This window comes from Antennarius striatus, chromosome 1 (assembly GCF_040054535.1).
Source record: "Antennarius striatus isolate MH-2024 chromosome 1, ASM4005453v1, whole genome shotgun sequence".
NCBI classification, from domain to species: domain Eukaryota; kingdom Metazoa; phylum Chordata; class Actinopteri; order Lophiiformes; family Antennariidae; genus Antennarius; species Antennarius striatus.
The window spans coordinates 23,385,138-23,457,226 of NC_090776.1; the positions used below are offsets into that span (position 1 = coordinate 23,385,138).

Here is a 72,089-nt window from a genome sequence, read left to right on the forward strand (position 1 = left end):
TTGCTGCTGCTGTGACTCATGCCACATGGCTTTTACAAGACTTTTCAAATTAATCATGACACCATTTCCACCGCCGAGAGAACAGAGACAACTGACATGTTGCTCAGTCAGTATGACTGATTTAATTACCCCTCAGTAAAACACTCCATCATTATTCTTTCAGGTATGAGTCGGACAAATTTGGTGTAGTGAACAGTAAAAGAGCCAAAGCATGACTGTGGTGACATAGGTGTTTATTTTCAGGTTGACCCAGAGAAAAAACATGACTGAGTTTGTACTTTTAAACATAGTAAGACATACTTTTTTATATCATATGATTTTCCTTTAAACAATGATCTCCTTTTCTTCAAGATTTTCATTATTCATTTTGTTTTAATTTGCTGTTCAATTGTAAAGTGAAGGCAAGATAATGTGTTAGATTTAATTGATACGGATAATTACAGCAGTGGCAGTGTGCCAATATTTGAGGTTTCTAAATATAATAAGAATGACATTTATGGTATGTGTGTGTCTTTGTGTGTGTGTGTGTGTGTATAATTTCAGATTGATGCATCAAATGAATAATACTGAAAGCAATAACAATATATAGTTCACACTGTTTTTTAATGAAGCTCACATACTGTAGATTAAACAGACAACAGTCTTATCTTCAGACAACACAACAGACTGCCATTACTGTTACATTACTGCAAAACATTACTGTGCAAATGCACCATGTCATGATAGAGCTGACAATTGAAGCTAGTGTCAGCAGGAAAATATGTTAAAATCAATATATTTATAAAATTGTATTAATAAAATTTGTGTGTTTAATGAGTACTCTGCAGGTTTTTAGCTCTTATTATAAACATCCTTGTTTTACTAGTCTCTAGTTCATTATTTTCAACTTGCATAGAACATGCTATACAAATTAATTTTATCATACTGTGATGATCATTAAAATATGGATTTAAGGCAAAATTTCTGTGAGTTCCTTGTATCACAAAAGAAATCATTATTTAAGGGGTGTTAGATATGAGTCACAACAGTTTTCACTTGTTGTGACTCCTGTTTTGGACGTTTTTCAAATAATTGTTTAACAAAAAAGGTTTATCTTTGTTGTCCAGTTTCAAAGCTGATCCCAGACAGCAGTTCTCCTCCACAGGAATGGTTCAGTAACTCTTTCAGGGCTTCATTCACATCATTGTTGAAGGAAGTGGAGAAGCTGCAGTTAGAGTATCCTCCACCGCCTCCATCCATGGGAAATGAAGCCATTACCTCCTGTACCCATTTCAAATCGCTGCTCAGCTCCAGATGCAGTGCATCAAAGTGGCTTTGTCTCTCCTGGTAGCGGCTGCTGACGGTGCAGAGGCTGGAGCTGAAAGTCTGCATGTCGTCCTGCAGGCTCTTCTTGAAAGCCTCCACCTTCCGGAACTCATACCGGATTTGAGAAAGCTCGTGGCGCACACCCTCAGTCTCCTCCTTGTACCAGGCCTCCTTTTCATTGTATATAGAGATCATGGCATCAACATCTTCCTGCAAGGAGTCGTGGACAGCTGCCAGGCTAATGAATGAGCTCTCCATCTGGTCAATGTCCTCCACCACTTGGGCAAAACGTTCAAAGTTTACATAAGTGTTGTTGGGTGGCATGCTTGAGTGGGATTTGATTGTGTATTCCCTGAGACGTTTAGTCTTTAGCTGGCGTTGTTCATGTTTCCTCAGCTCTTGACATTTGCTTTCCTCTCGGTGTTCATTAGACTTTAGGGTATAAAGAAGGAATCATTAATAATCAATAATACATTAACACTATGCAGTTATGCTCACTTATTTGTTAGGCTTTGGTTAAAAGTGCATTACACCCAACTTGCTTGTTTTCAGCTTAAAACAGACTCTCAGGGTTACTGGGGTCTTGAAAGCAGGGTATAGAGTGAAAACACACGACAAAATAAAAACTGAAAATAAAAATTTGATGTTTACTTTTCTTAGTTGTTCACACTACTCTCAAGATTAGTGTACTGTCACAACAATGCATATTTATTGCATCCTGACACATCTCCATTATCTTGAGATTTATAAACAACATTCATGTTGAATTACATTAGAGATAAAGCAAAAATAAATGTTTTAATTTTACCTTGATCCATGGATGATTAAGAGCATCATGAATTGTTAATCTTTTCCTGTATATGAGAGCAAAAATACATACTGTATGTCACTCAAACCTACAGGGAAATGTCTGGTGAACATAATAAAACCAATTCGCATTTCATTTCATAAATACATTTGAAAAACAGGTAACATGACCCTGGTAGTCAAGAGCACTGTAATGTAAGAGCCATTTTCTTTATCAATCTTTATACAGAATAAGGCATGCAGCCACAAATCACTGCAAAGTTTGTGTTTCTGACAGGATGAAATGTAAACTTTAACGATGTGCTCTGCAGCAGAGTTAAAACTGAGCCAGCTTATCTAGCTTATCAACCATGATTAAACAAAAATTTGTTACCATGGTGATAATGAAAGAAAATAGCTTCCTCCACCAATAACATGATTACATATAAGTTGGTTTCCTTGTTTGTTTAATCCGAATCAGAATATGTTATTGATCTTTTGAAGGAAATTGCTTAAATGAAAAAAGTAATGAGCCTTTTTTCCTCCTTTCCCACTACTACCCATAAACTGCCTGACAGATTTTTGATAAAACCTGGTATGGCTTCCAGAGTTTAAGGTTTAACAGTTAAGGTTAATTGTATTTTAACATTGATATCAAAAGTTACTAAAGAGACTTGAAAGTCAGTACTTTAATTTTCAATTATATATGTTCCTGATGCAGTTGTAAAATAAATATTACAAGAAGAAACATCCTTTAATGATCCCCTTGGGGAATTTTTTTTTTCTACTCTGCCTATTCACACTCGTGTATATATGTGTGTGTGTGGGTGTGTATACACACCCACACACACACACACACACACACACACACACACACACACACACACACACACATCTATACATGTACACATATACATAAATACACATATACATATATAAACTTATACCGGTACACACACACACACACACACACACACACACACACACACACACACACACACACACACACACACACACACACACACACACACACACACACACACACACACACACACACACACACACACACACATACACACACAAAGGGCCTGTAGACATGCAATGGTGAGAGGTAGAGCCGCAGGCAGCCATGTTATATTGCACCCAACGAGCATCTTGTGAGGGCTAAAGGGGACATCGGCAGTGCTCAGGAGGTGAACTACCTATCCAATGCCAGTCAACACTTTGAACATTTTGAACCAGCCACCCTGCGGCCCCTAGCCAAAGACCCAGTGGACTGAGCTACTGCCACCCCTACAACAAGCCTTGAATATGTGTACTTTTTACATGTAATTATTATTAATGGCATGCATTTGTAGAATTAGTACAAATAAACACTCAATCCATCTGCTCCTCAGCTGGCTAGTCCGTCAAAAAGTTCACCCACCCCTGATCTAGGTCCAGAATATGTCTACAGCTGATATCATTAATACTGTATAGATTTTATGTTGGAAATGCCATACACAGCTTATAATAGTACAGCATCTGTTTGTATCATTGTGCCTTATCTCTGTATTGATGTGTTGTGCTACAGTAACGTTGAAGTATTAAAGATTCCGAGATGACCTGAATGGTATTTGCATTAGGAAAGTATTATTCTGAATAATACAAGCAAGCACTTACTTCTTGTCCTTCTCTAACAACTGGCTGATGAATATCTTGGCCAGTTCACTGGTGTGACAGAAAAACTCCTCATCAAACTCATAATTTATGGTTGAAATATTCTTCAGCGTGTCCTGTTTGGTCTCCCCCAGGAAAGGTGAAGCGCCACTCAGCCTGGAGCCAAACATAAGAGGAAGACATACAGTATATTATTATTATTATTATTATTGATCATGTTTGTGACATTATATACTCATTTCTACACTATATTAAGACAATATTCTCCCCCAATATACAGTAAGTGTGATTCTAAACTGTCTTAGCAAAATAGGAAGACAGTGATCTCATCTTGAATACAACAAAAACAAATGATGCCTGTAAGACAGCTAAAGATTCTAGAAGCAAATCATCACCTCCACTGTCGCCAGAGTGCAGACCCAGCCCCCGAACGCCTTCACAGTGATCACAGGTGACTTCAACCATGTCACCCTGGACTGATTGCTGCCCACATTCCATCAATATGTGGACTGTCCCACCAGGAACAATAAGTCTTTGGACCTGCTGTATGCTAACACCAAGGATGCATACAGACAGCCCTTCCTCCCCTGGGCAGACCAGATCACAACCTGGTCCTGCTAAACCCAAACTACGTCCCGCTGGTCAGGACGCAGCCTATCCACACCAAGACAATCCGAAAGCGGTCTCAGGAGGCGGCTGAGGCACTGCAGGACTGCTTTGACTCCGCGGACTGGGATGTGCTCCTTAGGCCACATGGGGAGGATATCAACAACCTGACGGACTGCATCAAAGAATACATTAGGTTCTGTGAATACACCACTGTGCAAGCCCGGACTGTACGCTGCTCCCCCAACAACAAGCCATGGGTTACAAGTGACCTGAGGGAACTCCTAAACAAGAAGAAGAGGGCTTTCAGGTCTGGTGACTGAGGGGAATTGAAAGGAGTGCAGCACGAGGTCCGAGACAAACTGAGGGAGTGTAAGGAGACCTACAGGAGTAAGCTGGAAGCCAAACTCCAGTAGAACAACATGAGGGACGTGTGGTTGGGAATGAAAAAGATCACAGGGAGCTCAGGGAGACATAGACGACCATCAGGCGGTCTAGATAGAGCCAACAAGCTGAATATTTTCTTCAACAGGTTCAGTTCACAAACGTCTGACTCCCCCTCACATCCCGACCCCCATGCTCCCCCTCCACTTCCACCACTCCTCTCTCCCTCCCTGTTGGTGGGCAGTCCTGGGCATCACCTCCCCACCACCACCACCTCCTTCATGGAACCAACACTCTCCCCCACCAGCACCCTGCCCCACATGACAGTGACTATGGACCAGGTCAGGAGACAGCTGGAGAGACTTCACCAGAGGAAGGCTGCCGGACCTAATGCTATTAGCCCCAGGATCCTGAAAGCCTGTGCCCCCCAACTGTCTTCAGTCACCACACACCTCTACAACCTGAGCCTGAGCCAGGAGTCCCGGTGTTGTGGAAAACATCATGCTTGGTCCCTGTCCCTAAGAAGTCAGCCCCATCAGAGTTGAATGACTACCGTCCAGTTGCCCTCACGTCCCACCTGATGAAGGCACTGGAGAGGCTAGTCTTGGCCAGCTTGAGGCCTCAGGTGAAGGAGCTGCTAGACCCTCTACAGTTTGCGCATCGGCCCCAATTGGGAGTTGATAACGGCATCATCTACAGTACCTCCTGCAGAGAGCCCATTTGAATCTGGATGGTGGAGGAAGCACTGTGAGAATCACCTTCTTTGATTTCTCCAGTTCTTTTAACACCATTCAGCCAAGGCTGCTGGGTGAGAAGCTGTGGGGGATGGGTGTCGACACCTCCACCATCTCCTGGATCAGTGACTACCTGACAGATAGGCCACAGTTTATCCGTCTGGGCAGTGTTCTGTCTGATGCGGTGGTCAGTGATACAGGAGCCCCTCAGGGGACTGTGCTGTCCCCCTTCCTCTTCACACTGTACACAAACGATTTCCAGTACTACTCCGAGTCGTGCCACCTACAAAAGTTCTTGGATGACTCGGCAGTTGTTGGGTTTATAAGTGAGGGGAGGGAGGGGAAGTACAGGGCTGTGGTGGACGACTTCGTGGAGTGGGCTGGAGCCAATCACCTGAGGCTGAATTTTAGCAAGACCAGAGAGATGGTGATCGATTTCAGGAAGAAGGGGAGCACGCCACAACCGATCCACATCCTAATAGGAGAGGCTGTAGAGGAGGTGGAGGACTATAAGTACCTGGGTGTGAAGATCAGTAACAGACTGGACTGGAATTCCAACGTCGATGCAGTCTACAAGAAGGGGATGAGCAGACTCTATTTCTTGAGGAAGCTGAGATCCTTCAATGTATGCAGCAAGATGTTTGAGATCTTCTACCAGTCTGTTGTGGCCAGCATATTTTTCTTTGCCGTGGTCTGCTGGGGGAGCAGCATCAGAGCCAGCAATACTAACCGACTTAATAAGCTAATAAAGAAGGCTGGCTCTGTGATTGGCTGCAGTCTGGACACTGTGGAGGCTGTGGTGGAGAGGAGGACTCTTAACAAACTTTCATCCATCATGGATAACCCAGCTCACACTCTCCACCACACACTGGACAGACAGTGGAGCTCGTTCTCCAATAGACTACTACAGGTCCGCTGTCGAACAGAAAGGTACAGGAAGTCATTTCTCCCACAAGCCATCGCGCTGTACAACAGATCGAAAATATCAGCTAGAGTCCCACCACCAGTCTGATGTTTAGATATGGCTTCACTAGGTCATGTGTATGGCCACAGAGTGCCACACTTACTTATGACTAAACGCATACCATGCATGGGTACTGTTGTTATTATTGTTATTATTATTATTAGTGTTAATAGTGTTAATATTGTTAAAATTTTGTAATGTTATTATTAATAGTATTACTATCTTTCCCTGTCTTATTTTTTTCCTCAATGTATATTTTCTGTAATAAGGGCGGCACGGTGGCGCAGTGGTTAGCGCTATCGCCTCACAACACGGCGGGTCTGGGTTCGAGTCCTGCTCTGTGCGGAGTTCGCATGCTCTCCCCGTGTCCGCGTGGGTTCTCTCCGGGTTCTCCGGTTTCCTCCCACCTCCAAAAGCATGCGCTTCAGGTTGATTGGCCGGTCCCAAATTGCCCATAGGAGTGAGTGAGTGTGTGTTTGTATGTTTTTCTGTGTGGCTCCGCGGTGCACTGGCGTCGTGTCCAGAGTGTCCCCCGCCTCACGCCCTATGCCAGCTGGGATAGGCTCCAGCTCCCAGTGACCCGCTACGGCAGATACCGCGGCGGTACATGACAATGAATGAATGGATTCTGTTGTGCTACTGTAAAGTCTAAATTTCCCAGTTTGGGATAAATAAAGTACAGTATATCTATCTATCTATCTATCTATCTATCTATCTATCTATCTATCTATCTATCTATCTATCTATCTATCTATCTATCTATCTATCTATCTATCTATCTATCTATCTATCTATCTATCTATCTATCTATCTATCTATCTATCTATCTATCTATCTATCTATCTATCTATCTATCCATCCATCTATCCATCCATCTATCCAATTCACCAACCAGGACACCTCAGTGTTTTTGCTCAACCAAGGCGATAATAAAGACAGCCAGGTATCAAATATTATTCACAACTTGAAAAACCAACAAGCAATGTCTCCAAAAGCAAGCTGAGCAGGACATCGTGGTGGAAATGAAGTATTTTTGTGTTTGGCTTCACTTGCAGGATGTAGGTGATGACCCCGATGCTCCACATGTCTGCCTCTAGTCCCAGCGGTTCATAATTGACAATCTCTGGTGCTGAAAAGACAAACAGATGATTGAAAATCAAAATATATCTTGTCCAGTTTGACACATGTCATACATTTAATAACTTTTCATGCTGTTTCTCTAAACATCTGATGTCATATTCCAGATATTTTTTAACAACTCATGGATATCTGGAGTAAGGGGACCAGTATTTTAGGATGAAGGATGGACAGAATCAAATATGGTTTCACTAATGGTAAGTTAATGTTTATACAGATTAAGATCTGCACCACATTGTGTTTTGACTGGCATAATTTGAAGGAACTGCTCAAAAAAATAAGTCAACAAGAATTTGCCATACAATTTGATTATACAAAAAATATTATTGATATACAAATTAGATGCTTACTACTAAAACTTCAGCAGCAGTCATTATGAGAAACCTCATTCAGTATTACATGCAACAAATATACTCTACTTACCTACAAATTCAGGTGTTCCAAAGATGTTTTTGAACTCAACTCCTGCTTCAATCTTGTGAGCAAGACCAAAATCAATGAGTTTAATTCTTGGCAGCGGAACGTTCTTGTCCAGCAGCATTATGTTTTCAGGCTGCAGATGAGACATAGACTTTTACTAAAAGAAACATCAACAAAGATTTTTAAAAAGTCTCTGGGTATACTTCTGCACTGTAAACTACATAGGTGACATGATTTATTTATTCATTAGGTGCACAAAACCAAATGAATGTGACAAAAATGAACATGACAGAGATGGATTAATGTTTAAATAACCGCAACACACATTTCTCTCACTGGCTTTTAATAAATTCATGATATCCACCACCGTTAAATTGCTCAACACTTATCGCAGCCTGGTAGAAAAGAACTTATCACAACAGATTTTTGTATCTAAATGTGTTTTTACTCATTATAAAATTGAAGGATAAACTTCAGGTGTGATTAAAAACAAACTCCTGAAGACTTAATAAATCTTCAAATTGTCCTTCTTACAAAAGAGTGAAATTAATGCATTTTAAGCTAAATACTGCTTGTTACTGTTTGTGAAACTGCAAGAAAAGCACAACAGGTCACGTGGGCCACAGCCACTTGATCCCTCATGACTGTAAAACAAGGCAATTAAAAATATTATTTACAGCGTTGTTGGTACATGTTCCTAGTTATTTTACACAGTTTGTGGACGTACCAACAGAGAAAAACAAAAAGTTAATGTTTAATGGTTTGATTTCCTTTTACTTTATTATTGAAAGCACAACTAAATGTTGCTACAGTAATGGTTGGTATCCAAATGAAAGTCTTCTGACACGCCAAATAAATGTGTAAAGAAACCATAAAGAAACCAACCCATTGTGGACACACCTTGAGATCAAAGTGGGCTATTTTTCTGGTATGGAGATAGTTCACCCCCTTGAGGATTTGCTTGATAAACTGCGTGGCCTCTTCCTCACTCAGAGACTCCTTTTGTGCCAGGAAGTCAAAGAGTTCACCCCCAGAGACCCTGGAACATGAATACGTATCGTACAACAATAACATTACCTACTCAATAATGCTGCATGCCTACGTGTTACAGAGTTGCTTCCACAAGTGAAAAAAGGCAATCACATGTGCACGGAAGTAAATTACAGGTACTTGGCAAAATAAAAATGTCATCAGCAGAAATTTTAGTAATGTAGATAGCACCAAAACCTCAAACTAATAGGTATTAACAAGAGCAAAGAAAAGCTGTTTGGCATTGGCAAATTCTTTATAGGTGTAAAATACAAATGCATGTTCCTTACATAAGTGGTACAATTTAAAAGAGAAATAACCATGTTTTCCAGTAGTATAAGATCTATTGCCAAATAACATTTTTCTAACAAACAAATCATCTACCGAACACGAATGTCCTTACTTTTGCGCGTAGTTTAGAAGAATGGTTCATTACTTACAGCTCCAGGATGAGCACCACATCTGTGCGGTTCTCGTAGACATCATGCAGTGTGACAATGTTGGGGTGCTGAATCTGTTGCAAGATGTTCACCTCCCTCTCTATCTCCTCCCGCCTCACTCCCCGAGAGCTGGCCATGCTCTGCCGCTTCTTGATGAACTTGGCAGCGAATTCCAGCCCTGTGCTCTTCTCTCTGCATTGCTTTACGATGGCAAACTGTCCACTAAAACACAGGAAATGACAGAAAATGCTCATTTTGAGAAGCGCTCATCTGTCATCATCAAATAATTTGTTCACCAAAGAGCCTTGACAAAGTGAATGTTACTTTAAAACAAGTGATATTTATTACTTTAAAAAATGTAATACAGTACTGTACTTAAATTACAGCTTAAAGGAAACTTGATTTTTGTTTTCATCTGTGTCTATTTGTTTATTGGTTGATTTCTATGACAGCATCATTACACAAAAACTACCAGAATTATTTCATCCCTGAAAAGAATGGCATATGAGACAGGAAATAACCCATCAATTTAGATGTGGATCTTGAGAGTCAAAATTTCATTTCACTTTTCTCCACTTTTCCTTAATCACCAGAAACTACTGAAGCAATTTTCACAAAACTCTGTAGTGTTAGATAGATAGATACTTTATTAATCCCAGAGGAAATTTTGTGTTGGGGAGTGGATCACAGAAGACGTGAGAGTTTGATCAGCTTTACAGGAGGTATACAGTTTATGATGGCCTAAATTTTGTGGCATGTCCCATTTCCATGTTTTCACTAATTCCAGAATCTAAGGGTTTCATTATCATATTGTGATGTTCAAACTATTATAGGATTAATGCTTTCAGGGGCAACAGCATAATGTGGAAATGGAGGTGCTTTAATGGAGGATTGCTCTCTGATTGTCCATCAGTTGAATACTTAATAATGTTCCAGAAATCTGTGACACATAAAGCAATACGTCTGTCACTCATAGGTACTCACACATCCTAACAACATGGTAATTCATGAGTTTGATGTACTTAAAACCCAAATGTTATGCCACAGTGCAGCTGCTTCTATCTTTTTTCCTGCTTAAAGGTTTTGTAAGCTAACACTCCACTTCCTGATCTGTAGCCAGTCAATATAGCCACTGCTTAAAATAGACTCCTTTAAAAAGGAGCTCAACAAGCACAACAGCTGTCTCTAACTGACCAAACACACAGCAACATAACTCAGCTTAGAACACAAGTACCTTTATTTTCTTGATTTCTGCATGGTGTAAACAGTGGCATCGAGGGTCATTAGAATCTGAATTATGTGATGCAATCAACATATATAGAAAACACAAAGTTTGAGCAAAGCAAGAATAAACTAAAGATACAACGCAGAGTTGTCACAAGTATACAGATTTTTTCAGCGTGTAGTTAATGATTTAGTATAATTTCCATAGCAGTAATTGCTCAGTGCAGTGACCTGCATGTTGATCAGCGTCCTTGAGAAAGTAAAACTGGCTTACAAAGTGATTCCTTACTATAAAATAAATTAAACCTAATATGAAAAAGCACTCAACTTGTAAAACATTCAATACAGTCAGAGTATCTTCAAAATCAGTTACTGAGGTCTCCATCCTGAAAACACTGAAGTAAAATGGTTTAAAAAATTAAAGCTGTTAAATCGTTCAATAATCTAATTTAAAATAAAACACAAAATGACCTCACTCTTCAAAATTCTCTTCAGATCTTTACATATAAACATTATAATATAATAACAGGATCAAAACACTTTACCTTGTCTTCATTGAAAATGAGACCAGAGCATTCAGCACAGTGCAAAACTTACCCTAGACACAACCTTCCCTTTCAGTTAAAACATTTAAGACATCATGCAGTTTATGTGTAATCTGGGGGAAATTAAATGAACCCTGTCACACAATGTTGAAAGAAAAGGAAAGAGATCAATCTTTTTAAAATTGTACCCAGAAGTGAATCATTCAGTATTTTCAGAGCAAAGTGCTCAACCCTTCCACCAAGTTTAATCAAAAGCTGCTGTGTAACAGGTGGACATGTTGCTGGAAATAAGTTTTTAAAAAGTAATCAACACTAATTTTTAGATATACTTCAAAACTGAATTTGTTCTGCTTTGTTACATGCCCAACCTCTTTTCCAGGTTTTGTGAAATAAAAAATCCCAATGATTATTCTGAATTTACTGTATATCTAACAGTAAAAAAAAGTAAACATGATAAATTGTCGTGACACATGACTGCACTGTTTACAGATCACTTCTTTAAGTCTATACATGAAATAAAATAGTTTAAAAAAAACACAATCGGATTTAAGTTTGTCATTCGTATTGTAATTTTTGTCTCTCAAATGTGTATTCAAATACTGTACATACATAGATTTCTTATACCTGCATACAACATGTACAGTACCTTCCCAACTCTTCACCGATTTCATAGAAGTCCTCAAACTTCTGTTGTTTGAATGAAGACATGGCTGCAGTGGTCGTAGTCAGAATAATGCTTTTGGTTCACTGTTCATCTGTTTCAATCTGCAGCAACACAACAAAGTCATTTGATCACACGACAGACGACGTCCCCACAAATCTGTCGCTCGATAACTAATTCAACCTTTGCTTTAAACCGACATGACGGTTCTCTCCCCTGTCATGATAGACGAGCAGGGAAAGCAGCCGATACGAGTGAAGAGAAAACGTCTCACCGTGTCGGTCCACGCTCCAGTCCTGAGGCGCGTCTGTTCACACCACGAGGAAAAAGTCACACACACGGCTCGAATGATGTCAACCTGAACTCAATTTAATATGACACATTAACATACAATAAAAAAACAACTTTCAGCTCACTGAAGACAGTAAATCACTTGACTCCTCCTGAAAGTACTTTCCTGTTTTGAGCCACCAGCACTCATAATGAGATATTATTATTATTATTATTATTATTATTAATAATAATAATAATGTATTTATTTATTTATTTATTTAATTTTAAAAAAATTTATTATACACAATATTTCACTGATTATTTTTTCTACAAGGTCAAGGTGGGTAACTTTTGAAGACAAATCAGACACCAGATTGAATCATATACGTACCATAAAGCTGAATCATATAAAGATTAATAAAGTTGTAATGGTGCACACATTTAAAGAAATCTGATACTATCTCCTGGTTGAAGGACTGCAGGTGCAGCTCTTCCTCACCTGTGAGGGAATGTTTTTGGAGACGGGATTTATCCTTAGTCCTTTATCCTTGGTGGGTCGTTTCCTCAATAACCCAACATATCCTGCCAAAGTTCCAACACTGCCACCAGAGGGCGCTTCACAGCATTGTAAGGGGTCTGTTTTGACATATTTTTTCCAAATCCCTCAGTAAGTAGTAGGATTTGAACTTTTATTGTTGATATTTGTGATCGATGCCCAATCAAATATATTTGTTAGTTGAATTATAAAAATTGTATAAAATTATTTAAAAAATACATCAGAAAGCAATGATTATTTTGTTAGCCCAATTGTGATTTTTCTAAAACTTAATTATTGCTTATCAGCTGATGTTAATCGGTCTTGTCAGAAGTGTTTCAGCCAACACTGTTGGGTTTTTCTGGCTGTTATTACAAAATATGTTTGAGCTGTAGGGGAGGGTGAATGCAGAAATTGCTGAGTTATGGTAACTTGAATAGGAGACCGTTGAGTGGTCTGACGTTTGAAATGACTGAGAGGTAACATTACATGGAATACTCAAGTAAACTAATGTGGGTTGATGGGATAAGAAATTCTGCTTGATTGCATTTTAGATGTCAGCTTTTTGATTTTTAAATGATTAATTTTTATTGGCTTTAGCATTCACTGTCCATGTTCCTAAGGTTTCTTGAGTGACGATTGATCTCCAGGTTTAACTATAATGGACTGATGGAACGGAATGAAACAGCAGCTACAACACCCACTCACGCGCACGCACACACACACACACACACACACACACACACACACACACACACACACACACACACACACACACACACACACACACACACACACACAGTGTGTTTTGTACTGTCATCGACTTGCCTTGAAAAAAAAAAGTTAAATTACTACAAGCAGAACTGGAAACAAAGCTAGAATGGCAGGCAGTGGTCACACAATTGTATACAACATTTTCACTTGCTCCACCCTATCCCAACCCCATGTTTTTAAAGACTACATTGATAATTATTAAATTTGCTTGAACTGTCGCTATATTTAATAGGATTAATTTGATCAGATTTAATGGGTTCTTATTCCGGGTTTGTGTAAATCGGTCCAGAAGTTTTTGCTTATCCTACTGACAAACAAAGGCAGCCATCCACTCCAACCAACCGACCAACCAACCAACCAACCAACACAGTGCAAACTAAAATTTCACGCAACCATGGCCCAAAATTTAATGTATACAGCTAGGGCAGAATACGTTTGAGTAAACATTTTTAAACGTAGAATATTTAGTTTTTATTTGTATTTTCATTTAGATCCACATCAAACTGCGTAAATTAATAAATATAAACCCCATAAATGTGCCTGATGCAAGAGCAATATGTTAAACCTTTAAATGAAAACATTTCAAATTCCCTCTCTCATCATGTTTAAAAAATAAAATTCTGGATCAATCTCTTTATCAGCTTCAATACAAAAATTTTGTTTTTCTGAACTGACATATCCTCTTTCAAAGTATTATGGGAATACATTCAATGGCTTTTGTTTTCGTGTGTCAAAAAAGCAACAAACAGAAACTGGTGAAAACCTACTGGGTTGAAGTTAAAAAAAAGTTCACTAAAGTTCAATCTGAAACAAGGAACACATTTATTGAAATGAAAATGACAGCCAAAGTTAAACAATGCCACCATTCAGGTGAGAGACATAACTAACGGAAGTAGTCAAATGAGGCACCTGTCTTCCTCTAAAGAAAGATCTGAGCACAGAGGATGCTCTGCGTGATGGCACAACTCTGTGGGCTGTTGACAAATGTGTGAGAATGGAGGAGAAGCCCCGAGTAGATCTTCACGTGGAGGCATCAGACGGGGGCTTGAAGGAGCTGGTACTCAGGTGGTTCACAGACACACAGGCACCTCTCATCCTCAACAATGGAAACTTCCCTGACTGGTTTCAAGGATTCTCTGCAAGAAAGTAAGCAACACAGAATGAGTTCACTGTGAGGAGAAAAATTATTTTTGACTTTGAGGTTTATTCTAGGTTCTGGGACTTTATTTGACTTTGTTTTTCTGCAAATTGCTGTAGAGATTTCTGCCACCAACATCATTAAATCCATGTGTTTGCTTATACTGTATTTCAACTTCAGAGGGGACACCGTTTGGCAGTGTCGGAATGTAACTCAGTACTGTCGTAAAGTAATTTAATTATAAATGTGGGATCATTTTCTCTTTGGTACTTAATCATTCACTCAGGTTGATGGGTATATGATATATAACATCACACATGATGGTGGGTATTTCGAATGCTGATCTGTATTCAGTAAGAGAATTGAACAGAGGCTTCATATTTTTACATTTAATTTGCCTACAAATCTGTTAACTTGCATCTGTCTGGCTCGCTTCCACAGGGAAACAGAAGATCTTTTGAGAGATAAAGCTCCAGGCTGTTTCCTCATTCGCCTCAGTGATAAAGCCATTGGATATATCCTCTCCTATAAGTGAGGAGAATCAAGTACTTCTTTATTCATTGATGACTATTTGATTCACGCCACTAACAGTGTTTGTCTTCTAAAGGGGCCATGACAGGTGTCGTCATTTTGTCATTGTCCAAAATCAAACTGGACAGTTCGTCATATCAGGAGACTCCCATACATACGGCAGTATAACAGAGCTGATAGAACATCACAAGGTCAGTCCCATCCAGCCCTTCGGGGAGTACCTGACCTCCAGCTGTTACAAGGTGAGGAGAAGCCGCTTCACTACTGTGAAACTTTTTCCAGAGAGTCTCGGTTTATGGATTCCAATTCCCTGACATCTGATTTTTTTCAAATATAAACTAAACTGTTCTTATTTTATAAGGAAAAATTTATATTAGAATTTTTGCCAGTCAGTGGATATGGGAAATGTCCTTTAAGTAACTAAGTGGTGCCAGTAATGAACCAGTTTGTCCCTGTAGGATTGAGCTCCTCAAGGCATGAAGAGTGTTGGTGAATGGGTGCATCATTTAGCATGGGTTCCATTCGTGAAAGTGGGCAGTGTTTTATCATTACTTATTTTATTTGGTTTGTGCCATGAATGAAACACAGTTGTGCATCCACTATCTTGTTTTTTGGAGTTTGTTGGGTCAAAGCGTGGACAATCATTTCCTTGGGATATCCTCCATCCAAACATTTGTGTCGATGACTGAGTTACTAAATTCAGTAAATGAATCAATGTGTCTTATGCTTATGCAAAACATGTGTTACCATATATACAGTATGTTAGGGTAGGTCTGTGCCACAGAAATGCCTATGGCTGTATAAAATCAGAACATTTCATTTATTTTGCCGAACCATTTTATTGGTGAGGTTCTACTCACCTTGCAGAATGCTATGAAAGTTATCATTCTATTACTCCATCCATCCATCCATCCAACCATCCAACCATCCATCCATCTGCATATACAAGGAGGTTGTGGTGGCAGCAGGCTAACTTCATGCAATAATGCTGTACATAAAACTTCTCATAATTTTAGTGACAACATAATTTGGGCCTGCATCACTTATATATATTCCTTATTAGAGACAAATGGAATTGAATAGCGACAATAACACAAGTTGTTATTTTCAGGTAGACATTGGGGAGTTGTATGATGTTGTGAACTACAACACCAAAGGGAAGTCAGGCCTGAGCGTCCAAGCTCTGAAGACACTGTGGGACCAGAAGAATGATCGTCAAAATAATCCTAGTAGTAATCTGATAGGCCATCAGCAAAATGAACCTCTGACGCTCATCCCGCCTGCGTTGCCACCGAAAACTAAAAGCAGAAAGCTGACAGGAGTCGTGTCGGTGGACACGCTCTCCCTCTCACCGGTAAGACAGACATTACAAACCGCATGCACCCATAGAGCAAAGACCTGCTAATACATATGCAGGTGCAACATAACCCCATTGGCTGCATTAACAAAAGGACAGATCTGAATCTTTTTTTCATTTAAATGTAACGATTCTTCCACAAGTACATTAAGTCAAATTCATGTATCATCCTAGCTTCATATTGACGGTGCTGTCATGTCTTGACCGTTCTCTCTCTACTGTGACATGAGACACACTGACCCTCCTACAAAAACATATTGTAATTTCCCAGATCCCGATTTTGGTCAGGATCTGGGTTCAATTGCCCCCAATTGTGAAACATCATAAGTTGTCCATACCCGGTTATATTTATTAAGATTGGCAATATAATTATTTTTCATGTGATAGGAACTTTATGTCATTATATCAAAGGAGGAAAAGTGATCAAGAACCTCATATGCATCCAGATTTTCCTTGTATTTCAATGGACTGTTGTTGACTCTAGGAAGATCACTACTTCAAATTTGATCACAATAGCTTGATAAATATCTTGTGGACACAATAGATATCTTGTGGACACAATAAAACATGCGACTGTTCATAACAGCCTTCTCCAGATGGAACTATTAAGCATCCCATAAGGAAGATCATGAGGTCCTACCATCATCAATTTCTTTCATATTGTTCTGATCTGATGTTTTTTCAGAATGCACCTCCAGTGCCAAAAAGAGGCCTTCCTCTGAGTCTCTCCCTGAGTGGATCTTACTCCTATATGTCACATGCAAGTGAGACACAGGCAGATACAAACAGAATGAACAAACTGACACCTGACAGAGATTCATTTCAGCCTGACATGAGCTATCTACCAGCTATCACATACTCTGAGCTGACACCAGTGGAAAGCAGGAGCAAATCTCTACCTAGACTGAACAACATAAAAGAGAGGGAGGAGGAGTCCTCCGATCAGATAAGTAGTTCCTCGTTCACTTCTTATTCACCCTCTCCTCTGAAGAGCATCACCTGTCACTCCTACTCCATTCATGATCCCAGATGCAGTTTGAGCAACTCCAGGTCAGAACAGCAGACTGTTGATGTGGAGATGTCTCAGTCCAACCCGCTGTACCAGGACTCTGAGTGGAGCTCAGAGCTGCTGGGAAGCTATGCTGAAGTTCACCAGAGGTCAACACCGTCAGGGTTGGCAGACGACCCCTACGAGCAGACCCCCGGGGAGGATGTCCATGGAAATACATATGAGTCTTTGGAAGACATGAAGACCAAGAAGTCCAAATCCACCTGGGGAAAAAATGTAAGTCAGAGAGAATAATTAGAATGGTTTCCACTGCTGATATAATTTAACACCTTTTCTTCTCTTTTTGCAGAACAAAAAATGGAAGAAATTCCTTCCGGATTATAAAAGGAAATAAAAATGACTAGAAAGACTATTTGAAGTGGATATTAAAAGTGTGTTACAGATCACATTAAATTTTGATTTTTTTTAATCATGTAAGATTGACTGAGGTCAGTAGATAGGTGCATATTTGTGATATTTCTGTTAATATCTGGGCCAAAACTACTTTCAAATAAAACTTATAGTAAATGTTGCTGGAATATTTTGGCAGTCTACTTCTATTTACTTATTAGATATTAAAAGATTGATACTGAGTTATAGGATGCAGAGAAGAGACTTATAATCTCCTTATAATAGCAGAATAAAGGCAACAAACTATTTAAAAAATGTCCTTTTATGTGTTTATTTAGACCAGCCTCTCAAGAGTAAAAGTATATTTTCACAAGAGATTTGGAAAATGTCAACTGTAAATGTTTTGGGCCATATGATCTTTTAATATACCAGGCCTCAACTGCCAAAAAGCTGAAATTGTGTTGTAAAGTTTAACATAAACATCTTAGTATTACATTAAACTACCATTACCTCGACAAGAATACAAGAGTATAAGAAGATATGTTAAAACAGACAAAATACAAATTGCCTCAGATCTCCCACTTTAAACACATCCAGTAATATTCAAGTCAGATGGTAACGTGTCCCGGTCGTACTCCACCTCTTGCATGCAGCAAGCTGAAATAGGCTTCTGCAACGCAGGAAAAGAGGCAGAAGACGAGACGGTTATAGTAGTCTGGTTTTTCAAAAAAAATGGATGGATGAATATTTTTCTTCTTTAAATCAAAACTCATCTCTTGCACCATTCAAAAAAGATGGAAAGGGTCCTTTAATCCAGTCCAACATTTTATGAATTCTTATTTGGCATGCCCAACCCTCCCTCCATTTTTAATGAAGGCACGTCAGACATTTCCTGTGTAATCTGTTGGTACATTTAACAACTTTAGAGGAATTTTTCCCCAAAATTAAAAATTTATTTTTGTCCTTTTCTTATTGTATTTAATTTTCCGTTTACCGTGAATATATTTTACTCATTAATAAAGTTTTTGAGGTACAATTATGTTTGATTATCCTTTTTTACCAGTTAGTTTGATTCATTACTAGCAATTTTGATACAGTTTTCATGCAGGCATTATTTCAATGAACCTTAACATTTTGAGAAATAAAAAAAATTTGTTTGAAAGATGTCTGTTTGGGAGAATTGATGGTGTAAACAAGTATTCACTCAAATATTCCACTGACAAATTAGATTTAAGATTAGATATCAATCTAAATTTGCAAAACCATGAGTATAATATTCTATTAGTCCAAGGATGAAACCAGGGTTTCCCAACATTTTAGGCTTAAAAAGCTGTGTCTTCTTTGTGCATCACTCCAGCTGTTAATATAGTACGGTTCCATAGCTGTGTTGCAAAACATACTAATGTAAGGGATTTATACCTTTGTTTACCGCTGAGCCGGATAGGTCCAACGAAGTCTTGTTTTTCTTGTTCTTGTCCACTAGAGGTCCCACTTCTCTGATTTGCTGTAAATACTTTACCATAGAAGAAGAACAACTCACGGAAGTACGGCTTCCAAACAGATTCCCGTTGGAAGAGTAAAATACTGTAGATCGCTTTCCAGTCATTAAGTCAAATTAAATCTTGTACAATTTTTAAATTAGACGATGGGTACTAGAGATGACGAATATGACTATTTGTTCAAAGGTAAAGGCAACATTTTCTTTTCATTTTTAAAGCTCTCCAAATATATTAACTGTCAGGATAAGCAGGCCAGCTGATTGTCAGGCTATGCTAATTTAGCCACCGTCCACCTTTGTGTTCTGACTGCTGCTCACTGAGCTTTCTGACAAATGTCAGCAATCCTAGTTATTTCTGTAGCATACATTGACTTTTTTTTCAAGTGACGGAGGTTAAATCCATTGGTAATTCATCGCGTTTCGTTAGTTAATGGTGCACAACACGGTGTCTTTTGAGTACTGGGTGACGTTAGCTGTTAGCTGATATTAGCTTGAGTCGGTGGGCGCGGACCAGCCTCACGCCGGAAACATTTTGCCTTAATAGTTATCGCATATTTTTCGAGGGTACAACTTAACAAGCGAACATCGTAATAGACTTTGATGTATACACATTTAAAGGTCCGATCAATAGGTAATAGTAACTATTTCCGCTATCTAGTTATTCTCAGAGTTAGATTATATATATACGTATATATAAACAGAAATAAAGTGGGGCTCAGCTAACAATAACAATGAGTGGAAAAATCACTTAAAGTAAACAGATTGCTAGCTCTAGTGTTTAATGCAGTGAGATTTATAATATATGTTTGATATTATCTATAGATGTCTTAAATGATTACATTACTGAACTCATAGAAGTTAGATGAAGTGAAGTAAAATGTTATGTAATGATGTGAGTGTTAACAGTTTGCAATTTGATTATTAGTCACAAACGTGTATTTCAGTCTTAAGATAATTTTGCATATGTAGTTTGAAATGTAAAGAAGACAAGCAGCTATAAATGAATTGAAGTATATGCAGAAAAGATTACAATGCATAAACATGTACAGGATAGATAGAAAAGATTTTTCATTCGCAAGGTAGCGTCCATCATCTGGCTTCCCCTTGTAAAGGATAAAAAAGGTGCCATTATGCTTTCAAATATTATATATACTTGATGTAAAGTTTGAATGATGATTATTTTATATCATTGTATGGCTGTATAAAAAAATTGTAAAAATAAGTGATCAAATCCAAAAAGTAGCCAGTGAAAATTTTGTTGATAGATTTCACAATCAAACGAATAGTTGCTGCTTTAATCAACAGGTGCATAAACATAATCTGACATATATTTGTGGTTCTTAAGCAGTTTAGATGTCATAAATTGTATTTTTGTTAAATGTTAGAAAGTACTTGTTGGATTGGAAAAGTACACCATTTTATGCAGGATTTGGTACAATCAATTTTGTGTTATTCTTATACTTTTTACATGATCACATTCTCTATTTGTTTTTCAGTGGTCCTTATTGGCGATTCGGGTGTGGGAAAGAGTAACCTGCTGTCCCGTTTCACCCGTAATGAATTCAACCTGGAGAGCAAGAGCACCATTGGAGTTGAATTTGCCACACGCAGCATTCAGGTGGATAGCAAGACGGTGAAGGCCCAGATCTGGGATACAGCTGGCCAGGAGCGTTACCGCGCCATCACCTCAGCGTGAGTGTACAGGAAGAAGTCAGAAGTGCTGTGGAGCGTTATAAAAACACATTGTGAATTCTTATTGATCTTATGTTGGTGACCTCAGCAGGTCACATGCAGGTCACATCCAGCCAAGAAATAACTTTCAAGTATACATAAGCCTGATATATTATAAAATATATTTCATTCCAGGCACAGAGAATTTATTATTTTTTCTCCTGCTGTTTCTGCAGTTGTCAATTTCTTGACCAATCTGTGCTCATTTTAAAATGAGGTGTTCTGTCTGGAGGTCTGTGCTTGTCACACAAAAGTAATACAGGCGAAAATAATTCTATACAGCTTGGTACTACTTTGGGTAAAGAGGTGGATTTAGAAGCTTTGTTCAGCTTTATATCTTGAAAGAAGTTGTTTTTAAATATAATCCTCCATTTTGCAAAAACGCCTGAATGATTTTGACTGATGGATCAGGACAGAACTTGGGTGCGGTTCTGGATAGAGGGGCAGATACAGGATTTCATGTTTATCTTATTACTTTTCAGGATGTTTCATGCATACTGAATTGATGTGTGCGAAACTTTTATAGGTGGATGAATGAAGACTAATCAATATGTAGGATTGTTTATCTTTGGTGGAGGTATGTGTTTTCTTATTGTTTTTGTAAATGAGGATCACTGCAAAATATGCGGTTCAGTGTTGCCTCATTTGGAGTCAAGTGAAGTAGTTTTCGGGACAGGATTAGGAGACAGCAGGCGTTCCACTTGCCTGTTCCTTGGAAAGAAGAATGCCATTGTTTAAACAGGAATTTATCTGCGGCAGCTCAACCTGACATTGAGATGAATGGATGTTGAAATTCATACTGATGTAATTCACTCAATTCAAAACACACCAATGAATAATTAAGATAATGCTCCATTTTGAAAATTAATTAAGAGCTCATTACCAAAAGTTAAATAGGGATTTGGATTAGGCTGTTAGACCTGTAAATTTGTCGTTCTTAAAAGTCTGTCAAACCCAACTAACCGGCTGATACACTAGTGACTAGCCCGTATATTCAGCTGACCTCATACAACTCACTGACACGGAACTGTTAGAGGTCAGAATCACATCGCCAAACTGCTTGTACCAAATTACTTGTAATGTCATCGTGATTTTCTGTGTTACTATGGGGTGATGTCAGCCAGTGTTATGAAACGTGCATGTGGCTCTGCGACAGGTACTACCGTGGGGCTGTGGGGGCGCTGCTGGTATACGACATTGCCAAGCATCTAACTTATGAGAACGTTGAACGCTGGCTGAAAGAGCTGAGAGACCATGCTGACAGCAACATCGTCATCATGCTGGTGGGCAACAAGAGCGACCTGCGTCATCTTCGGGCTGTTCCCACCGATGAGGCGCGGGCCTTTGCGGGTGTGTTCTATTTTTTTTTTGTTGCCCCGGACAAATGGAGCATATACTGTTTACATTATACTTACATCTGGACACACATTTTGAGGAATAGTTTGTCGTTAAGTATAACAACGGGGGAAGGCTGTAAACTTAAACCAAGTGTTTCTGAAAATTAAACTAACTGATGGAAGCAGAAACAGCCAATAGGAAGAAATACCAACCAGTGGTTGATATAATAAAGCTTGTTCTTTATCTTTCAGCAACATTTGTGAAATATAAATGCAGTATTTTATACAAGGTTCAATCTTGTACAAGGATAGCAACTACTCTGAAGCAAGATTCTCTAAGTTCTAAGGAGTACAATCGGTATTAATTCTTGTGGTTTATATTAAAAGGTTCGTAAAGCTAAAAATGTATTCCTCTGGTTGGACAAATGACTAGTGTGGGACGTTTAAGCAGAAAAACTAAACCCGTAATCCTAAATTTTAAGGAATAAAGAAAGCGCTTCAGAAGGATCAGTTTCAAGCTTTTTTTTTTAAGAATAAATATTTGAAGAGCTCAGATGGAGGAATCAGGAGGACGGTTTCTTTCCTTTCACTGTAAGGGCTGGGGCTCAGAGTGTAATGTTTTAGAACATTCATTTTCAGATCCTGATTTATCCTGTTTGGGAGGACGTTATGAGAGGCAGAGTGATTCCAATCACAGTTATGGGTTATTTTAAGAAAAAAAATCATTAGTACTGTAATAATTTTTAATCCTTGTTATGAAAAGAAATAGCCAGAAGCAAAATTTCACCACAACTCGTAAAAATCCTGAAAATCCGAGTATTCAGCCTGAACGCTCCAATCAGGTTCAGTTTAAGCTTGAATGCATCAATAATGAAATTTTGTTTCATTTATTATGCAACACAGCAAAGACACGTTTAACTGCGCCTGGCACCAGTTTCCCTCCCACATATTTCGTTGTAATGCCTCAAACTGCTCTGCTATCTGTGGAATGTTACATATTTGAAAGATGGCTAACGTGCTGCTCAACTTTGCCCCGCAGAGAAGAATGGGTTATCTTTTCTCGAGACGTCGGCTCTTGACTCCACCAACGTTGAGACTGCCTTCCAGACCATTCTGACAGGTTTGTTGTGAATGTACCTTTAGCTTTGAGTTGCCCGTTCCATTCTCAAAAACCACATTCACACACTTTATAGAGCAAGAAGTTGGCCAGTTCTGTTTAGTAGTGTGACATTTATTGAGGAAATGAAACACAATTCACTAGTTGTTCTTGTTACAGAAGTTTAATCATCAGTGCTCAGAGCTGTTCGTTTTATGAGGTGATTACTGTCCAGTCAGGTGGCGAGAGAGTGTGTTACTGGGCAGAGGCACACACACACACACACAGCAGAACCACACAGCTTGACTGGGGTGTGATTATGACAAAATATTTCAATGCTTATCTTTTAGGAGTGGCAGACCTTCTCTTATCATGGCTGAAATGGCTAAAATGAGCTAGAGCTATATTGTCATATTGTAATTTCCTTTCGATGGTATAACATATTATAATCTGACTTTATTCCTGTTGAAGTCGTAAACCTCTCACCAAATGTCTGCTTACACATTTCTGATTTTTTAGTTGTTTCCTGAAACTGAAAGTCTGTTTTTTTTTTTTTTAACAAATGTCACTCAAACAGGAGGTAATACTGCATTTGTTGGGGACTATTTTCAGCAGCGGATGAAACCACATTTGGTGCTTTATTGAGTTTTGTGGCTGCTTATAATCTAATTGCCTTTGGGACTGATGGTGACACCAAGTCTAGAATGGCGTCAATGCACCGAGTCAGTAAAAAGTCAACTGAATAAGTTTTATGCTGTTATTATTTAATGACATATATTTTACATGTCTGAAAGCATGTCTTACTACCATGTAACCCTATAGAAGCTTATATTTTGGTTTTCTGTTCCTTTGTGTTATCCTGTACAATGAATTTGTGTCCTTTAGGAACAGCTAACGTAAGTCATTAAACACTAGGACAAAATAATCCACCTCTGTGTTCTAGGTCAACTTTTTTAAGGTTGGGAAGAGTCATATTAGGGTCGCAGTTACTCAAACAAGACAGAGCTCATGTACTTCAGTTCTTTCTTGTTCACGTTAAATTGGTCCTATTCTTTAAAAGGCTTAAGAAACTGTAATATAGTAAAAAATAATCTTGTTTCCTCAACAACAGAATAAGGATGGCCCTTTCAGATGAATGCAAATGTGTTAAACATCTTGATAGCAACTGCTCTGAGTCTCAGGCTAATTTACTATTCATACTTATTACGTTATCAAATAGAGTATAGGGAATTTTACCTGCAAATTTTGTGCAAAAAATTCTGCATGTATTCTAGATGAGCAAAAGATTCTGAGTAAGCAGCGTCGTCTTACTGCACATATTCAAGTGCCTCAGAATGCATTGTATCTTTTCAGGCAGTTGTGACTGTGAGGCAGGTATCACTGAAGGTTTTTATGAATGTTGTCAATTCCAGATCGAAGGTCTTCAATAAATAAAGTTTTCTGTAGATGTTGCAAAACTTTGAAAGTAAATTTCTTTCACTCAAAGAAAAAAATCATAAAAAATAAATTTGAATCTCTTTTGACTGTGGTTACGTGAAAGTAGTCTTGAATAACAGTGTTCACTCTCTCCCTGTCTTCTCCAACCAGAGATCTATCGTATTGTCTCCCAGAAGCAGATGTCTGAGCGTCAGGAGAGCGACATGTCTCCCAGCAACAACGTGGTCAACATCCAGGTGCAGCCCACTGAGAATAAGCCAAAGATGCAGTGCTGTCAGAACATCTAGCCCAGCCACGGATCTGCTGCTATACCCCCCCCCCCTCTTCCTCCCCATGACCTCGCCACCCTCCCTACCCATGTCACATCCCCTCAAACCTCAGAAAATGGACTGCCGTGGTGTACCGTGTGGTGAGAGAGGGACGAATCACAGCAAGGATGTGATCTTGACCCCTGCACCTATCTGTACTCGCCCCCACCCCCACCCAAAACTCCTTCTCCTCCTCTGTCCCAGGTAAATACATCCCAGTATAAGAAGTCTTGCTGTGGGGTGACCCCCTCCCCCCCGAAGCAGAGCCCCTCCGTTGTTAGGCTACTACAGGACAGCAGGCAGCAGGCTTTTCATATCACTTTCATTACTCTAGAAGCGCTGACATGTCACAAAAATGTCTTAATATATGAATGTGATTTGTTTTCTTCATACTGTTGATTTCTACACATTTTTATGATCTGTCCTGTCTTGTATCATATATCTACTCTTAGGTATATATGACTTTAAAGCACATTGAATTTGCTCTGAAATGTATTCCTATAAACAAGCTTCGCCCCTGTTATTATAGCCCCCCCCCACCTCCTCTTTAGTGCAATGTACTGTTTTGGAAGCCATGTGGATGTATGGAGCACAGTGTAGATGTGAGTGCTCCAGTAGTGTCATGCCATTCAATCTGATTGCTGTGAATGTGACGCTTGTGAGAAACATGTACCGAGCTTCAGTGGTGGGAAGGTCAGCCTCGTCATCGCCATGGTTACTGCAGGTGGCAGGTGTGGACCAGCTTTGCATGTATGTAAAAGAGGGCACTGTGCTGTGCTGCATGCGTTAACCTGGACTGTATGTGGAACACTATTGTGGCCTTGAGGGCGTCCAACTTGAGGCGGTGAAAGCTGAACACGACTGCATTTTCCAGTCGTCCCACTTAAGTTTCATTATGGCGTCATTTTTCCACTGGGTAAGACTCTTTGATTCGTCTGCCAGACTTTTCTGCTCCACCAGTAGACTAATATGCATTCATTTTTGACATATTTGCCTATGCAGAGACCAAGCCGTGGCAGATGTTTTTTCTTGTACTGCTTCGATAGCAAATGAAGGAATTAAAAAAGCAGATATTATCTGACATTCTAAAATAAAAAAAAAAGCTCCTGTTCTGTAGCTAATGCACGAATCCACGCAACTTAGCCCTCATTCCGAAATCCGATACTGAAATGTTTTTCACCCACTAAGACCCCACCCATAAGTCTTGCACTGAACATCAATAGCTGATTTAGTAAACATGGTTCATGGTTTGTTTGTTTTTTGCTGCACTTCGAGAATCTGGACCTCTTTTTTTCAGAATTCAAAGATGAAACTTTTTAAACATACAACATTCAGCACTGCAGGACATAGGCTGGGTTTTTGTCCTTAAATACTCAGCGCTGTAACAGAGCAGTTCAAGAATCGAGGGAAACCTGTCACTACTTCCTCACTGACTTCAGGCCGCAGTGCCTCCTTCACTGCTTGAACCTCCTACAACGCCTCTTGTTCACCTGCTAACAGCTCACAGTCATACACTCCTCCTCTGTGACCTTGCTTTGTCTGTCTCAGACTGATCATTATGCCATTCCATGCCACATTCAGCCTACGTACACCAAGCTGCCTCTGACTTCAGCATAATGCATGGCTTTCTGTATGTCGTATCGCCTTACATAGCAAAAATTGTCATGAAATTTAAGTTGGGCCAGGATGACATGCTAATCAAGCTAATTGTCAAAACTGACAGACGCCTCACTAAACTAGCTGTTGAACATCCCGGGTTACATCCGTGTCAGTGTGTGATGGTAGCACAGTGTGTAGAGGCAGAGGGTATACCGGGAGCTCTGGGCTGAGTTGGCTCGGCTGGAAGCGCCAATGGCGTTTTTCTGACGGAACAGACGGCGCCGCCAGCCGGAGCCCCTCCAGACTCACTGGAACTGTCAAAGAAGTGATTCTTTTTTTTTTTTTTCTGAAAACATGATTTCTGATCCTGTTATATGCATCTTTACTGTTCTTTTTTAAAGGTGTGTTTTGATTTTTGTTTCTTTTTTTTTTACTATATTGTGTTCTCCAGCTGACTGTAATTCCAATGTAAACGTGTAAGAGTGAAATAATTTCATTGTCATTTCAATGAATTTAATGAGAGGGGGTTAAATGTGACAGGGGGATCAAAATGAATGGTTTTATGTTTTGTACAGATTAATAAATTGTACAATTGTTGTCTATATCTTAAGTTATCAGTTCATCTTAATAAAGCGCGCCAGTCATAAACCTTTACATGAGCTAATTTTTGACTTGTGATGTTATTATCCTTTAACAAAGGGATTGAGTTCCATCTGTCTGTTCATCTTTCACATTTCATTTCCAGAACAGAATTCAAAAAGTTGTACTACACTGTGTAAACACTTATTATACTGTAGACCTGCTGTTTTGATATTTCATGCCTTGTAAGCATTTTATTTATTCTAATTACTGAAAACTGAACTTTTTCTCTTTGCATTAGCAGACGATCCCTCCCCGTGAAGGTTTCTGAGTGTTACAGCAGTTATTTAGCTGTCTCTGAAACATGTGAAACAGATTAAGACTATGGGACAGCCCTTTAACTCGTCAGCTACACCCAAACTACAAGGAAAATGGTGTTCTATTAAACTTTCTTGATTAACCTGGAAACACGGTATAAAAACTGTACAGCAGGGGTCCTTCACAAAGCCAGGGCAGCCTGTTACTCAATGATAGAAGAGAATGAGAACAACCCTTGTAGTCAGGCTGACAGTCAAACATTGGATTCCTATGAGCCTCAACACTAATGACTTTATGAGCTTTATTAATGATAATTTCTACTTATTAGAGACAAAGGTTGCCACCTCCAGCCTTCAACTGTTATAGAATTACCTTCTTTTCCTAAGGAAACGTAGAAACAGCTGTAAGAAACAAGACATTACCGAACCGATTCTCTCCCATTGACCTTTTGCAACTAATTTCAGTAATCAGTAATAGATTAGAAAAAAAACCCACGGAAGGAAGTAATCTTCACTACGGCCTCTAAGCTAAAAGCATTGGCATTAAAGGAAGGTGCTCAAGCTCATTCCAGGGAACTTGCATCACCAGACGACCTCAAAGAACCTGGTGTGACAAACCTAAGTGCTTGCCTGCTTTGGGTTCTGAAAGCTTGGACTTTGTTGTGCAGACTGTATAAAATTATTTTTTTATATTGTTTTTCTACATTTAAAAACAGGTCCCCATATTTATTTGTTTGTTTTTGGATGGATCTGCAATGGATCTGTATGATTGAGAATGGGCCAATTTATCGATTAAGTTGTCACAATACTGATTTCTTCCCTGCTCTCTGCTTCTAGCTTTTCAAATGTGAGAATTTAATGTTTGTTTTGCTAACAGAGTGTGATGGAGTCTACTTTATTGCTCATTTTATAGACAAAGCTGCGATAATCTTTTAGCAGCAGTCTAAATTACAGCTGCTGTTAACAGTGTTTACTTCCATAAGACACAACTTTTTTTTTCTCAAATTCAAATTAATGAGTTGAGTCATGGAGGACACCCAAGTAATTAAGACTTATCCTCAGGGGATCATAAATGTTTCTGCTAGATATCCTGGGACACCATAACACGTTTGTTATATTTCAGATGTGGATTGATCAGTTGAGTTGTTTGCATGACAAGATTCATATCCGCGTTCCCGTCTGTTTGCTGGGGGATTTTTGTGCTTCTAGATGTCAACAATTGCAAATTGTGCCATGTTTAGAGGCATAGGTTCAAAAAAGCTGTTGAAATAGATATTCCAAATTTTTACATTTAGTAAATTTTAAACTGAGACACAATCCTCTCAAATATGTAGCATATAAACTTAAAACAGATGTGTGTGTTTTTAATACTACATATAAAACAGTTTAGAATAGAAAAACCAACGGCTTAGCCACTGAGGTTAGGGCACCTTGTTTACAAAGTAGGATAGATCCTACTTATATCTTTAGATAATGGCAAAAAATAGTAAATTCAAAAATGCTTCAGAAGCTGATTCCAATCCAAAAGATCAAGTCTACCTAGCCTAAAAAGCTAATGAAATATAGCACTGAATTAGAAAAGACACCTGATCCTCCACCTTTACTTATATCAGCAATTATATTACCAGTATATTCTACTTTTGCAACTTTATTATACAATTCATTTTATTGAAAAAAACCCCCAAACATAACAGTTTGATAAACGGTACTAATACTGACTTTATTCTTAGTGTTCTGACATTCTCAATATTTGTACTTTAAATTCATAATTCTGAATTTATTTTAAAAACGATGAATTAATGGTATATTGAATTCAAGCTGGGAATCACTTCGATCACCCATCTTCAAGCTTTAATTTAACCTTCAAATATTTGATCATGATTTTGAAATCCTTCTGGATCCTTTAGTCTCATGGCAAAGTCAACTTCTGCACTACTACTGCTATACAGATGACGTACAATACCTATGAAATTAATGTCAACCAAAGACAACTTAAGCTGCAACTATGAGTTAAAGCTGATATTGACGGGAAAGTAAAGTCAAAATTAACCAGGTCTATATTTGCAGTACATAATTAAACAAAAGGCTTGGTGGCAATTTTATTTTTTTATAATCAATGGGGACTTAGCAAAACAAAATTTATCATAAGTTATGGAGCAAGCCATGACAGCGGAAGTGACGCAATTGCAGACATCACGGTGAATCCACATCAGCGCTGTTTTATAAATATACATCAAGCGACAACATAACGAGCCGACAGTATCACATTTATCATCTAAAACTTATCATCTAAAACCAGGATATCATCTAAGATCATGCCATCGTCATCAGATACTGAGGACGAGTTCTCTGTGAACCTACCTGGGGGGGTTATTATCCTGTATAATTATCACCCGATGTATGCGGAGGATGAGAGTTTGGACATCTAGCAACTCATCCAGGTGTATTCATCTGAATCGGATTCTGACAGAGATATTGAACTAGTTATAGTGTCCCGTTTTGGTTTACTGTGTGTATGGAAAAGTTGATCGCTCTACCGATGTTAACGCGCTGGCCCGTCAATGGGATTTTCAGAGTCACAGATCTTCTCAGTAAAATGACCTATCACCTTTGATATCATTTATTTTTCGCGAGTGCCATAATCGCATGATAATCTGGTAAAAAAAAAATCAATACAATATCTTCAGTGGCTCCAAACATGATTTAATTATCCACTAAACTTTGGGAATTCAGAATAAATAATATGGGTTGTCCGAAAATGATCTTACCTTCAAATCTCTGTAGAAATTGAAGGGTTGAAGTCCTCATGACAGATTCTCGGATCTTTGGTCTCCATTTCCTTCCTTCCTTCCTGAAGAAAGATAGGTTCTTCTGTTTGTGTTTGAGTCCACAGGTAACCATGGCTTTATCGGGTTTATCGCTTCAGTGATCGGACTGTGTTCTAATGGCTGCCCTGAATGATGAAGCGACGGGTGTCGCCGATGACGTATGACCCCCACGTGACCACTGGATGCAGAAGCTGACCACAGGGATGATGCCAGACATCAGAAAGAAAAAAATCTTAATTTTTTTCATAATGATAAACAAAATATATATCACGTTAAAGTTTTCTGTCCCTTTTTTGATGTTACTTTATTCATTGAATATCAGAAGCTACGTAAGAAGACATGACGCCACTCCCCTGAGCTATGACGACTTTATTGAGTTTGGGACTTGAAACAGGGATCAACAAGCAGCACTACTTTTTTCTTAACTTAAACTATTACTTGGATCAGTGCTGAAGAAAAGGCGTACAAATGAATTAGAGCAAATGGAGCAAAAATAGGAAACCAAACATGGGAAAACAAAGCTGCTTCGATTGTCAACATGTCCGGTTATTGCTGTTTAACAATGAATAATTATCAGCACATGGGTCCATGGGCAATGTGAGACATATTTGCTAAAATAAGATTCATAAATCTTTTCATTTGGGAACAAAAACAAATATTGTAATAAGTGTCGAGGTGAAAGTGAATTTTGAAAGAACAGGTCACCCAAAAATGAAAATTCTATCCATCTACATCTACCATTTGCCAATGGAAGGCTTTCCATTGGATTTTCAGTCCACAAAATATTTGTCGAGTTTCACAGCAAAACATTAATAATCAATCAATTGCATGACAAAATTGAACCAGATTTGTGATACAGTATTTCCTGCTTTTTATAAAGTAGTAGTAATAGTAATTGCATTTTGGTGGTCTGCAGGGGTTTTTGTTTATGTTGATAGATTGATTGAGTGATAATTGAAAAAACTCTTCTGAGGATAAATTTGTGATGTACATAATTAATGCATACTCCAAAAAAAAATCAAGTTTCAATTGGTTCCATGTCGAGACAGTCAGATTAAATTCCTTTTTCATTAGAGGACACATTAAGGGTATTCCTGGCTAATTGACTAATCTTTGGCATGCATGTGGAACAACAAAAAGAAAATCACAATATAATCACTAGTGTACAGTAATTGTTGAGCATATAATACACCACTTTGTCTACAGTCATTACAAAAAGATAACTTTCCAGAGAGAAAATATGGATCCAAGGCAGGATCTTATGTCAATATGTAAACAGGGAATAAGAAACAATGTGTAAAAGCACCAGAACTGTACATGTTGTGAAAATCAGATGAGCTTGTGTGCATTTCTTCAATATTTCTTTAATATTGTTAGTTGTTAGTACTGAGCACCTTTTCTCCAGAGCTGTCCCAACGAGTTTCCACCGCCGATCATACAGGCATTTATGAAGCTTCTTTTAAGCACCTTTCACAGATCTGCTGAATCTGGATGCCTTGTCTTTGACACTCCCAGTTTTCAGCACAACTCCAGATGTAAGAAACAATCTCACAGAGCCAGTTTTTGTCTTCTCTTTTCATTCTTCACTGTCCATCTTCTGAACCAGGACATATCAAAAACGACAAGAGTTCTGGAAAAAGGTATACTTGTGTGCGTATGTACCTGTATGTCTATACTCCCTGTATAAACATGTTTTTGATGAGTGGGAATTTAAAAAACAACACAAATGACTGGCACAAACAGCTCATTGAATATAATACAGCAATACATACCAAACAGCAGTTCAACAGTTAGAGTTGTTCACTGATGACATTATGACCTCCGTGACACAGACAAAAAAAGGTTCTGATACATCCTTTGAATGTCAGTCTGTGCCACCAATTAAAAAAAACTTCAATTAGTTCTGGTGTCCTGGTTCTAGATAAACTAGGAGCATTGGCCCGGTCTGGATGCTAGGAGATAGATCTAGAGCAGTGAGCTGGTGGGGCTGCCGGGCAGTGGGGGGCTGTGGCTCTGCAGGGTGAGGCTGTGGCTGTGGGAGGGGCTGGGGCGTACAGGCAGCAGGTCATAGTGGCTGGGGATGTGGCTGTTCCTGGGAAGGTCGTATGGGTTCTGGGGATAACTGGGAACCACCATCCCACCAGATCCCTGGATGATACTGATGGTTGGTTCTGGAGTTGGAGGAGAGGAATATAATTATACAACAGAGATAAAGCATGATGGGTAAATTATGCTGCTCTACTTCTACTACCCATGTCGTAGACGTTCTTGTTGGGCGCAGCAGTGGCGTTGGTGGTGGTGGTGGTGGTGGTGATGACGGTGGGGGAGCAGCAGTGTGTTACACGCTCATGGTGAACCGGGGACTTCATCTCCACATAACTGCTCTCTGTGTGCTTACACAAGCCAGGCGGGTCGTTGATGGTGGCGTACGGGTTTTCACTGTTGAGGGAGCAGGTGCTGGACAGCGAGCCCTTCATGTAGTCTAGAAGATAAAGACGCCATTGTTCAGTGAAACCTGAGTGATGCTCTCTGACTCATGTCGGACAATCAATATGCGTTTAAAGCTTCAAGGCCTTGTTGACATTTGCTGAAGATGGGTTATAAAAAGTATTTCAAGTGAAACATTTCCTGTGCGAAGTGAATGAAACAGGTTGCTGGGAGCGACAGTAACAGGGATAATATTATCAGTCAGTCAGATATCAGGTAAGATATTTTCTGTAAGGAGAAGGCTGGCATTATACTAGATTCTTCTGATTTGTGAAAGAATAATTCTCACTTTTGCCCCATCTGTGATGCTGAAAATTTAAATCTTTCAAAATACATATAGCTGTTCACAGTCATTTTCATAAAACTGCAGCAAATGATGGACTCATTCATTATTTTTTGAATATCCCCAGACCAAGGATGATATCACCATATCATCCTTACTTCATTTCTTTCGACAAACACAAGGGTTACTTTACAAGGCCAACTTCAAAGGTTAAAAAAATTTGGTGCTGCAGATGAAAAACATATCAGGCAACAGGAGAACACACAGCATTTAATTCATGTGAGGGGGAGATTTCCAAGTTTGGGAGTGATGGAGGAGAAGGACCGTGTGGAGAGGGAAAACACACTGAGGAGAGAAGTCGCCCTGCAGAGACAAAAAAAATATCACTGGTTGGTAACAAATCAATAAGATCAATTGCAATTGTTTTATTGGCTCCAGGTTCAGATGTGAAGTTTTCGTAGTCTCATTCACACGCAAGTTTAGCATTTAGTGGCTCCCTATCCCCTTCTCGCCACCTCAAATCACTTCAGTAAATATGTGGTCTGAATGGATCAGGGAAGATGCCTCTTTACAGAATGAGTCCAATTAAATGTATTTCAAAAATAGTAAATAGATAGAATAAGCACTAGAGATGTTTAAACATCACAAATCACTTGATACTGTGAACACACAGTAAAAAGTGAGACCGTAATTGATAATATACTGTCTGATTTTCATCCACTTGAAATTCTGCATCGACTGGACCAGAGCTTCAGAGTAGCAGAGGTCTGTGCTACGTTCATCAATTTGAAGCAGGCATTTGCTGTCTATAATTTTATACGGAACATGACCTCCAAAGATAAAAACCCACAGAGAATTATTATCCATGCTAGTGAAATTTGGGTTTCACTGGTGGTTATTTATTTATTGTCTCTGTTGGCAGGAATACTCATAAGATACTTGACTGAAGATTGAACATGTGTCAAGAAAGAGTCCATTAATTCCTGTACTGTAGTGGATGCAGAGAGGATCTTGGGTTTATTAGCGTTTTAAAACTAGCTTCTCCATTACATACTATTGCACATTTTCATTAAATAGTTAACTTTTGTTAAGATTTCAAATTGTAATGATGGCTAAGTTTATTGGACAGGTGGTTCAGAAACATTTAAAGTCTAGCACATCATTATATGCAGAGTGCGATTTGTTGGGGATGGGTGTCGGGGGATCATCCCCTCTACCAGTTTTTACATATCTATTTCTGCTCAATTAATTTTATTCTTGGGGTTGTAGTGGCTAAGTCAATATTTAAGCCACTGAGGTATCCCACCACACTTATGTGACTGACACGCTGATGCTCTTCCTTGTTATCAATAGTCTGACACCACTTTTTGTTTGATTACCGTATTTTCCGTACTAAAGGGCGCATCCAGACGGCTTTAATTTTCTCAAAAACCGACAGTGTGCGTTATAATTCGATGCGCCTTATACTGTGGACAACTGTTACTGCTTCAGGTCAGAAACCTAACTTGGCCAAGAATTAGAATTTGGACTCTTGATTACTTATTTTTCATGATACCCCCCCCCCCACCCCTTTTTTTCTGGACAAATCGCATCCTGATTATATGTGTTACTTTTTGCATTAAAGTAGAGTTGGAAGACTTTAAAGTATTGTCCCTGAAGCCATGAGAAAAAGAGTCATCTCGCTGTTAGAGGACTTTCAATATACTAACTGTTCCATATGCTAACATGCACTAACTGCTGTACTATATACATTATTATGACTAATTTTTTACTTTCTAAAACTGAGTAGACAGAGGTCCTGCTGAAAGTGAAAGCCAAGTAAAGCCTGTCATTGGCTAAGGGGACTGGTCGAGCAAGAGGATTGGCTGGGAGAAGCTGACGAGGTTAGACAGTCCACCTCAGTCTGTACCTCTGTAGTACGGCTCCACATGGTAGCTGTAACGGCGGTCAATGCAGTAAACACCTGTAAAGAAACAAATGTTAAAAAGGGACGTACATTATGTACATATATTCTTCATGGTGTCACATTAATTTGTTAAGTTATTTTGCACTTCATCAGTCCTTTCATTCATTCATTCATTCATTTATTCATTCATCTTCTTCTTCCACTTTTGCGGGTCATGGGGGTTGCTGGATCCTATTCCAGCAGACTTACAGGTGAGAGGCGACGGACACTCTGGGTGCAACGCCGATTCACCGCAGAGCCACACGAAAGACTAACAACCACTCGCGAACACACTTACACCTACGGACAATTTGGAACCGACCAATTAGGAAACCGGACAGAACCCAGACAGAAACCACGCAGACACGGGGAGAACATACAAACTGCGCACAGAACAGGACTTGAACCTGGAACCGTCTTGCTTTGAGGCGACACAGCAAGACGCCTTTAACTCAATCAAAAAAAAATTTCCCATATGCTTCTACCATAAAATTATGTAATTCAAATTTTACTATGGAAATTTAAGATCGGATATTTCCAAGAATACGGAGGATGATTTTCAATAGCAGATCAGAATGTTCATGATGTAATACATCCAGTAGGAAGAAAATGGCTGACTGAGGCCATCAAAAAAAAGAAAGAAGAGAGGGAACAGAGAGAAGCTGCAACTGACCTAGCTCACTGAGGTTACAATAGGCGCCCCACTCTGGAGCACTGTTCCTGTGTCGCTTCTTTGTCTGGAAAAAAACACCAAGTGCTAAACATGAGAATATAAAATTACATGAACTGTTAAAGAAATAAAAAAACACTGCACATAGGTATGGAGCAACTTGTACATGACTAAAACTGAAAATTTTAACGTTTTTTTTTTCTTTAAAGGAGGCAATTTTCTACTCCTTCTATACTTCTGTAAACTATATCGTTAGTAATTTATTTAGTTTTTCATATAGAACAGACCAGGAGTGCTCACACTTTTTTATTGTAAAATGACCAAGTCAAAATGACCCACATACTACAAAAATGCAAAACATATATTTATTTATAAATATATACTTAGAATTCTTTGTACAATATATGTTGACGTACCATGCATAACCGCATGAGCCTATATTGCACAACACAAGACAATTAACCCTTTCTTTTGGTCATTTCCAGCGTTTACTCTGATGACTTTCACTGAATGGAATCACTCATTGAAAGCGGTCCTATTACGTCCCGTTCTCATTTTCATTATTAACTCTGGCTAACGTGCTCAAAAGACGCATCTGTGTCACAATTTCTAACGATTGCCTAAATTCTGCAGGGGAAGTACTTTTCCAAAGCTTAAGACTCCTTCGGGCAGCTGATGTAACATCAACCTTAATTATGACAAGGTCATGCTTTGTTGCCATTGGGGGCTCTGTGTAATTCTCCAACATGCCTTGGAGAAGTAGTTACTGTCATACCCAACCCCTTCCCCATGTGTTCTATAACCTTTTATCAGTTTAGGTCTTTATCAGATTTATCAGTTTGCTTTCCCAGACTGAAGCTATAAATGTTCCCGTCTCTGTGTGACACTTCCAACATTGGTTACCGGACAATTATCTCATTCTAGTAAGTTTAGAAAGGGTAAAATAAAACCTGTGGATTAATTTGTACTGCATAAACCTTTCTTATGTATTTTCCTATATTTGACAATATTTCTAACTATTCCTCTATGCTGAATTGACATTGTAAGTCTTTATGCCAAATTACTTTTAACACTGGTTTTAGGGTCAGTTACATCCAGCGGTCCTTGATCCGTGTGAAACATGTCCAAAAATGTGAAGGGTGTCACCAGCTGTTGTAATTTAAATCCAGCTTATGTCTGTTTGTCCCCTTCCAATGTTGACTCACTCTGGTCATTTCGAATCCCAGATTACACAGCCTTACATTGTTGAGGCCTAAACCTCCCACGTCTCTGGATGACCACATTTCTTGACATTATAATCTATGATATAATCAAAGATTCTTAAAACAGTTTTTTTGGAATATCACCAAGAAGCATCATGGAAACACCATTGAATTATGGGGCAAACCACCGTTACGATCAAATTTACTTTCCTCCATAAAGTGAACTTCAGTTTCCTTTCCTTTTTCAATTTTGCTTTTATCTTATGCAGGAGTCATTCTATATTCAAGAGCATTATTCCTCCAGAATTCAGGTTTTTCTGAATCCCTCAATATCTCATTCCTAATTGTGCCCATTTGAAAGTGATTTTACTTGAATGACTGAAAGTATTCAATATTGGCATGCTTCTGACTTATGCTACTTTATTTTCAGAATCAGAATTCTTTATTGATCCCCTAGGGGAAATTGCTTTCTGTCACAGTTGCTGAACATAAGGAAAAAGTAAGCCCCCGTGTTGCTGACCACTCTGTTATAATAGTAATAAAGTAGTAAAGTAATCAAGTTAGAAAAAAGACGTAAAGTCGTAAAAATGAGCGGAGTGACTGTAACAGGCTGCAGACTCAGATTGGTGTGTGCACACGGAATAGCCTGACAGATTAGAGTATGATTTAATGATTCAAGTAACACTGGTAGTGACTCAGCAGGCTCTGCTATTGCAGCTAAGATGTCATCTGCATATATAAATAACTAATGTTCTCTACCACCTGCCTGCACACCTTTAATTTTCACCTCTAATTGGAACTATGCACCTACTCTCCGGACTCCTTGTTCCATGTATCAGTTCCAGAATCATAATATTCTGCTAAATTGGAGGTTTATGTTACGTCTGACTTGGCTAAAATCCATATTAGCGTCTATCGTAGCGGGGGTCAAAAGACTAGGATGGTTGGGATGGTAGGGAGAGATTAGCAAATATTCTATGTTGAACTGTGTCTTCTACAGCCTCTCCTCATCAAACGAACGGCGTGTTTCTGGAATTATATAACCAGATTGGACACGAGGGGCTTAACAGCCATGGGGGTAGGGTGGGGTCTTCTCACCTAGGAGAAGGAAAATTCTGAATTTATATCCATTCCCAGTGTGGTTTCCTTTACCCTTTGGGTAAGAACCGATGTTTCCCTTGTTTGTTGTAAGAGGTGATTGGGTGGGCGTGGGGTCCGCAATCCGTCCCATAAAATATCACTTTACTCCAGAAAAGTCAAAAAGGAGAATCACTTAACTACTTTGAACTGGGAAAGGAAGGAACTCTAGCTGGAGAGTGGAACTTGAACTTGTACTCACTAAAGGTTAGGTTTCTCTATTCAGTGGTGGCCTTCTTGGAAAATGGAAACCATCTTAAATTCTTAGGCTGCTAATGAGTTTTATTAAGAGAGCAATCCCCAAGGAATGCGTGTGCGAATTTTGGTGATTGTTTCCAGGAATGAAAAATTATTACAGTTACCTCCCACAGCTGCTCTTGGGTGGGAGTACAGAACCACAATTCCAATTTAGAAAGCACTGCCTTCCTGGCAAAACGTGAAATGTGTCATTTTGGTTAAATTGTTTAATTTGTTGTTTGAGTTTCTGTGGATTTGTAGTCCTCAGATCTGAGTCAGAAAGTCCTCCCACCCACCTTGGCAGAGCTCCTCTTGACTGGTTTGGCGTAGTGCGTGGCGTAGGCACAGGGGCCCATGGTTCGGTAGGTGGGGTTGGAGAAGCAGCCGCCTACAGAGCTGTTACTGGGAGAGGACTCTGTGGAGGAGAGCAGGCCTGTGCACTGCAGCCCTGCTGTCACCACATCAGCACAGAAGCTAAAATCCTGCCCTGTATTTTCATCATAACATGTATGCATGCGCACGAACAGCAGGCATGACAACCTACACAAGGTTTTTAAGATCAGGAAGTGACACAGTTGACAAAGCTGCAAAAATAAAATAAGTGAACTAAAGCCAAGAGAATATTCATCCACTCGTATCATGAGGAGCTACACCTACTCACATTCCCACTTGAATTGAAATAATTGAATCAACAACAAAGTTTTGTTATTTGATTAAACATCATTTATCAGGTAACGCTGCCAAACATTGCACATTTAGAGATTCTCTTTCACCCACACTCTTGGCTTTGGAAATGAAAGTGATTAAAATAAACAACAACTTCAATTGAGAGTTGTCATTCTGGAAAGTACCTGTAACACAAAGCACAGAAAACACCAGACCTACCTGAGAGGGAATAGTCAGTAGAGTTCATGTGCAGGGCGGGTGTGTAGGTGACGTTCGGCACGCGCTGGCCTTTCTCTCTCTGCCGATAGCGGAACCAGATCACCAGGCTGAGCATAGCCATGATGAGCAGCAGTAGGAAGATGATGCCCAGGATGGCGCCGGCTGATTGGCGCTCCGATGCCAGAGCCGGGCTGATCTTAGTGTAGGGGTTCAGTTCCTCCATCATTAGAGCAGCTGAGGAGCAGCGGCAAAAATTGCACAGTGAGCTTACCTTTGTCTAACATTGACTATAGAATTTCCTACCTTTTCAAAATACAATTTCATGTATTTGTAGTTATATGATACTTTGCCTTGGACATTTCCACACTACCTTGATCTCTATATGCTGTGTCCATTTAAAAAGGCTTCAATAAAATCTCAACGAAAGCTGGATGCAAAAAGTAATGAAATAGAAGTATTGAAGAATGTCTGTACATTCTATTCTTTACATTTACAAAACAGACTTCTTTTATGGATTTATTTTAATTGACAAAGAAAAGCTGATCCCTCAACAGACAAAACACAAACATAAGAAGGTGTAACAAAAAAAGAAACAACAAGAAACTCCACCATGAACAAAAGTTGTGATTTTAGTATTTTTTTTGTAAATTAAGTGTTTCTCTACATGTGTTCTACAAAATGGTCATACACGCTGAATGCATTTTTTGCCTGTGAATAGCAGTAACAGAAGTAAAAATAAATTCCCTTATATTAACCACATGTAAGACAAGTTTTCACAAACACAGCCATTAGAAAAGGGCTGCTGTTTTCATAGTTGTCCCTTGATATTAAACCATGTCAATACAATTTACGTGATTGACTGCATGAAAACTTTTGTGAGAGAAGAGGATGCAAAAGACAGGGTTAGATAGAAGCAACTGATTCACTGTGGTGACCCCTGAAGGGAAAAGCCGAAAGGAAAAGAAGAAGAAGAAGATTGCATGAAACCTTTGTTCCAAAGGAGGAACCATTAAGTTTTAGACTAGATCCAGGTGAAGGGTTGGATTCATCCTTTCCTTGAACATGTTTTTATTCCGTAGGGAATAATATAATGATATTGATGATAAAAATCCAACATATTTTGGGAATTGATTTCTAAAAGGCGGCAGAAATCCATCCATTCATTCATTCATCTTCTTATTCACTTCTTCCAGTTTTGCGGGTCATGTGAGTTGCTGGCGCCTATCCCAGCGGACTTACACGCGAGAGGTGGGAAAGATCCACCAGATCTAAATGTTTTCATACAGGGTAGTCTTTGGTAAACAATGGTTGTAGGCCATGAGTTTCATTTTGGAGAAGACCCGATTGTATTAAGAGGGGCTTGCTGGATAACAGAGGAAGCTTTTGATCTACTGAGTGCTACTTTTGTTTTGAATGTTTAGTTTATTCCCTGGAAGATTTGCACTGCTGGACAGGTTTCAGCAGACTTGGCAAAAGTTTTGACTTTCTGTGACATTACGAGGTTAGGTATTATCTGCTCTGCTGAGATCCATGCAGAGACGTGAGCTCTCACCCTGGTCACAGCGGATACCCTTGAATCCAATGCTGCAGTAGCAGGTTCCTGTCACGTAATCACAGGTAGCGTTGTTCATACAGTCACATAACTGCTGGCAGCCATAACCAAACACCCCTGCTGGACACTCTGGACAGAACAGCACACTTTTAATACGCTGATGAAAAAGGTAGATCCACTGACAGCTGGCATGTGAAAACATACTCACTGAGTTCACAGCTCGGACCGATGAAACCTGTCCTGCAAGAACACAGTCCGGTGATGTGGTCACAGTCGGCGCCGTTTTGACAGCGACACACCTCAGCACACTGAGAGCCATAGAAACCTGCAGGACAACCTGAGGAGAGAAACTGCATGTTCTAGTTTTCAACATCGCCCGTTCCGCTCTTCAACTCAGGATGATCCACAAATCTGGAGATGTGACTGAAAGCACATTTCCTAATCTGTTCTGTCACAGTGGAACCAACAAGGATGATTTCTGCAGATTAAACTAAACCCAGTTTGGATGTGCGGCAGATTTTCTGAAGGTACTTTGAACTTTTCTTTCTTTTGTCTGTCTTCAACTGACAGAGCAACAACACATTGGCAGATGGTGAAATATACCAAATAAACGAGAACTAGTTGTTGCAAACATCCATCAGATTTAAGAGACTTTTACATCTATTTATATTTTACAATATGATGGTTGGCCTTTACAAACGATGCCACTGAAAATTGGGTGTCAGCATCTATTGCACTGCAATTGCTCCATCTGCTTTATTTTTTCATTTAGCGTAGAAAGTAATCTGGATGAAGAGTCATCTTCAGCCTCTTGAATGAAACATGATCGGGTGTTAAACAACGGGAACAATAATAATGCAGCAGGGTTCATGTTGTCTGTGAGTGGTGGGATGCCATTCTTATGGATTTGTTGTGTTTGTGAGTTTTAAATTCACAATGTGGAACATCATGAATTCTTCAAATACGATTGTGTTGTATTTTATTGCTCAGTGTTACACAGCACAGTTAGTGGCTGCTGGAAGATTGAAGTTTATTCTTGTTTATATTGAAACTACTTCTGATGATGATAAAAAGAGGCTTCATCTCCCAATAAACAATAATTTGTTGATGCAGGGAGGATTCCTCAGGTTTATGGTGTTATCAAATTGGGATACATTGAAATCAAGACATTCAAACATTTTTTTTCATGGGACAAGGATTATTATAAGAAAAGATAGAAGCTAATTATTGCCTAAAAGAGACATTAAACTAAATCTCTAAGTGGAGGCAGGGAAAGAAACAAGTTTTAAGTTGTAATGTCTTCAGACATGTAGTTTTTCTAATCTGCCACCAGATGGAAGTGCAGTAATGAGCTACGGTTCAAATTACTCAACCATTGTATATAAAGTTTACCAGTAATTTATCTACTGTAAACAAAGCAAACAGGAACTGTTTGATTTCTTAATACATTAGATAATAAAAGTGTTTCTCAATATAACTCCAAAATTATATTTTAATCATAACAGTTTTTAAATTATTCAGCTCTTAATAACAATCATCCCTTCTGCTTTGTAGAGGCCTTTTAGCTGTTATGACCTGCTGCAAACATGATTTGAGCTGAATGTAACGGCTGTTCTAGAATGATCCAGGACTTCTGAAATCGAACATTCGTGAACTTTACACCTTTTTTACAGATGGTGAGGATTTTTCTTCAAGGATTTCTTGATCCTTGATGGAATCCATCTGATACTCTATATGCTGCAGGTTTCCAGAGTCTGAGGATAAGCATCACCATCAGAGCATCACAGGGCCACCAGCAAGCTTCACTGTAAGTGTTTGTTTCAGCATCCGCTTCATTCTTCCTCCTCCAGACATACCACTGATCTCAAAATGAACAGTGGCTTTACAAAACATCATCCCACAACATTTGTGTCTTAACTGGATGGTTTTGAGCAACTGGAGCAACTTTATCCTGTGCTGATGAGTCAGCAGGCATGAAGCTCTTTGAGTTCAGGCAGGGAGCCTTTATTTAAATTTAGGCCTTAAGAGGAAAAACTTTGGGACATTACTGCTCGAGTGGGTCTTTGAAGGTTGACTCACTATTTCAACTGAATCTGATCTGTGAATGTGTCTCTTATGAGACATTATATTCAAGGGATTCAATTGAAGTTGCAGTAGTCAGTAAAAGGAGCCTTTTGTTTTGTGTGTGTGTGTGAATAAACGCTGTAATATCTGTTAAATTGAGCTATTTAAAATGATTTTGAGAGATTTGGTTATTGCAAACCGCTGATAAATAGGACATTTCACCAATAAACCTAATATGCAATTAGAGTTGAATAATTTGGATTCTGACTACAATTAAAGCTGGGGGCGCCATGGTGACAGCCACAGACTTTATTACTATTTCTCTTATTACTGTGTGAGAGGCAGAGACGTACGCTGAGTACAGTAGAGTCCGGTCCATCCAGGGCTGCAGCTGCACTCTCCATCTGTGGCGCTGCACTGTGCTCCGTTGTGACAGTTACATGTGTGGATGCAGTCTGGGCCCCATGAGCCCTGAGGACACGCTGCAGCCATTAACACACAGTCAGAGTTAGAGACACACTCATGCACACTGACGACCATCACCAGCCCTCGGACTGGACAGGATCTGTGCCTTCATTAATGATGGAGTGAGAGTGATATGCTCTGTTCTATGTTAGAGAGACAATTAATGTCAAAGCCAGTGGAGTAACTGCCTTTAAGTTTTTATTTCCCAGCTGTCCCTGACTAGCCAGCTGAAACTCAGTGAGTGAATAACTAGCACAGAGGAAATTCATTTCAGTTCTTTCTAACACAAAGAATTAAGGATGGAAAGTGGAGAAAAGAGAGTGTGGGAGAGGATGTCTTACGTTCGGAACAGTCCTTGCTGATCCAGCCCGGGTAGCACTGACACGAGCCGTCGATGGGGTTACAGGTGCCGTTGTTGATACACAGACACACCTCAGCACAAGCTTTACCAAACTTCCCACTGGGACACACTGTGAGGACACACAACACCACAGCATCTCAAGTTCATGAATACCACGTCTAATGGAGCCTGGTATTATAACAGGAGGAATGACTGAGCGGTCATTCTCAGTGACATCATTTGATAATCTTTAAGACAGCTCCAAATCAGCTGGTGGCTCGGCTGATTCCATTCTGTTTATCTGATGGGTATATTCCATACATGGGATGTTATTTCATAGGTTTCTCTTTGTTCCTCCTCTGTCATTGGCAAACCAGCTCCTCCTTTTCAGGTTGTGTGTGACGTGTTTGTTGTTGTCATTGAATGTTCTATTCTGGGTGGAGTTTTCTGTGGTTCTATTAAATCCCTCAATGAAAGATCATGAAAGTGAAGAACCTCGCACTTTCAATGGCAGGAAGGTCCCTCACTGCAACAATACCACCTGATATAATCTACTGCAAATGTTTGGAGGTGAAGTCCTTACTGAGTGTCTGTAGAGCAATGGTGAAACGAAAACGCTGCTGGGAACGGTAAAAATATAGAGATTATTTTATTATTTAATTCAAATGTTACGTTTCTTGTGATGCATAAGTATAACCAAGCGTTTAAAAAAAACAACAGTCTGCACTGATTTCATGGCTGCCTTTGGTGGAGAAAACAAAACGCTATGCTCTTACCGGCTAAAGAGATTGACCGTGACACAATGCACCAAATGCACCATGTGTCCAGGAATCAGTTTTTGATGCTTTTTAGAGACATACATAAAGACAAAGAATTAATGTACTTTTCTGGGTTTTTTTTTGTTACAAATGATGTTCCAAAATATTAAATGAAGTACATGATTTGGATAGCCTGATAAATTAAAATGATGTAATGTCCCAGTATAATAAAATAAAATAGAATAAAATAAAATAAAATAAAATAACCCTGTTTTTTAATTTAGTTGAATCAATCCTGGGGCAAGTGTCCCAGTAAAATGGTTCAGGTTTATGATCGACAAATGCAAGTAATTATAGGTACGTGCAGGAAGTACTTGTATTAGCATCAAATACAACAAAACTAGTCATGACAGAGAATGCTTTATTCACATTCAACAAAACATAAACAGAAGGTTTTCTTTCTGCATATGGTGAAACTTGGTCTCTCTAGTCATGTGGTGTTTAATGCAATGGTCAATGCATACTAATGTTGCCTTCACAATAACGTTGCACATGCACAGCAGTTGTCTACTGAAACGACTTATCAATCAAGCTAATAAAATAACTTGATTTTACAAGTCTGGTTTAGTTGGCTACCTTTTCCCAATGAGATAGAAAAGGTAGAGAAGGAACCATCAGCCAAGAAGTGTTTGTAAAAGGAATATGTGATATGGAAAAAAACCCCACTTTTCTCTAAGTCTTCGCAACGATAAATTTTATTTTTATTGGTCCAAATGGTTGCAACATATGAAGGTGATTACAATATAGGGAAAATGGAACACCTGGCTCTATAAACTTCTCACAAATAGGAAGAGAGCATTTATGGGTCTTTTCTGTATGTGGATGTCCTCGGACATAATGTGGTTTCCTCTGTGACACTCAGGTAATCCTAGTTGCTTTGACATTTCCCTCCTATGAACCCTGACAAAAAGCTAAGCTAAATATCAGCTGCACTGTTTCACCCCTGGCTATACGTTTATTACTCTGCATTTCCTGTTTATGTCAGAATGACAACTAAAAAATCAAACGTACTTATGTCAAACTGTCACATCGACTGTTCGTAATTTACGTTTCCGTTCAGCTCCCCAAAATATGATGAGTAGGTGAGCAAAATAAAAACGAGCTTAAAAGCTTCCAGAGCACAAAACAAGTCTGTTGTCCAGTCATCAGTTTAAGGAAGTAATAATAACAATCCTGTTTTTTTTTAAATTAACTAAATATAGTGACCCTGGTGGGACAGAGAGTCTGGAGTCCAACAAACCTGATGATATATTGATGTACTAAGTGGGGTTTTATGATTATTTCTAACTCACATCAATATAATGTTCAGTTTAAACTAAAATATGCATTTATTAAGTTAAAAGGAAGCAATAAAACTCCATAAGACCTTACAGAGCACTTAACTGGACAGGACAAAAAGAAGCTGAGCAACTCAGCTTAAAGTCAAAGTTTGACATATTTTGGGCTGTTATTTGCCTCAACCTTACCTCATGAAGCCAAGCTTTGAAACCTGCATTTGTATTGCATATTAAAAGTTTGTGCTCAAGTACACAAAACACTATAGCTGTTTTATGACTGTGTCTACTCAGAGTGATATTATCTATACATGAGCTATGAGGATATTCATTATTTTTATATTACTCTTTTGCATATTTTCCACCTGTTGCATAAAATCTATCGTCTTCATTAGTAAATTCTGCCCGTCTATGCTTATAATAGCCATTAGCCGGCCATGCATATTATTTCACTAAAAGTATAAAACCCAGAGGGGGGCTCTTATCTTTGAATATGAGTGCAATAAAGATCATTATGAATCCCTTAATGAAGTCTCCACTTATGTAACAGTTACGTCTGACTGGTTTCGGTGAAGCCTGGATCAAAGTACATACAGGACGCATGAATAAAAGAGTTTATCAGATGTAACTAACAGAAGTGTTCAGCAAGTCCCTGATGTTAACTTTTGTGAATTAATTATTTAGTATTGATGTCTTTTAGTCTGTATAAAACTTTGGTCCAGAGTGAACTATATGGATAGTTGCTATGTACATATAATATACCTCACAATCAGGGCACTTGAATGAAACAAAGCACTTTAGAAAATAATTAAGTTGATATGAAGCTTGAGAAAATTTTACACGTTAAGGTTTTTAACCTTACAAAGTACAATATCATTAGTACTGCATGATTGCTGGACCTGCCCCCGGTAATTTGGATTTGACGCCTCCTCATTAATCACTGTCACAGTTTAGCACTTCAGTTTTTTTTCATTGAAAATGTTATTTTTATTCAGTCTGTTTCAAAAAAGTATCCATCATCATCCCCACTGTGCATACACCTCCATCTTAGCAACATGACTAGTGCTGCTGCCAGGCTGGGGGTGCTATCATTCAGGGGTTCGGCTGTCATAACAGAAAGCAGGACGACTTCAGGAATTTATCAAAGATTGTCAGACAGGCTGGCAGAATGATACTGAAGTAGACAGACAAGCACACAGATATACAGGTACCAGGTCCAAAAATTGATGGGGAAAATGGAAGGAACTAGAGCGGGCATGGGCAACTACGGCCCACCAAACTTGTTTATAGCATATAATTAATTTTATATAATAAATGCAGTTGTAAATTTTTTTTTACAATAAGCCTTGCATATATACAGTTTGCTGACTATTTAAGGACAAAACCTTTATTATAATAGTTTTTACATGTTATTTGCATTAGTACAAATAAACAGTACATCCATCAGTTCTAACAGGGCAACAATTTTCCATATCTTGCTTCTGTGGATTGAAGGTTTTGTTGTTTACTTTTGTTGAACACTGAATGAATGAAGTCAATAATTAAAATTGGACCAGCTGTTATTTTGCCTTTAAACATAATGGTGTGTTTTTACATCCCTTGAGTACATTTTTTGTTTCTTCTGTCTCATTAACCAGAAACAGTTGACGTGTGCATCTATTCCTGAATATCAATAATTTTCAGGCTGACTTTAATTGAATTTTCTTCTTTAATTATTTTCTGTATTTATTCAGCTCCTGATTCATTTGGATTATTTCACGATGAGTATGTGGATATACTGTATGTTCTCAGCTTTTACATTATGTTTTTTGTTTGTTTGTTTTGTCTGTTGATTGGTTGGGATTTACATATAATGAAAGGTAATTATGACAGAGCATTGGTCCTCTTGAGGCATCTCTGCTTTGTAGGCTCTAGAGTAGACAGTTTCTACATGTCATTGAACTGTTTCAAACAGTTTTATTCTTCTGAGACAAAACAAGACCCATTAAGACTTCACCAGTCAATAGCATTGTTAGCCCCTAGATTCTAGAGGCTAGAAAAAGCTATCAAACATGGGGGTAGCAGTGTTGAAGCTCTGCAGGTGGTTAAAAGCCTCCATGCTGAACATCTGCTTTATTGAGACTTGTCCAACTATCTACGGGTCTGCTAAAGATGCAGCAGCCAGCAGAATGGCTAATGTGGGATAGGGCATTGCTAAGGCCGTCTTCATGTTTAATGATGATGAATATTTCACAGCTCACTCTTCCACTGTCACTATTAAAATTTGACTTGGACCGGCTGCCTTCAGAGGAGGATTAACACCTGTTTAACCTGCAGAGGAGCTAAACTATACTGAAATAATGATGTGCAACAGGAGCTGACAAAAACGGCATTCAGATGAATGAAAAGGAGGAGAGAAGCTGTAAAAAAGGAAGCAGAAATGAGCTCAAGGTTTAAAATTTTATTCATTACCTGAATATTTTAATAAACTACAGACATACAAGAGCTTTGATTGTATGTGAGGCTTTAAATCTAAGGGTGAATAAGAGATTCAAGGTAAAACAGAAAGGTTTGGATACCTCCCACTTGAACTGTCACCTTAATGTGGTGGGGGAGTTTGGCTACCCAAATGACCCTAGGATCTATGTTGTCGGGGGCTTTTTGCTCCTGATAGGGTCTTCCATGGTAAACAGGTCCTAGGTAATGCGACAGACTACGAGCAGTTCAAAATCCGCTATGAAGCAACAAGTCAAGGACCGTGACTTTGCCCGGTATGGTGCAACCAGGTCCCTCCCAGGAGCCAGGCGTGGGGTTGGGACTCGTATGTGAGCGCCTGGTAGCCATGCCTCTGCCCACCGGTCCCGGGAAGCAACCAGACCTTATGAGGGAGGTTTAGAGTTACCGACTAGTCAAACTCATCTTCACCCACAGCTTGGGCTCTGGAACAAAACCCCATGAGAGGGGCTGGACTCTTCACTTTTCTGGTGTTTCCCAGGGTGAGAGGTGGCGGGCTGGTGTGAGTTTACTAAAAGCCCCACAGATCAGCCGCCATATGCTGGAGTTTACCCCGGGGAATGAGAGGGTCGCATTCCTGCCCTTCGGGTCAGGGACAGGTACATAACTGTTATTTCAGCCTATGGGCTGACTGCCAGTGCGGAATACCAGTCTTTGTGGAGTTCCTGGGAGGGGTACTGAATAGTGCTCCATTGTTCTTCATGGGGACTTCAATGCTCACGTGGGCAATGACAGTGAGACCTGGAAATGGGTAATTGTGATGGACTGCCTCCCCGGTTTGGACACAAGTGGTGTTCTGTTATTGGACTTCTGTGCTAGTCACAGTTTGTTCACAAAAAACATCCCGTTTGAGCACAGGGATGTCCATAGGTGCACATCATTGACCCTAGGCCGAAGGTCAATGATCGGGATGCTGTCAAGCTGAAAAAGGAGTCTTGTTGAATTGTGAGACTCCAGAGGAAGCAGACAGGTACAGACAGGCCAGGCATAACGTGGCACGAGTGGTCATGGAGGCAAAAACGCAGGTCTGGGACACCCCTGGCTTAAAGAGAACAGCTGCTCCAGACAAGTCAGCATTTCTGCTTCTACTGAATAGATGAATTTCAGACTCAGTCACATCCTTCTATCCCTGATATCTATCCTTGATTCAAGTTCCATGTAAATCTGTCTGTAGTTTTTTATTTAAATGGCTGTCCCCATGGTACTCAAAATGCAAAAGAAAAATCATGGATGCACCCCTTCATCTGGATTGGATTCAGAATTTATAACTATGCCTGCCATACCTCTAAGTTTCATGGTAATCTTTCAAGAAGTTAAAGCATAAGTGACAAAAATGGTCATAAAAGTAGAAATTAATTCCTCATCTTTTCCTAAATATGGATCCAAAGCAAAATTTGAAGGATTTGTTCTGACTACATGTCCTTCTACTGTTTTCCCTTCTGTTATCAATCTGTTTTCCACACAGTGACCCCATAACGAACTTAATCTATTCATAGCAAAGCAATTCAGAAAACTATGGTAAAATAACTTATCGGTACTTTATAATTTAATAGTTGTTTTTGAGATATGTGTGCCTTTTTCAATGCGGACATTAGCCAAATTGTACCATGTGGTGATGAACCTTTATTCACATCCCTTCCTACTTTACTGAATGAACATGAGTTTTGTCTGGTCTAACGTGCTCTGGTGCATCATCTGGTGGCAATAAATGTTGTAGATACAAACTGTATGGCAGACAAATGCAGGAAGGAACTAGTTAATGAGGTAAACTGACCTTGATTACAGAGAGAGCCAAAGAAGCCAGACAGGCATTCACAATGGCCGGTGACGTGGTGACATGGCCCATCACTGTGAATGCACTGAGGACAAGATTGGCTGCAACGATGGCCGTAGAAGCCCTGCGAGCACGCTGCAAAGAACATGAACGTCATCGTTAGAAGGATGCCTGTAGAATTCAAGGACAAAGGGAAACTTTCTGATTATTGTATTGATTTTGGGTTACCACGCCGTTTTGATTCGAGCTGCATTTTAAAACAGCACACATATGAAAGACAAATGCACTATTTGTGTCCACACTAAGTGTATTCATGACTGTTCTTCCCTACAGACTGTCTCCCTCCAGGGTCAACCTGTTGGTTGCATTATGTCTACTTTGTCTTCCCTCCTGCACAAACCTTCTCGTATGTCTTTCTCAGGCCTTTAATTCGCTTTAATTGATGTTACTCTAAGTGGCAAGACAAGCTGATGCAGGCTGGTCTGCTGCTTCCCTCCCGCTGCAGGATTGTCCTAATTAAGATAATTGCCTAAACTGTGAACCAAAAGCCCTTAAATCTATCACCCTAATGCAGGGAGAGGCAGGGTAAAGCTGGTGTGTGTTACAGATACATTTCAACAAGTAGCCTCAGACATTATTTCAGATTTACAGTTCTCTCCATCAATACAATTTTAAATCACACCTCTTTATAACCTGAACACACTCCTTGGTGGTTTGCATTTACACACGTCAACAAACATCGCTCCTATATCTACCAAACTGATTAGGAAATTTGATGATCGAAATAAAATGGAGATATGGAATACAGCTGGAAGTAAAATTATCCAACCTCAAACAACTGATAAAAAAATTATTTTTTAAATATACTTGATGTACTGTGGGGCTTAAATAATTTTACTTCCAGTAGTAAGCCACATATTTGCAAGATTGACTGGAATGCGTCTGTGCATTTCTTTACTTCTTCTGCAGTTGGTGCCACGGTAGCCAGGAGCACACATACAAGTTCCATCCTCTGGGGAGCAGGAGCCACTGTTCTCACAGGTGCAACTGTAGGAGCAGTTGGGTCCCCAGCGCCCTTCCTCACAGACACTGTCGCAATGGACACCTGCAAAAAACATATGCAAAGACGCCTATTTTCAGTGTACAGTGTATTAACGCAAGGGCCTCTTTCTAATCCAACTACCTACCCGATGCTGATCATACAGTTTCAGATGTGTCACTCAAACATATCAAGAGAGGATGATGCAAAAAAAGAGTGGGTGAAGAAAAATGAGCAAAAGGCTTTTTAAGCACTGACACAGCAGGGGAGGGCTGTCAAGAAAGGAGGGACGTGAAAGATGCGGGAGCATTTACTTATCTTCCTATTACATAAATAAAGCTCATGGCAATCATCAGATTTTTCTTAAATCACAAAACAACAGTGATGTAGCTACTAAAAAACATCATCACACCACACATACACATCTAAACACAGTCTAAAATATCATACTCCTGTGTCATAATGTCACGTTTGCATAAAATCTAATAACACTAAGTCAGTAACATGCACTTTCAATACCACAAATGATAAGTAATTTATTTCAACTCATTCCCAAATACACAGCTCCATATACTATACTAAATGTGAATAATAATATTAATATTAATAATAATAATAATAATAATAATAATAATATCTTCAGTATGAGCTTGGAGTTGGAAGCTCAAGACAAGACACCAGAAAGTAGAAGCTGAAGGATGAACACAACAACACACATCTTGTCAGTAAAACATGAAGACTAGGAAGTTCTTCGAAATAAGAGTCTTTTTTTTTTCTGCAAGTATTTGAACCTCTGGAATAAAAATGGATGCTCTTTGGTGTGTACAACATGTACATTTGATTTTGTATCACTGAGAGGACATTATACATTGTTGAATTATTTCTCCCAGGACAATGATACATGTCACCATAATGACATTATATCAACGGCTGTTATAGGCCAAATTAAATAATGCAACTTGATTGCTTGACCCTGTAGCTTAAGGAATCCTCTGCTTATTATTAACAGTTTAAGAGTTTTCAAAAAAAAATCAATTACCATAATGGTGAATGCATTCTTTATGTTTATATCTATGCAACAAATCCACCAAATCCACATGAATGACTCTTATCTTCAATGACGTCCGGTGAGGTTTGTGGTTCATGAATATTCACAGTATAATTCAGTTTAAATACAATGAAATAAAAAAAACTTCATAATGTTTTGTATTAAATCTTGTACATGTGTCTTTTATTGTAGCATTGCTCAAAAATGAGAATGTTCATGTCCCTTTTTCATGAATTATAATAATAATGATGATACAAATAATATTAAATCCACTGCAGCTTTTATTCCAAAATATATTTTTGTAATATTTTCTGTACAAAAGTGAAAGGACTGAATTTTCCATGATTCTAACAATTTAAACATTCTGAGTCACCAGATCCAGAATATTGCATCCAGATGAGAGTTTGATGTGTGTTAGATCTTATGGTGTGTTAAGCACTGCAGTCATCCATGATGTTAGAAGCAAATTCTTGTAACCGCTCCTATCGTAAAATGCTAAAGAACAAATCATAACAAATAGATTTTTAAAAAAAAGACAATGAGCCAGATCATTAGAAACATTCATTGTTCCTTGGGCTGTAGCCTACCACTCCAAAAATAAAAGAAAAAATCTAAATCCATTCATAACTTCTGGAGTAATCCTACAAACAGATAAAAAAAACCAGCACCTGCATGAACATAACCTACTTGTCTGAGATAATTACAGATTTGTAACCCAGATATGTACTGAGGGAATTTACACCTAAAAAAAAACATGTACAAAATTACACTTACATCCCAGCATCATAAAATCAAACATGACTGGTCTTTTGGAATATAAATACAAAATGATCTCCGACATTAAGATTAAAAGAACTTTGAGCTTGCCTTACCTAATAAACTATCAGGTTGTATGAACAAATATTTAAAAATTCTCCAAAATCTGACTTTTTGCTCTATCATGTTTTGACGTGTCTCCGTCTTTCATCAGCCTTGCATGTATGTCCTAAGAGGCAGCAGTCTGTGTACTTAAAGCCGTCTTGCTGCTTGCAGATCAGAACTGTTTTTCCTCCCAGGAGACATTCTGGAGTCTCCAACACACCAGAGACTTACGTTACATTAATTCTTCGTCACACACAGCTGCACACAAACATGCTTATCATCCTATTTAAATACAGAAACAGGACAGCAGACAATTCAGAATTGGTTTTTGTGCACATAGAGTGTCTCCCTGCTCCCTTCTGCATCCTGACATATCTGCAGCTCATTAGAAACTTCCTTTGAATTAGCATATGAGAGAATATGAGAGTAGGGAACAGGCAGCCATTACAAGTCAATTAATAAACTACCTATGAGCCACAAAGTGGGTGAAAACTATTCATTAGCCAAAAACAAAGGGAGAGATGGAGGACGAGTGGGTGGGGACAGGAAATGAAGCAGAAGGCTGATTTAAACCTTGTAGCGCTACAGTACATTCTGACAGAATGTGGTATAAAGACAAAATCTGGTCCTCATTTCCCTAGATGCAACAGCATTGAGGGGAAGTCTGATAATGAGATCTGACACCAATAAATAAAAATGCTTCTGATTCAGTTCTGCTCTATACATCTTCCATAAACATATAACATATCACAGGTTCATACATACTAATTCTCTCTGGATATGTACTGTGGTGTTATAAAGATGGCAACACACAAAATAAATCATTACAGAGGAGGAAGGACGCTTTCACCCTAATAAAGGCACAGAAACAAATTGTTGATAGTGGAAAAACACCACAGAAGAATATTTTTTAATTGTCTTTCTTCATTTAACAGCAGTGAAATTGCATTTCTATTTGCTGAAATTTGATCATTTGTGGTGCACCTGTATTTCCTGTTTTGTTGGGCATGTTGTTTTCTTTTGCATCTTTTTTCTGTATTACACATGGTATTTAGTAATATTTAAAATCCTAGATCAGGAAACATGAATTAAAATATCTGGTTTAAAATGTTAGTTACTTTTTTTTTTGTTTTTATCTTAGTCTTATTTCTTCTTATGAAACAAAGATATGTGCAGTGGAAACTCAGGAACAGTGATATTTTATTTTTCTTACTTCTTACTTCCATGGCCTGAGCACCTGTCTAGTTTTTGATGAAACTTTGTGAAAGATTTTAGTGTGACCAGTGGAAAAACTCTTTACATTTGGGGCACATGTGAAACGTGGTGGATGTGTGCAGTACGCCATCTTTCACCTTGACTGACTCGGGTTTACTGGCAGGTTGTTTCAGTACTTTTTGTGCAAGACAGACCCTGAAGGACAAGTGGAAGAGATGCTGAAGCGAGGAATAGTGGATAGTGCTGTTGCAGGTTAGGTGAATTGGTCATACCAAATTTTCCCGTAAGTGTGAGTGCGAGCGTGAGTGGTTGTTTGCCAGGTGATGAGCTGGCATCTTATCCGCGATGTACCCCACCCGTAGCCGGCTCCAGCAGACCAGTGACCCCGCAAGGTGAATAAACAACCGTAGATGAGGTGATTGCTATGGTCTCATCTACAATAAAATGGATGACAGTAAGGGTCATGTGACTAAGACTGATGTTTGCATGCCTGAGAACTACCGTATGTTTTGTATTGTTCATAATTGTTCTCTACAGCATTTTAACTGTGTCCTTTCTGTCCTCTTACACTGGGACAAAAATAAATTACTGAAATGTGACCAAAGAGGATGGACACAGAGCAGCCATCAAGCTTTCAGCATATTTTAACCATTATAATACAAACATTCATTCTGAGATTTAGTGTCCTGTGTCAGACCGGGCTGGTGGATGATAAAAATGTTCTGATGACACATCTTTATCTGGCTATATTTTTACTATAACACCACAATAATTATCATTCATATCATCCATATCTCATGTTTGTCAAATTTCTAGCGATGTAATTACTTCTGACTTTCACCAATATATTGAAGTTTCTTTGAATGTTAAATGACTCCATGCTCATAAGCTCTCATATCAATTACTGAAAATCACAACTCTACTGACTGCTGAAAAGTGAATAAGCAGAGCAACACAACAAAAATTAAAGTTAAAAAAGCCTCAGAAAAAGAGGTGCTGAGACTGTTGATTTAGTTTCAAAATAAAGTTTCACACAAGAGTCTGAGAGTGATGCCAAGTCTCACTTGAAAGGTACTTTATCCACGGGGAACTCTTGTGAAGCTGAATTATTGAACAGAGCTGGGCTGTCAAACTCATCCATGCTTGCACCTCCATCAGCTCTGGAATTACACGTTTGAATTTTTATTCTGTTGTATTGATTTGTTGCCTCAGTTCCTGTCATGGTGTAGCCAGCAGTACCGCCCCTCTCCTGCCCTCCATTCAGGGGTTGGATGAGGTTTGTGAAAGTCTGTCCTCCAAACTCCACACTAAAGTGGAATCTACATCAGCATTATGAAAACAACTTCTTTATTCAAGGGTAGACCCCTTGTGTTTTTCCTAAGGTCACGCAACAGCAATTAAGTGGCAGAAGAAGTTTTTTTTCAATCCCCTGATAATTTAAAAAGTACTCTAAAGGTACTACAACTGCAAATTATCTTTTTTTTTGATATAGTGCCTGTTATTTAACCGTATTTTGATATTTTATATATAATTTTATTTCAAGCAAGAGTAACAGCAACAGTACTGTAATCTGTTTAAGGGGGTTAGGGACATCAATCACTGCAGCTTCAGGTTGTTTTGGAAATTGTTCGACTTCTACAGAGCAAAAGGAATTGTGGCCAAAAATAGAAGAGGCCTTACTGATAATCAGCTTGATGTATTCACTTGACCTAGTATGAAAGTTGTTTTGCGTGGTGTCTTTCCCACAATTGATTTATAGACAAAATGAAACCACTGATGGAGCGGCTGGGTACAGAGGGGGGTCAGCCCACCAGTTTATAGAGGTCACAGTGGTGAGGGTGGTCAGGTGCCTTAGTATCAAAGCAGATCGGTGAATGAATGAGAGTGTCCAGTTTTCTTTAGGGCAGTGGTTGATATCATTTTATAGAATAAAATATTGAATATAGAAAGTATGACATGTTCAATTGATTTCTAAGCTTCAAAGAAGCAATTCTTTACTCAATACTTGGAGGTCATTTGTGTTTGCTAAATAAATGTAAAACTATTGGGCCATCATTCCTGCATTGGACTTGGATGTCATAACATTGACTGTTATGGTTCATCAGCAAAAATAAAGATAACCCTGAAAGTACTGACTCACCTGTCCACCCTGCAAGACAATGGCAGAAGCCGGTCACTGGGTCACAGCCGTTGGCATTCATACAGTCACATCTCTCTCTGCAGTCCAACCCATATGATCCCTCCTAAAAATAGTGAGAGTGGACCACACAAAAATAAAGGAATATAATTATAATTACTTTAAATTATTAAATTAGTTTTAATAGATCTACCACAACCTGAACAAATGTAACCTTCCTCATGAAGCATTCCTTTACTCCCCTTGGACACTGCTTCAGGTCCCAATGTGCTGACTTGATTGTCCTATCTCTGTTACTGAAAGCAGTTTCTTCATATTAAGAACTGCATTCGCAGCTGAAGCAGGGGTGACCACATTCAAAAAGAGTTTAGATAATGAGTTACTAGGTGACTGGATGCATTGGTTATAGTTAAACCAGACTGTGGCTCAGCATGCATCCCTCACATGAGGCCTATTTTTCTGATGTTTCTTTCTGGAAAATCCACAAACTGCTAAAAGAAAGAAAAGGTAGAGTCCTGTGTGAACTGGTTAATATGCACACAGATGACCAAAGAAGCGTCTGGATGTTGAATCTGCGCTGTGATTGGGTGTTTCAATTCAAAACCAATTGCTGCTTCAGTTCTTGGAGGGATGCAGACACAGATGGTGATAACGTCACTGTACACCCTGAGCAGACAGTAGGGAGAAAGGCTAACAGCTAGCAAATTTTAACACTGGCGATACAGGATAATCTTCACGTATTTAGATAATTATACGATTGATTGTTTTGTACACAATGAGACCCCCACCTCTGCTTTCGCCACATACTTTGGAATTTCTGTTGACAGATCATGCCATGTCTCAGCAGCAAACTACTCACTCGGTATATCCACTGCTTGGCGAGCACTGACAAGCCATCCATCTTGCTCGCCAGTGCATTAACATTCCAAATAATTATATAAGAGATTGCTTGCCTTTTTTAGTCTGGTATCTTAACTATAGCCCTACCACTGACCCTGTAGCCTCAATATCTATGATATGTAATGCCTTATCTGGTCTGGTGCTATTGTCTCCAGAACCGGTAGACACTTTCTGGAATAAATAAGAAGACTAACTATTGGTTGCACTAAAAATATTTGTCTGTGGACACTTGTCCACACATATAAATAAAAACAAATATTCCTGTACTGGAGGATCAGAAATAAAAGTTGATGAAAAATGTGAAAGGTTGCTATAGGACAAGCGTCCTATAGGACAAAGACAAGCGTCTTTTACAGTGCCAGGTCAGGCATCACGTGAATAACGGCACTAGGTGAGTAAAACCTATGATGAACACTCACATGACACGGTAGTTCACAGTATTCGTCCCTCCAGCCAGGGGAGCAGGTGCAGGTTCCATTCACGGGGTCGCAGGCTGCCCCATTAACACACTGACAGGTTTCATTGCAGCTTAATCCCCAAGTACCACTGGAGCAAGGGATGGAGCAGTCAACACCCTGCCAACCTGGACAGACACAAAGTCCAAAGACCATCAGCACAAGGCCAGTATATTTCAACAGTACTAGAATCGTCTCCAAAAGCGATATCACCTAATCCAGTACTGCAAACCATGTTTTAAATACAGTAAAACAGGAACAATTTCTGAAAACAGCAGGTCTCTGTTCCTGGAAATCCCACATCTATTTTTTCTGAAAGGATATACGTAATCCAAAGTTCACTGGATGATTCCTGACCTCAGTCTCCTCCATCATGACAATAATCCTGTCTTCCACAAATTTATACTTTTTGAATCGTCTGTTTCTTACTAAATCCTAATTTGTCCAGTCATCATACGAGGAAAAACTCACTACCTGTTCTTTCAGTTGAAGTTGATTTTAGATCAGGTCACAGGTTCTTGTTTTACAAATGGGATTAATAGAGCAAGCATCTTCAGTGTTTTTTCTGTGTGTGTGCACAGTACACAGCATCTTATATGGACTGAACACAAACACATGACTGGAACATGTGAGTATAAGATGAAGAACATATTTAAAAATGAGAGCCCGGGCATCAGCCTACTGTCTACTATCTGACTTAAAATGGGGAGGATGCACTCATCTCATTTGAACTTGTCAGCTCTGGATCCTTTTTTGAAAAATCTTACGTGCTGTTATTGGCTTTTATTCTGTGATGGAAAGCTATTTTTTAAATTAAAAATTATATTGGTATGAGTGTCCTGATTTTATTTTATTTTATTCTTCAGGATATTGTCAAATATTGGTCAAAATTAATTTCTTAGGAAGACCACTGAGTTTGCCTCCGCATATTTTGAACTGTACAGCTTACAAGCATCTTGCATAATGATGATAGTCACATGATAAAAAAAGCAGGTTTAATATTCCTTTGAATTCCCCTTCCATTTTTCACCTCAAATGCTCTGAAAGAAGAAGCAAATACAGTTATAAAAGGTGAAGAAAGACACCGACTTGTTCTACCTAAAGATCTCCGGCCCCTGGCCACTTGTTCTGATGTCTCTGTACTTTAATTATCCATGTACCCCACAAGGTTCATTCATATTTAAAGATGCTGATATTGAGAGATATTAAGAAGTGAAATGGAGAGTAAAATAAGAAACAAGAAAAAGTTCTAGAGATTTTTAAGGTAGGCACTTTGGATGATTAGGAACATTACTAAAATACAAAATTAAATTGAATAAATCTGACCATAAAATAAACTTTAAGCATATTCAGGAAACACAGGAGCTATTTTACTTTAAATGTTTTAAATACATGTAGATAAAATAGTCTGTAGAAATATGATTTCTTAACGTAGTTATGTAATATATTTTAAAGCTTTATTTAGAAGCACTAATCTTCAAACTTATTATTACGTCATTTTTAAGGTTTTTTAAAAAAAAAATTATTGACATGTTTAAACTGTCATTCATGGCAGGCGTGGTGCATGGATTTCAAATATAGCTAGGCCAAAGCTATTTTGGCAGGCATTTTTACTTTCAGAAAAAAAAAAAGTAATGATAACCCTCCTCTGACTAACACAGGAAGTCTGGTCTCTTCAAGAAAATGTTTTCAATTCAAATATATCTTATTACTATTTGCATATTTTTTCACAGGAAGTACTGGTATATTAATCATCTTACTAGCCTCCTGTCGTCATATCTAGTTTTTGCAGTGTGTAGGCCAGCATGTCAACTCATCTGCAACAGTGATATTTTAATTCTGTTGGAATAAAAATCACCTTGTTCAGTTGATCTTGGTTGGATTACTATTACAAGTTGAGAGATGGACCTCTGGGTGAGCTATGTGGATTTTTACAAGAGCGAGGGAGACACACTGCTGTGAGACCATCAGCTTGTCTCATCGCAAGCAGTCCAGTGATATCAAGTCAAAATGGATGGGATGAGCGAGGCAGAGCTATCTCCTGCTTCGTCTTTGTGTTTTCTGGGTTCTTTTAATCTCTACAGGAAATACATAATACATTATCATTAAATATATTATCAGCTCTGAAACTATGTGACTTTATCTGAAGCTAACTGCGGATACACACATTCTACTCATCATAGAATGAAACTGATGGGATTTTAAATCTTTGAAGCTATTTATAAATCAGTGCCTGTTGTAACCAAGAAGTGAAATAATGTAGTTGTAGTTCACACAGACAGATGGCCATCGTCTCCTGTAGATCTGACTGCAGGCTCCTGCTATAGCCATCCTGAGGATGATGAGACACCTGTACTGGATTAAATTAGTAATGGAGTCATAGTAATGACATGCTGGTCTAGTCATGGAGAAAGTCATGTCAGTCTCTGTCTCTTATTCCAGATCATTTACACTGTTCAATGACGTCCATGCCTGTGTTAAATAAATCAAACTATTTTTTTGGAACTGTTTGTCCTTGGTTGGGGTGTCCCAGCTGACATTAGGTGAAGGTCTGACACAGTGTACAGGTTACCAGTTTATCACAAAGAGGTAGAAACATCCATTTATACTCACATTCACAGTGCAAGTAAGAAAAGGGCCCAAGTCGGGGTCCAAACCCACAACCTTCTTGCTGTGTTTTACATTTCTAGCCACCACTGTCCCTAAAAGCATAGACTTTAAAGTTTCCAAGAAAACACCAAGGACAGCATGCAATGTCTTATGACCCAACTTGTTTGTGGATGTGTAAAGTTTGGCGCCTCCATACTGTATGGTACTTTATGTGTAGCTTCATCTTGGCCGAGATATAAATTAATGTGAAAACAGAAACTTCAGCATTACGTACATCATGAATATAAAACTATATGAAGGACAAGAAGTATGACAAACCTTCTCTGCATGTACAGGAGCCATCAATGTGTGAGCAGGAGATGTCATTGTGGCAGGAACACGAGGACGTGCAGTTGGTCCCATAGAGGCCTACTGGGCAGCTAATAGAGCAGTCGTCACCCTGGAGACAAAAGATGGTCAGACAGACGTCACACACTACAGCGCATTCGTGAATAAAGTTTTTTTTTTTAAATTATGGTTTACTATGGTTTATGGTTTATTTAACTTTGATAGTTTGATATAATATAACTAAAATGCAGTAGTAGCACTTAAATTCCCAGAAGGTTAAGTAACTGACTGAGAGGAAAAACACAATTGAACATTCTGATGACATCGACTGACAGTGGATGAAACAAAGAAAAAAATTATCACAAGAGAAATGAACTGGAAGTACTGTTTAAAATGGAAGCGGAGGGTTTTTTTTAAAGAAATGTAGCTGTAGTACTGAATAGTCAGTATAACTACTGACAGAGTATTAGCAGGCATGAAGTATTTTGACAGTTATATCAACTTGATTGAATATCAGCTGACATTAGCTTCACATCGCAGATGTGTCGGTGTGTATAGTCTGAAAAATAAGAAGAAACTGCAGAACAGAAATCACAAATATGATTGAATGTAATTCTGAAACTACATCATTCACCATTGAGCCATGCTGGATCTGTCATCTGAAAAACAACACATTCAGAGTGTACTAAACACACACACACACGCACGCACGCACACGCACGCACGCACGCACGCACGCACGCACACACACACACACAGTCACACACAAATACCATTTTTATACATGTGTTGAAAATTTTCTTTTGTCAGATTGACAGATATTTATTTTCCACTATTTCCTAAATTATTTTATCATTAGCAGATTTTTTTTAAAATTTAAACAAAAAGAATTGGTTTTTTTATGCATAAATATGAAAGCCAAAGAGAGAGTGTTTGGACTTGCTGTTAAATGTATAAAGTACAGTATGTACAAAAATGTGTAAATGTGTTTTTAAATATAAGGATTACTTTTACATTAAATATAAGGATTACTTTTATATTACTAAATGATTATTATTTTTCAAATAAGGAAATATCACAAAAAGAAATCATCATTATTAGGATAAAAAAAAAATCCAGTATTGATGCTTGTCTGGTAAGGTTAAATGAAAAAAAAAAGGTTGTTAAGTTAAAGAACCAAATTATTCATATTCATAATGCATGTGATCTACAAGTTTGTCAAAAAAATCCACAGTAACACGAGTTCATAATAGATTTGTGTGTGACACCTGTCGGTCTACTAGCTGTGTTATGTGAAAATATTGTTGTATTTGTTTTCTTTGATAAGAACACTTTATTCATAACTTTATGAATAAAATGGTTCCAGCCGCTCATCCTCAGAGAAAGCTTTTCTTCAGGCTTCTCAGGTCTCCATCTATTAGTAGAATTAAATTTTGACAGAGATGCGGAGGATACAGGTGAAGGAGAGAGGTGATCACCACCGATGGAGTTCCAGGAGAGAAGCATGATGTCTACGCTTCTCAGATCAATAGAAGACATATTGACACACCTGCTAGAGGGACAGCTTGGCATTAGCCGGATGTGTAACCTTATTGTGTGCTGTTAGCATGCTGTGTAAGTAAGCTCCACACAACCTGAACCTCCACACTGTGGCATTGATCAGGACCTTCAACATATTATAAACTGTACTAATTAAAGTCGCTGCTTCCAACCTGCTGCCTTTAAAGCATCGTTAATCTAATATTCACAAAGCCAGCCAAATGTGCAAAGACAGGAGAAGAGCCTTATTAAAAAGTTGGTGAATTAAGGACTTTTTAAAAGAAACTTGTTAATAAATAACGTGTATGGGTGCAATAAGGGATATCATGAGAAATTCCCAGGGGTTGTAAGAGTTGCATGAAGTGATCTCTAGAATAACAAATAGATATGAATCAATTTATCCTGATGTTTATCAGTCGATCTTTAATTCAAAGAGGAAGTGTGGAACTTCAGTGGTTTGTGGATTAGTTTCTTTCTGGATAAATAAATAAATAAACAAATGAATAAATGCAGAAGGAAACCTTGTGAAATTATTTCCTTTTCATTGAAAGCAACACAATAGTTCCTCATGGTATGACAGATCTTCTGGTCTACAGTTCCCCATGTTTACAGGAATCTATCGATCTATTCAAAGAGATAACAAGACAACTTATAAATTCTGTTTAAAGTCGGTTTCTTGTCTACACACTGACACACACAGCGCACCAAACCGCAAGTCACAATCGCAGCATAAATTCAGTTTAAATCAATATGACTCAGAGAGCAACATCTATCTGAATTTGTCTGCGATAAACCAAACAGACATTCATCCACAGGACACATCCTGCTTTCAGCTGGTGAAGATGTTCTCAGTCCAATTATCACAATCCTGTCATCCGGGTTTCTCACCTCCTCTCACTGCTCTGCCACTGCAGTCTAAATACATACCTGAAAGGTCAGGCCCAGGGTCAAAAAACACTAGACTGTGACTTTATCTCAACAGACATTTTTGAAAGCTCAAAGGAGTTCATATTGTGAGTCTGTGGAGTGGAGTATTGACAGCAGTGTCCCAACCAACCAACCAACCAACCAACCAACCAACCAACCAACCAACCAACTGACTGACTACCAAGGACCACTGAAACCTCCATAGTAACTCAGTTCCCCATTATGTCCCAGAGAGTCTGACCCTCATGATATATCTATTACAAACCATCTGTTCAATCTGGAATCCCATCAGTTTCATTATTAGTCCGATAGTTTTGCAAGAGTAATGTTGGTTTTCTACCCCAATACATTAAATATAACACAGGGTGATATAGTGTTGAATTCACTCTCACTTCATCTGTTATTACTGCTTACACACACAACACCTCTGGCTTTTACACACTCTTTCCATTAGGTTGACCCACATCACTAGTTTGCACCTGCAGTAGCTTTTCATTTCAAACCACATAACTCTACGGCGAAAGCTGCACAGTCAACAGCACCTGATAAATTAACCTCTGCATGTTATAGAGCACACCCTGCACCTGCAGCTTCACATCCAGCACACATTGTGTTGGCTGGAATTAACAACACTCAGAAGAAATGTACCATTGCAAGGTCCCAGGTGTACCACTACAGTCGTATTTTATTAAGAGGGGCGAAAGGTGTGTGCTGAAGACATAATACTATATATTTCTTTATTTGAAAATTGTTTAATGTTCTAGGGGAGGGATTTATCTCATTTGTAATTCACTGATGCTACTGTGCTTGCTTTTGCTTTAGTGTGTTGTTATGAAAACACAGCTGCTGCAATGTGGAATTTGAGGACTGCACAGCTGCAGTGGGAGTGGATGTCAGCCCTGGATGTTTCATTTTGGACTTTCTTTTTTAATAGCTGATGGCTCCTTGTTAAAGAAATCGCTTGTAAAACAGTGGTGGAAGTGCATTTAAGTTTTGTATTCTACCAAAAGCAGTAATGACAGCAGTAGTAACAACAGAGCACACCTACAGCTGGTGATAAATGTATTATAATATTCTGTAATGTTATATATCTTAATTAAAACAGTTTGTTAAATTAATTAGGATAGCTGGATTGGTTTCTTTTACTATTTAACTTCAATGCTAAAATTACTACCACAACAGCTTGCCCAGCAACGGTGACAGATTAGTTTGATGGGCAGCAATATTTAAAGTTGGAGTAAAACATGTGGTTAATACTGAAATCAACATGCATCTTGTGGGATAGTTGGATTCCAGATAGATAGCAAGACAGACAGACAGTCAGATGCATGGGCATGACTCTATACTTACTATGTACCCTGGAGCGCATGTACAAGCCCCAGTGATGCCATCACAGTCGGCCCCATTGGCACAGGCACACAGCTCTCTGCAGCCTTCGCCATAGTAACCTGCTGGACAGGTTTCGTTACAATACAGCCCTGCCCATCCTGCAGCGCAAGTACACTCGCCTGATAGAGGGTGACAGCTGAGAGGGAAAGAAAGCACGTGTCATTGGTAGAATAAGGCACACGGTTACAAACAACAGCCTCTGCATGTTTACTTCAAGAACATTCACATTCAAATGAAACACAAATGGCAATACACATTATACTGTATACAATACAATAAACCAGTGACGTGCGGTGAGGTTCATGGCTGATTTCATCATAATTAGATTTACAAAAATATGAACCTGAAGTGTAGCTTACAGTTGTTGGCAAAAACCCCCCACTGTACATTAGATGCATAAGACAAATTATGGGAATTTAGTTCATTGAGTAAACGTCTTTGAACATTTTAATAGCGACATACAGAGAGATTGCATTACAGTCTCTCTGTATAGCATGCCAGCTCAGCAAGCCGAGCCAGGTGAGGCAGTGCCTCACCTGCCTTCTCTGACTGCACATCACTGTAATAAACGATACATGTACAAAGAAAAAATATAGATAGATAGATAGATAGATAGATAGATAGATAGATAGATAGATAGATAGATAGATAGATAGATAGATAGATAGATAGATAGATAGATAGATTATAAAAAATCTATTACATTTTACTGAATCCTCATCAATACTTCAGCTGAGAAGAACTTAAAAGAAAGAGCCAGCACCTGATTGTGTTCTCAGCCCTGCAGGGGCAGTATTTGTCACAGATGAGTCCGTACAGGCCTGCAGGACAGAACCGGTCCTGGCAGCTGGGGCCCTTAAAACCCTCGTTGCACAGGCAGGCCCCATTGATGTGGTAACACTTAGCCCCATTCTGACAGTCACACTTGTGGGCACACTGGGGCCCATAGGTACCAACTGGGCATTCATCCTGGCATCTGGGTAGACATTAAAACAGTGATGGAACAGAAATGGTGATGAGAGGTATGAAGCATTTTGTTTCTGTGTCAGCAGAATTACACAAGATAGATTTCCATGAAACTTCGTGGAGGTGGTTCATGGGTCAGGCAGACTAGTAAGACTGTGCTCTCTTGGTGCTGCTGTGCTCCACTGAGCCATTCTACTCCGTGCCATATATTGATATGCTTTGTTTACATGTTTGGTGATTTTGATCTTTTTTATTTTCAAACCACTTTTAAGCCTTGTTTCAAAATGACACGTTGCACTGACTTTGTCAAGGTGCTAAATTATGTCAGTGCTGTGTTGCCATGGGGCTTGGAAAAAATGGGTCAACAATTTTTTGTTGACCTATTTTTGTTTTAATACATTCATTTCATAAACCTAGATATTTATCAAAATATATCCATCTTAGTTTGCATGTGTGTGTGTGTGTGTGTGTGGGTGTGTGTGTGTGTGTGTGTGTGTGTGTGTGGGTGTGTGTGTGCGGCCAGAGGACTGTGGATTTGAGAAAATGATCTGTAAACTTCTCTCTTTCACACTGTGCAAACTACATTTATTTGGACATAGCTTAAAAAATTATTTTCATTTTGACTGAGACTGCTTGCACAAATCGAAAATAAAAAAAATATAAATTGAACATTGCTTACAAAAAGTACAAATTATATTAAAATATATAGCATTTTAAATAAATTAACTAAAATTTGTTTTCTTTCCTTCAGTACTTAAAATAGCCTGGCAATGTGTAAAAGAAAAAGCAATAAACTGAGGGAGCTGCATGCACTTAATTCATTTGAACACTGTCCACTGAAGAGCAGGTTAAGTCTTTAAAAATTAAATGTTGAACAGCTTCTCCGTTTCCAATTTAATGTGCTGCAGAACACTCATAAAAATGAAAATGAAAACTGGTCTGCTACATGTTAATCAATAATTCAACATAAATTCAGATAATTATTAGTCAATGGTGGAAAATTGATAAATAAGAAACGTTCCTGTGAAATTCTATGAAATAGTAATGGTGACTTTTAGCAGAATAAGAGCGTCCTTCACATGTGAACCACAATTCCTCCTTATGATCAGATGGTGGGTGAATCCCTGAATAACAGCAAAGGGCTTCAGATAAAATGATTACTTAATTGTGACTCATTTTAAATAAAGCACTAAGTAGTAAAACTTTATGTTCCCAACTTTATGTTCTGACTGAAATCAGTTTGTGTGTAGTTCCAGAGTAAGCATTTAGAGCACATGTGTCAAACTCAAGGCCCGGGGACAAAATGTGGCCCGCCACATCATTTTATGTGGACCGTGAGAGCATAAAAGGTCAGAGTGTCTAAACATAAATAGGTCAAATAGGTGCTTAGGGCAAAACTACATTTCCCACAATGCAGTAATTAAGCCCATTTTAACCTTGACAAAAACATTTTGAACAAAGTCAATGTCCTAAATTGTGTTTGATTTTATGTTGGATAGTTTGATACTTGATTGATGGAGTTTTATGGGTTTCATAATCTGATAAATTAAAATGATTTGTTATAACAGAGAAACAAATACACATTTTTTTCCTGTGCAACTATAATGTTTGTAACTTGAATAAGTAAGAAATTCAGAGTTATATAACATTAAGGAGTAGTTACGTTTATTTTGCATTACATTGAGTTACATTTAATTACATTTATTAGTTACATCTGGCCCTTTAAGGACAGCCATTATGGTGAAAATGACTTTGACACCCTTGATCTGCAGGTCTATTAGTAAAACTATAAATACAGCGATGAACAATATGAGGAAGTTAAAGTATGCAAACATTATATTGTAATTAATTTGTCTTTATTTAATTTTATATTTTATATGTGGCTCTGTTATATGTTATTTTAAGCATTGTCAGTACTTTTTAAATTTAAAAGATGAATGAATTTTTACTTAAGATGCTTGTCTACGTATAAAGGTTCAAGCTAAAGATGGGTGAATTTCTACTTTTGGTTGTTCAAATTGTCTTCACAGAGCACATGTGCTTTCACATCACGTGCACTCACAGAATTACAAGGTCAACAGGATACACATTAACCCAAGAAACTGACGGGTTTTTGTAGTGAGATCCAGTTAACAGGCAGGAAATTATTTCAGCTAAGATAAAGCCTAACTTAGGCTGACATCTCTGTATCATTCTCAACACGTCCGCAGATGAAACCATTAAGAAATAGACAAATCACTCAATTAAAAAGCTTCGGTGAGGACTTCTGTTTTGTGTCACGTTTAAATCATGCCAACTTCCTCAAGACTCTTATCTCTGCTAATTCCATTAGAACGTGGACAGGGTGGAGGAGAACTCAATATAGGAATTATTCCATGTAGGCTAATTTACCTGTCTGGGGCATGAATGAATGGAGGTAATTTGGCTCAATTGGTAGAAGGATGGAGAGGGAGTGAGACAAAGATGGACTGAGTGGAAGGAAGGGAGAGACAGAGCTGACCGGAGGGAGATTGAGGCTGGAGAAAAGTCTTTTTAAACTAATGCACAGCGTGACAGGTGACGGAGGATATAAAAGAGACAACAATCAAATTACACTTTCTTAAAATTTCCATCATCTGAAGATGTTAAAAGAAGGAAAAGGGTGGACATAAAAATTCATGAGCTTTAGTGCAGCATGTGGAAGAATGTTAAAATTTAATTCCCGACATAAAGATGTACTGTAAACAGTCAACATATGTGAAAATATCTGTCTGTCTGTCTGTCTGTCTATCAAAAATGAATCTGTTATAATCTCTGATGAAGGAGATGCATTTTGCAGATGTTTTTGATGTTTTGTTCTGTCTATGTTTTTGTTACTAATTCAATTAAAATTAAAATTTAATGAAAAACAAATATTTGTTTTTTTGTTTTATGTAATAGAATTGTAAATGAAGTGTTGCCTTGAGTGTATTTTCTATGTGTGACTAATAACACACATCCACATACTTTGTGATGAAGACCAATATGCATCAAATCGAAGGTAAACATTTGCGAGATCCACTGGAAGGCATCTCTGTCCCAGTCACAGAATCGGTTACCGACGTGACAGAAAATACTTTGAATAAGCAATCTGACTGACATTGTTCTATTGTCTCATTGTTCTATTTTGCATTGTTTTGTAACTACTGAGTTCCTTTAGAGCAATAAAATCTAAACATGGGGCTGAGAGTTCTGTTGCATAAAAGTCTCGCGTCCACAGCAGGGAACTAGTTGTTTACGACTTATGGCTTGTTAGTGGGCAGTCTGGGAGAAGAATAAGTCATGATGTGCATCATGTTTGAGTGAAAAAGAAAACTCAATTTCCAGTTGCAGTTTGAGTTTGTAACTTCTAGTTTGTGCATTCTTTAGTGAAACGCTGGTGTGAGACATTTCGTTAAACATTCACATTAAAAAAAAATCAAGATTCACCTGGCGAATGGATAGCAACACAATAGATATTTAGGAGTGAAATAATTTACAAATTTAATCTATTTTTGATTTTGCAAAAATATTTTGTTTGGTCATCAGAGGCTTCATGATTTGCATGGCAGTATTGTATATTTGTAATAGAATGGGGCAGAAATGGCAAGAACCATACAGAGACATTGCTTAACTTCTTCGACATTTATATGTCAGATGATGCAGAATGAACCAGACTTCACTCAGATCACAACCCTGACAGCAGCTCCTCACTGTACCCAAAGCCTGAGTGCCAAAACGGTTTTACTCATGAAAACTCACCCATTTCATTAGAATCACCTGACCTAGTTTGATACAGGTTGATACTAATACAAATACTGATATTTATAAAGAAAACATTTGTCAAGTTTGAAACCAAACTGAATCTGGTGGATTTTTTTTAGGCCATACTCAACCTCTGCAAATTTGTTAATTTTTGAGTAAACCTGCCAACAAAAAGACAAAAACAACCAGCTTCAACAAAGGGAATTAAACCAATCTGAAGGACATTGTTTAATTTTAGTGGTTGATACAACACATACATTTTCTATTATGGCAATAATTATGTTAATGACTGGACTAAAAGGGTTACAATTTCTGTGAATAAGGGCAAAGTTATCACACATTTGATGAAATAGACCTATATAGAAGCCCTTGAGGCCAGGATAAGTCCTTAAAATATTTTCATTGATTAGATGGAGAGAAAAAGACAGAAATTTGGAATACATAATATTTATTAGAATAAAAACTAATAACTATAATGACTATACTCTAAGATGACTCTATATGCGTTTGGACCAATAACCATTTAATTCAATAAATATCAAGCTGCTTCCCTCAGCAGGTCCAGTAAAGCTTCACAAGGTCTCATTGGTTTTGTTAAATACCTTTCTCCAATGTATCCGGCGGTGCACTGGCACTGACCGCTGATGTGGTCGCACAAGCCTCCGTTACGACATGTGCACTCCTGAGAACAGTTAATGCCAAATGATCCAAATTGACATGGCTGAGCGCAAACCGGACCCTGATGAAAGAAAATGATATTTAGTGTTTAGATGTTTCAGTCATAAAAATGCTTCTCAGTGGTATGAAGTTAAATTATTTTTTTTGTGATGATTATAAATGTGATTTGGGAAACTTTTCTGGTTCACAAAACCCCCCAAACAAAATAAGATTTTATTTGCTGAGCTTTCTAAAACATGAAGACTGGTGAATTTCCTTGCAGGTCGTACCACCCAGCCAGCAAGGCAGGAGCATTCTCCCGTAACATGATGGCAAGTTCCTCCATTCTGACAGGGACAGCGCTGTTCACACAGGGAACCATGTTTACCTGGAGGACAAGGTTCTTCACAGCTGCAAGAAAAAACAAGAAGCAAGAGTTTCAGTTCAAATTCACTACATCTAACCATGGATGAATCCTAGAGGAGGCAAAGAATAGGCATGAACTATAACTGACAAGTTATACAATAATCAGTTGAAACAAATGCAAACGCAAACTTAAATTCACAGTACCACTTAACTTCATGTAAATTACACATCAAATAGAGTTTATGCTAGAGGAATGTAAGGTTTTTTTAAACCATTTTAATTTTTCCGTGTTTCTACCTCAAAATTTAAGCAACTCTTACTTTACCAAAAATCCATTCATTCATAAATTCAATTAAAATCATGTAAAAATGTTGAATTATCTATCTAGTTATCTTACTGTCAAACAGATATGTAAATAAACAGGCGATCACCATCACCTCCTACACCTGGCTAAGAAGTAACATATCTTCACCTTCACTACTTTATTTTTGGAAATCCACACATTTCTCAAAAATAACAAAATAAGAAAAACTTTTTTTTAGTTTTCTGACAGCTACTCACAACACTCCAGTGTATCCGGGCGCACAGAGGCACTCGCCCGTCTGATGTTGGCAGGTGGCGCCATTGAGGCACTGGCACTCCAGTAAGCAATCCTTCCCGTAGAGGCCGGGGTTGCAGGGCTCCTCGCAGCGCCACCCCTGGAAGCCATCGGTGCAAACACAGGCTCCAGTGATCGGGTTACATTTGGCTCCGTTCCGACATTGACATCGGTTCGTGCAGTGGGGCCCCCAGAAGTCACTCTCACAGCCTGGACAGGGCAGGACGGATCAGTCAGATTTAAAACTACAATCATCACTGATGCCTCGTGATTCATACACATCTGAAAACGAAGTCATAGTTTAAGAGTTACTGCTCAACAAAGAAAGGAGGAAGGTGAGGGTAGATGTGAAGACGACGAAACATTAAATACTTCTTAATTTATTGATTATAAATTTAAATTTAAAAAAAAGTATTATAAACTGCTGAAAGTAAAAAAAAAAGGATGTTTATCAAATGACTTGATTCAACATCCAGGCAAAAATAAGCATTTATTTTACATTGGATACATATTGTTCATTTTTCCAATTTAAAAGATTTTTGTTTCTCATAATGAACACAGTGCTAATTAACATGCAAATTGAATCATATCAATAATGATTACAGATTGCTGCATGGTATTAAATAAAATAATGTTATTCACACTAAAATGGAGACTAAATTCCAGCAGAACTGTAATCCTGTTTTTGCTGGACGTCAGAGAAATCATGATAAGAAGAAGAGAGTAGCATTGTTTAGAAAAGATGTGAACGTGGGTTGCATTAAGAGTACAATCCAGGTACACAGGCATAATTTATTGTTATTTGATTAGTGTCTTGTTATCTTGACGTCTGTGTCTATAAAACTCTCTAAAAATTTAAAAATTATTGTAGATTTTGGTCATTTGTACACTGGAATATTCTGGTTCTGAACAGCTGCAGATCAACAGATTAGACAACTCAGTCCAGCGCAGAGACATGCCAAGTAATTATGCACTGCATCCCATGTCCTAATGAACAAGCAAACATTTAGCATTTCTCTGGCAGTTTCACCTACGC

The 72,089-nt window shown here is 38.6% G+C and overlaps 4 protein-coding genes across 7 annotated transcripts in view; 2 read left to right on the top strand and 2 right to left on the bottom strand.

The window, feature by feature from the left end:
- Positions 1-272: 272 nt before the first annotated feature.
- Positions 273-12,182, bottom strand: dapk2a (death-associated protein kinase 2a). 3 transcript variants are annotated; one of them, XM_068316854.1, is made up of 9 exons: positions 12,169-12,182; positions 11,880-11,998; positions 9,465-9,686; positions 8,881-9,034; positions 7,999-8,128; positions 7,492-7,567; positions 3,754-3,906; positions 2,114-2,159; positions 273-1,737 (listed from the first exon to the last, which is right to left on the bottom strand). In XM_068316854.1, the coding sequence occupies exons 2-9, from the start codon at positions 11,939-11,941 to the stop codon at positions 1,090-1,092; spliced, it is 1,491 nt and encodes a 496-aa protein (XP_068172955.1). In that variant the 5' UTR covers positions 11,942-11,998; positions 12,169-12,182; the 3' UTR covers positions 273-1,089. The 3 variants fall into 3 exon arrangements, with proteins under 3 accessions (XP_068172955.1, XP_068172965.1, XP_068172946.1); XM_068316864.1 differs by lacking the exon at positions 12,169-12,182 and having other exon boundaries at positions 8,896-9,034; positions 11,880-12,099; XM_068316845.1 differs by lacking the exon at positions 12,169-12,182 and having other exon boundaries at positions 11,880-12,099.
- A 2,250-nt stretch (positions 12,183-14,432) lies between these two features.
- On the top strand, positions 14,433-18,036 carry sh2d7 (SH2 domain containing 7). Its single transcript, XM_068321050.1, has 6 exons — positions 14,433-14,622; positions 15,056-15,145; positions 15,222-15,387; positions 16,257-16,499; positions 17,188-17,787; positions 17,861-18,036. The coding sequence occupies exons 1-6, from the start codon at positions 14,471-14,473 to the stop codon at positions 17,903-17,905; spliced, it is 1,296 nt and encodes a 431-aa protein (XP_068177151.1). The 5' UTR covers positions 14,433-14,470; the 3' UTR covers positions 17,906-18,036.
- Positions 18,037-19,446: 1,410 nt separating this feature from the next.
- rab11a (RAB11a, member RAS oncogene family) lies at positions 19,447-27,703 on the top strand. Its single transcript, XM_068318195.1, has 5 exons — positions 19,447-19,586; positions 20,896-21,091; positions 22,287-22,480; positions 23,507-23,587; positions 25,151-27,703. The coding sequence occupies exons 1-5, from the start codon at positions 19,547-19,549 to the stop codon at positions 25,285-25,287; spliced, it is 648 nt and encodes a 215-aa protein (XP_068174296.1). The 5' UTR covers positions 19,447-19,546; the 3' UTR covers positions 25,288-27,703.
- Positions 27,704-30,994: 3,291 nt separating this feature from the next.
- The window catches only part of LOC137593600 (multiple epidermal growth factor-like domains protein 11), a 118,736-nt gene continuing 77,641 nt past the window's right edge, over positions 30,995-72,089 (bottom strand). Inside the window, exons 6-25 of one of the 2 annotated variants that reach the window (XM_068312472.1) lie at positions 71,017-71,263; positions 70,380-70,500; positions 70,035-70,171; positions 65,468-65,680; positions 64,666-64,840; positions 60,841-60,961; positions 57,877-58,040; positions 56,561-56,663; positions 51,216-51,362; positions 50,258-50,392; positions 43,900-44,028; positions 43,447-43,575; positions 41,238-41,366; positions 41,030-41,158; positions 39,478-39,711; positions 38,889-39,040; positions 36,020-36,083; positions 35,311-35,364; positions 32,883-33,113; positions 30,995-32,802 (exon numbers count right to left, since the gene is read on the bottom strand). In XM_068312472.1, coding sequence (XP_068168573.1) covers positions 32,597-32,802; positions 32,883-33,113; positions 35,311-35,364; positions 36,020-36,083; positions 38,889-39,040; positions 39,478-39,711; positions 41,030-41,158; positions 41,238-41,366; positions 43,447-43,575; positions 43,900-44,028; positions 50,258-50,392; positions 51,216-51,362; positions 56,561-56,663; positions 57,877-58,040; positions 60,841-60,961; positions 64,666-64,840; positions 65,468-65,680; positions 70,035-70,171; positions 70,380-70,500; positions 71,017-71,263 — 3,020 coding nt within the window. In that variant the 3' untranslated portion in view covers positions 30,995-32,596. The remainder of the gene's footprint in view (positions 32,803-32,882; positions 33,114-35,310; positions 35,365-36,019; positions 36,084-38,888; positions 39,041-39,477; positions 39,712-41,029; positions 41,159-41,237; positions 41,367-43,446; positions 43,576-43,899; positions 44,029-50,257; positions 50,393-51,215; positions 51,363-56,560; positions 56,664-57,876; positions 58,041-60,840; positions 60,962-64,665; positions 64,841-65,467; positions 65,681-70,034; positions 70,172-70,379; positions 70,501-71,016; positions 71,264-72,089) is intronic. The other variant, XM_068312481.1, reaches the window with a different exon arrangement.

Excerpts from the sequence above, each read along its gene's own strand:
- dapk2a (XM_068316854.1), bottom strand. The coding sequence starts at position 11,941 with ATGTCTTCATTCAAACAACAGAAGTTTGAGGACTTCTATGAAATCGGT. Across the intron at positions 3,907-7,491 it reads GGGGTCATCACCTACATCCT|GCTGAGTGGCGCTTCACCTT; the intron begins GCAAGTGAAGCC and ends GTTTGGCTCCAG. Across the intron at positions 1,738-2,113 it reads TTAATCATCCATGGATCAAG|TCTAATGAACACCGAGAGGA; the intron begins GTAAAATTAAAA and ends TATACCCTAAAG.
- sh2d7 (XM_068321050.1), top strand. The coding sequence starts at position 14,471 with ATGGAGGAGAAGCCCCGAGTAGATCTTCACGTGGAGGCATCAGACGGG. Across the intron at positions 15,388-16,256 it reads TGACCTCCAGCTGTTACAAG|GTAGACATTGGGGAGTTGTA; the intron begins GTGAGGAGAAGC and ends TGTTATTTTCAG. Across the intron at positions 16,500-17,187 it reads ACACGCTCTCCCTCTCACCG|AATGCACCTCCAGTGCCAAA; the intron begins GTAAGACAGACA and ends ATGTTTTTTCAG.
- rab11a (XM_068318195.1), top strand. The coding sequence starts at position 19,547 with ATGGGTACTAGAGATGACGAATATGACTATTTGTTCAAAG. Across the intron at positions 19,587-20,895 it reads ATATGACTATTTGTTCAAAG|TGGTCCTTATTGGCGATTCG; the intron begins GTAAAGGCAACA and ends TTTGTTTTTCAG. Across the intron at positions 22,481-23,506 it reads TGAGGCGCGGGCCTTTGCGG|AGAAGAATGGGTTATCTTTT; the intron begins GTGTGTTCTATT and ends TTTGCCCCGCAG.